At 31.0% G+C, this 72,089-nt stretch overlaps 1 long non-coding RNA gene across 5 annotated transcripts; it reads right to left on the reverse strand.

Moving 5' to 3' along the window:
• Window positions 1-24,118: 24,118 nt before the first annotated feature.
• LOC145271261 (uncharacterized) lies at window positions 24,119-31,819 on the reverse strand. Of its 5 annotated transcripts, XR_013865786.1 has the most exons (5): window positions 30,862-31,819; window positions 30,107-30,607; window positions 29,992-30,021; window positions 27,457-29,852; window positions 27,210-27,322 (listed from the first exon to the last, which is right to left on the reverse strand). It is a non-coding gene; the product is annotated as an uncharacterized LOC145271261 (long non-coding RNA). The 5 variants fall into 5 exon arrangements; XR_013865787.1 differs by adding an exon at window positions 24,119-24,415 and having other exon boundaries at window positions 27,252-27,322; window positions 27,457-30,607; XR_013865785.1 differs by having other exon boundaries at window positions 27,457-30,021.
• Window positions 31,820-72,089: the final 40,270 nt, after the last annotated feature.

The following is a 72,089-nucleotide window of genomic DNA, read 5'->3' on the forward strand; positions in this document are numbered from 1 at the left end:
CAAGTATAAAAGTAGAATAGAATCCTAAAATTTCTAGGTAAAAGCAAAAGCAAGAAGAGGAACAAGTATAAAAGTAGAATAGAATCCTAAAATTTCTAAATAAAAGCAAAAGCAAGAAGAGGAACAAGTATAAAAGTAGAATAGAATCCTAAAATTTCTAAATAAAAGCAAAAGCAAGAAGAGGAACAAGTATAAAAGTAGAATAGAATCCTAAAATTTCTAAATAAAAGCAAAAGCAAGAAGAGGAACAAGCATAAAAGTAGAATAGAATCCTAAAATTTCTAAATAAAAGCAAAAGCAAGAAGAGGAACAAGTATAAAAGTAGAATAGAATCCTAAAATTTCTAGGTAAAAGCAAAAGCAAGAAGAGGAACAAGTATAAAAGTAGAATAGAATCCTAAAATTTCTAAATAAAAGCAAAAGCAAGAAGAGGAACAAGTATAAAAGTAGAATAGAATCCTAAAATTTCTAGGTAAAAGCAAAAGCAAGAAGAGGAACAAGTATAAAAGTAGAATAGAATCCTAAAATTTCTAAATAAAAGCAAAAGCAAGAAGAGGAACAAGTATAAAAGTAGAATAGAATCCTAAAATTTCTAAATAAAAGCAAAAGCAAGAAGAGGAACAAGTATAAAAGTAGAATAGAATCCTAAAATTTCTAGGTAAAAGCAAAAGCAAGAAGAGGAACAAGTATAAAAGTAGAATAGAATCCTAAAATTTCTAAATAAAAGCAAAAGCAAGAAGAGGAACAAGTATAAAAGTAGAATAGAATCCTAAAATTTCTAGGTAAAAGCAAAAGCAAGAAGAGGAACAAGTATAAAAGTAGAATAGAATCCTAAAATTTCTAAATAAAAGCAAAAGGAAGAAGAGGAACAAGTATAAAAGTAGAATAGAATCCTAAAATTTCTAAATAAAAGCAAAAGCAAGAAGAGGAACAAGTATAAAAGTAGAATAGAATCCTAAAATTTCTAAATAAAAGCAAAAGCAAGAAGAGGAACAAGCATAAAAGTAGAATAGAATCCTAAAATTTCTAAATAAAAGCAAAAGCAAGAAGAGGAACAAGTATAAAAGTAGAATAGAATCCTAAAATTTCTAGGTAAAAGCAAAAGCAAGAAGAGGAACAAGTATAAAAGTAGAATAGAATCCTAAAATTTCTAAATAAAAGCAAAAGCAAGAAGAGGAACAAGTATAAAAGTAGAATAGAATCCTAAAATTTCTAAATAAAAGCAAAAGGAAGAAGAGGAACAAGTATAAAAGTAGAATAGAATCCTAAAATTTCTAAATAAAAGCAAAAGCAAGAAGAGGAACAAGCATAAAAGTAGAATAGAATCCTAAAATTTCTAAATAAAAGCAAAAGCAAGAAGAGGAACAAGTATAAAAGTAGAATAGAATCCTAAAATTTCTAGGTAAAAGCAAAAGCAAGAAGAGGAACAAGTATAAAAGTAGAATAGAATCCTAAAATTTCTAAATAAAAGCAAAAGCAAGAAGAGGAACAAGTATAAAAGTAGAATAGAATCCTAAAATTTCTAGGTAAAAGCAAAAGCAAGAAGAGGAACAAGTATAAAAGTAGAATAGAATCCTAAAATTTCTAAATAAAAGCAAAAGCAAGAAGAGGAACAAGTATAAAAGTAGAATAGAATCCTAAAATTTCTAAATAAAAGCAAAAGCAAGAAGAGGAACAAGTATAAAAGTAGAATAGAATCCTAAAATTTCTAAATAAAAGCAAAAGCAAGAAGAGGAACAAGTATAAAAGTAGAATAGAATCCTAAAATTTCTAAATAAAAGCAAAAGCAAGAAGAGGAACAAGTATAAAAGTAGAATAGAATCCTAAAATTTCTAGGTAAAAGCAAAAGCAAGAAGAGGAACAAGTATAAAAGTAGAATAGAATCCTAAAATTTCTAGGTAAAAAAATCTCGTTCATTAGTATTCAATAATTAATAATCATCCTGTAAACAAATCTCGTTCATTAGAATCCTAAAATTTCTAAATAAAAGCAAAAGCAAGAAGAGGAACAAGTATAAAAGTAGAATAGAATCCTAAAATTTCTAAATAAAAGCAAAAGCAAGAAGAGGAACAAGTATAAAAGTAGAATAGAATCCTAAAATTTCTAGGTAAAAGCAAAAGCAAGAAGAGGAACAAGTATAAAAGTAGAATAGAATCCTAAAATTTCTAGGTAAAAAAATCTCGTTCATTAGTATTCAATAATTAATAATCATCCTGTAAACAAATCTCGTTCATTAGAATCCTAAAATTTCTAAATAAAAGCAAAAGCAAGAAGAGGAACAAGTATAAAAGTAGAATAGAATCCTAAAATTTCTAAATAAAAGCAAAAGCAAGAAGAGGAACAAGTATAAAAGTAGAATAGAATCCTAAAATTTCTAAATAAAAGCAAAAGCAAGAAGAGGAACAAGTATAAAAGTAGAATAGAATCCTAAAATTTCTAAATAAAAGCAAAAGCAAGAAGAGGAACAAGTATAAAAGTAGAATAGAATCCTAAAATTTCTAAATAAAAGCAAAAGCAAGAAGAGGAACAAGTATAAAAGTAGAATAGAATCCTAAAATTTCTAAATAAAAGCAAAAGCAAGAAGAGGAACAAGTATAAAAGTAGAATAGAATCCTAAAATTTCTAAATAAAAGCAAAAGCAAGAAGAGGAACAAGTATAAAAGTAGAATAGAATCCTAAAATTTCTAAATAAAAGCAAAAGCAAGAAGAGGAACAAGTATAAAAGTAGAATAGAATCCTAAAATTTCTAAATAAAAGCAAAAGCAAGAAGAGGAACAAGTATAAAAGTAGAATAGAATCCTAAAATTTCTAAATAAAAGCAAAAGCAAGAAGAGGAACAAGTATAAAAGTAGAATAGAATCCTAAAATTTCTAAATAAAAGCAAAAGCAAGAAGAGGAACAAGTATAAAAGTAGAATAGAATCCTAAAATTTCTAAATAAAAGCAAAAGCAAGAAGAGGAACAAGTATAAAAGTAGAATAGAATCCTAAAATTTCTAAATAAAAGCAAAAGCAAGAAGAGGAACAAGTATAAAAGTAGAATAGAATCCTAAAATTTCTAAATAAAAGCAAAAGCAAGAAGAGGAACAAGTATAAAAGTAGAATAGAATCCTAAAATTTCTAAATAAAAGCAAAAGCAAGAAGAGGAACAAGTATAAAAGTAGAATAGAATCCTAAAATTTCTAAATAAAAGCAAAAGCAAGAAGAGGAACAAGTATAAAAGTAGAATAGAATCCTAAAATTTCTAAATAAAAGCAAAAGCAAGAAGAGGAACAAGTATAAAAGTAGAATAGAATCCTAAAATTTCTAGGTAAAAGCAAAAGCAAGAAGAGGAACAAGTATAAAAGTAGAATAGAATCCTAAAATTTCTAGGTAAAAAAATCTCGTTCATTAGTATTCAATAATTAATAATCATCCTGTAAACAAATCTCGTTCATTAGAATCCTAAAATTTCTAAATAAAAGCAAAAGCAAGAAGAGGAACAAGTATAAAAGTAGAATAGAATCCTAAAATTTCTAAATAAAAGCAAAAGCAAGAAGAGGAACAAGTATAAAAGTAGAATAGAATCCTAAAATTTCTAAATAAAAGCAAAAGCAAGAAGAGGAACAAGTATAAAAGTAGAATAGAATCCTAAAATTTCTAAATAAAAGCAAAAGCAAGAAGAGGAACAAGTATAAAAGTAGAATAGAATCCTAAAATTTCTAAATAAAAGCAAAAGCAAGAAGAGGAACAAGTATAAAAGTAGAATAGAATCCTAAAATTTCTAAATAAAAGCAAAAGCAAGAAGAGGAACAAGTATAAAAGTAGAATAGAATCCTAAAATTTCTAAATAAAAGCAAAAGCAAGAAGAGGAACAAGTATAAAAGTAGAATAGAATCCTAAAATTTCTAAATAAAAGCAAAAGCAAGAAGAGGAACAAGTATAAAAGTAGAATAGAATCCTAAAATTTCTAAATAAAAGCAAAAGCAAGAAGAGGAACAAGTATAAAAGTAGAATAGAATCCTAAAATTTCTAAATAAAAGCAAAAGCAAGAAGAGGAACAAGTATAAAAGTAGAATAGAATCCTAAAATTTCTAAATAAAAGCAAAAGCAAGAAGAGGAACAAGTATAAAAGTAGAATAGAATCCTAAAATTTCTAAATAAAAGCAAAAGCAAGAAGAGGAACAAGTATAAAAGTAGAATAGAATCCTAAAATTTCTAAATAAAAGCAAAAGCAAGAAGAGGAACAAGTATAAAAGTAGAATAGAATCCTAAAATTTCTAAATAAAAGCAAAAGCAAGAAGAGGAACAAGTATAAAAGTAGAATAGAATCCTAAAATTTCTAAATAAAAGCAAAAGCAAGAAGAGGAACAAGTATAAAAGTAGAATAGAATCCTAAAATTTCTAAATAAAAGCAAAAGCAAGAAGAGGAACAAGTATAAAAGTAGAATAGAATCCTAAAATTTCTAAATAAAAGCAAAAGCAAGAAGAGGAACAAGTATAAAAGTAGAATAGAATCCTAAAATTTCTAGGTAAAAGCAAAAGCAAGAAGAGGAACAAGTATAAAAGTAGAATAGAATCCTAAAATTTCTAAATAAAAGCAAAAGCAAGAAGAGGAACAAGTATAAAAGTAGAATAGAATCCTAAAATTTCTAGGTAAAAGCAAAAGCAAGAAGAGGAACAAGTATAAAAGTAGAATAGAATCCTAAAATTTCTAAATAAAAGCAAAAGCAAGAAGAGGAACAAGTATAAAAGTAGAATAGAATCCTAAAATTTCTAAATAAAAGCAAAAGCAAGAAGAGGAACAAGTATAAAAGTAGAATAGAATCCTAAAATTTCTAGGTAAAAGCAAAAGCAAGAAGAGGAACAAGTATAAAAGTAGAATAGAATCCTAAAATTTCTAAATAAAAGCAAAAGCAAGAAGAGGAACAAGTATAAAAGTAGAATAGAATCCTAAAATTTCTAAATAAAAGCAAAAGCAAGAAGAGGAACAAGTATAAAAGTAGAATAGAATCCTAAAATTTCTAAATAAAAGCAAAAGCAAGAAGAGGAACAAGTATAAAAGTAGAATAGAATCCTAAAATTTCTAAATAAAAGCAAAAGCAAGAAGAGGAACAAGTATAAAAGTAGAATAGAATCCTAAAATTTCTAAATAAAAGCAAAAGCAAGAAGAGGAACAAGTATAAAAGTAGAATAGAATCCTAAAATTTCTAAATAAAAGCAAAAGCAAGAAGAGGAACAAGTATAAAAGTAGAATAGAATCCTAAAATTTGTAGGTAAAAAAATCTCGTTCATTAGTATTCAATAATTAATAATCATCCTGTAAACAAATCTCGTTCATTAGAATCCTAAAATTTCTAAATAAAAGCAAAAGCAAGAAGAGGAACAAGTATAAAAGTAGAATAGAATCCTAAAATTTCTAAATAAAAGCAAAAGCAAGAAGAGGAACAAGTATAAAAGTAGAATAGAATCCTAAAATTTCTAAATAAAAGCAAAAGGAAGAAGAGGAACAAGTATAAAAGTAGAATAGAATCCTAAAATTTCTAAATAAAAGCAAAAGCAAGAAGAGGAACAAGTATAAAAGTAGAATAGAATCCTAAAATTTCTAAATAAAAGCAAAAGCAAGAAGAGGAACAAGTATAAAAGTAGAATAGAATCCTAAAATTTCTAAATAAAAGCAAAAGCAAGAAGAGGAACAAGTATAAAAGTAGAATAGAATCCTAAAATTTCTAAATAAAAGCAAAAGCAAGAAGAGGAACAAGTATAAAAGTAGAATAGAATCCTAAAATTTCTAAATAAAAGCAAAAGCAAGAAGAGGAACAAGTATAAAAGTAGAATAGAATCCTAAAATTTGTAGGTAAAAAAATCTCGTTCATTAGTATTCAATAATTAATAATCATCCTGTAAACAAATCTCGTTCATTAGAATCCTAAAATTTCTAAATAAAAGCAAAAGCAAGAAGAGGAACAAGTATAAAAGTAGAATAGAATCCTAAAATTTCTAAATAAAAGCAAAAGCAAGAAGAGGAACAAGTATAAAAGTAGAATAGAATCCTAAAATTTCTAAATAAAAGCAAAAGCAAGAAGAGGAACAAGTATAAAAGTAGAATAGAATCCTAAAATTTCTAAATAAAAGCAAAAGCAAGAAGAGGAACAAGTATAAAAGTAGAATAGAATCCTAAAATTTCTAAATAAAAGCAAAAGCAAGAAGAGGAACAAGTATAAAAGTAGAATAGAATCCTAAAATTTCTAAATAAAAGCAAAAGCAAGAAGAGGAACAAGTATAAAAGTAGAATAGAATCCTAAAATTTCTAAATAAAAGCAAAAGCAAGAAGAGGAACAAGTATAAAAGTAGAATAGAATCCTAAAATTTCTAAATAAAAGCAAAAGCAAGAAGAGGAACAAGTATAAAAGTAGAATAGAATCCTAAAATTTCTAAATAAAAGCAAAAGCAAGAAGAGGAACAAGTATAAAAGTAGAATAGAATCATAAAATTTCTAGGTAAAAGCAAAAGCAAGAAGAGGAACAAGTATAAAAGTAGAATAGAATCCTAAAATTTCTAAATAAAAGCAAAAGCAAGAAGAGGAACAAGTATAAAAGTAGAATAGAATCCTAAAATTTCTAAATAAAAGCAAAAGCAAGAAGAGGAACAAGTATAAAAGTAGAATAGAATCCTAAAATTTCTAAATAAAAGCAAAAGCAAGAAGAGGAACAAGTATAAAAGTAGAATAGAATCCTAAAATTTCTAGGTAAAAGCAAAAGCAAGAAGAGGAGCAAGTATAAAAGTAGAATAGAATCCTAAAATTTCTAGGTAAAAGCAAAAGCAAGAAGAGGAACAAGTATAAAAGTAGAATAGAATCCTAAAATTTCTAGGTAAAAGCAAAAGCAAGAAGAGGAACAAGTATAAAAGTAGAATAGAATCCTAAAATTTCTAGGTAAAAGCAAAAGCAAGAAGAGGAACAAGTATAAAAGTAGAATAGAATCCTAAAATTTCTAAATAAAAGCAAAAGCAAGAAGAGGAACAAGTATAAAAGTAGAATAGAATCCTAAAATTTCTAAATAAAAGCAAAAGCAAGAAGAGGAACAAGTATAAAAGTAGAATAGAATCCTAAAATTTCTAAATAAAAGCAAAAGCAAGAAGAGGAACAAGTATAAAAGTAGAATAGAATCCTAAAATTTCTAAATAAAAGCAAAAGCAAGAAGAGGAACAAGTATAAAAGTAGAATAGAATCCTAAAATTTCTAAATAAAAGCAAAAGCAAGAAGAGGAACAAGTATAAAAGTAGAATAGAATCCTAAAATTTCTAAATAAAAGCAAAAGCAAGAAGAGGAACAAGTATAAAAGTAGAATAGAATCCTAAAATTTCTAAATAAAAGCAAAAGCAAGAAGAGGAACAAGTATAAAAGTAGAATAGAATCCTAAAATTTCTAAATAAAAGCAAAAGCAAGAAGAGGAACAAGTATAAAAGTAGAATAGAATCCTAAAATTTCTAAATAAAAGCAAAAGGAAGAAGAGGAACAAGTATAAAAGTAGAATAGAATCCTAAAATTTCTAGGTAAAAGCAAAAGCAAGAAGAGGAACAAGTATAAAAGTAGAATAGAATCCTAAAATTTCTAAATAAAAGCAAAAGCAAGAAGAGGAACAAGTATAAAAGTAGAATAGAATCCTAAAATTTCTAAATAAAAGCAAAAGCAAGAAGAGGAACAAGTATAAAAGTAGAATAGAATCCTAAAATTTCTAAATAAAAGCAAAAGCAAGAAGAGGAACAAGTATAAAAGTAGAATAGAATCCTAAAATTTCTAAATAAAAGCAAAAGCAAGAAGAGGAACAAGTATAAAAGTAGAATAGAATCCTAAAATTTCTAAATAAAAGCAAAAGCAAGAAGAGGAACAAGTATAAAAGTAGAATAGAATCCTAAAATTTCTAAATAAAAGCAAAAGCAAGAAGAGGAACAAGTATAAAAGTAGAATAGAATCCTAAAATTTCTAAATAAAAGCAAAAGCAAGAAGAGGAACAAGTATAAAAGTAGAATAGAATCCTAAAATTTCTAAATAAAAGCAAAAGCAAGAAGAGGAACAAGTATAAAAGTAGAATAGAATCCTAAAATTTCTAAATAAAAGCAAAAGCAAGAAGAGGAACAAGTATAAAAGTAGAATAGAATCCTAAAATTTCTAGGTAAAAGCAAAAGCAAGAAGAGGAGCAAGTATAAAAGTAGAATAGAATCCTAAAATTTCTAAATAAAAGCAAAAGCAAGAAGAGGAACAAGTATAAAAGTAGAATAGAATCATAAAATTTCTAACTAAAAGCAAAAGCAAGAAGAGGAACAAGTATAAAAGTAGAATAGAATCCTAAAATTTCTAAATAAAAGCAAAAGCAAGAAGAGGAACAAGTATAAAAGTAGAATAGAATCCTAAAATTTCTAAATAAAAGCAAAAGCAAGAAGAGGAACAAGTATAAAAGTAGAATAGAATCCTAAAATTTCTAACTAAAAGCAAAAGCAAGAAGAGGAACAAGTATAAAAGTAGAATAGAATCCTAAAATTTCTAAATAAAAGCAAAAGCAAGAAGAGGAACAAGTATAAAAGTAGAATAGAATCCTAAAATTTCTAGGTAAAAGCAAAAGCAAGAAGAGGAGCAAGTATAAAAGTAGAATAGAATCCTAAAATTTCTAAATAAAAGCAAAAGCAAGAAGAGGAACAAGTATAAAAGTAGAATAGAATCCTAAAATTTCTAAATAAAAGCAAAAGCAAGAAGAGGAACAAGTATAAAAGTAGAATAGAATCCTAAAATTTCTAAATAAAAGCAAAAGCAAGAAGAGGAACAAGTATAAAAGTAGAATAGAATCCTAAAATTTCTAAATAAAAGCAAAAGCAAGAAGAGGAACAAGTATAAAAGTAGAATAGAATCCTAAAATTTCTAACTAAAAGCAAAAGCAAGAAGAGGAACAAGTATAAAAGTAGAATAGAATCCTAAAATTTCTAAATAAAAGCAAAAGCAAGAAGAGGAACAAGTATAAAAGTAGAATAGAATCCTAAAATTTCTAAATAAAAGCAAAAGCAAGAAGAGGAACAAGTATAAAAGTAGAATAGAATCCTAAAATTTCTAAATAAAAGCAAAAGGAAGAAGAGGAACAAGTATAAAAGTAGAATAGAATCCTAAAATTTCTAAATAAAAGCAAAAGCAAGAAGAGGAACAAGTATAAAAGTAGAATAGAATCCTAAAATTTCTAAATAAAAGCAAAAGCAAGAAGAGGAACAAGTATAAAAGTAGAATAGAATCCTAAAATTTCTAAATAAAAGCAAAAGCAAGAAGAGGAACAAGTATAAAAGTAGAATAGAATCCTAAAATTTCTAAATAAAAGCAAAAGCAAGAAGAGGAACAAGTATAAAAGTAGAATAGAATCCTAAAATTTCTAAATAAAAGCAAAAGCAAGAAGAGGAACAAGTATAAAAGTAGAATAGAATCCTAAAATTTCTAAATAAAAGCAAAAGCAAGAAGAGGAACAAGTATAAAAGTAGAATAGAATCCTAAAATTTCTAAATAAAAGCAAAAGCAAGAAGAGGAACAAGTATAAAAGTAGAATAGAATCCTAAAATTTCTAAATAAAAGCAAAAGCAAGAAGAGGAACAAGTATAAAAGTAGAATAGAATCCTAAAATTTCTAAATAAAAGCAAAAGCAAGAAGAGGAACAAGTATAAAAGTAGAATAGAATCCTAAAATTTCTAAATAAAAGCAAAAGCAAGAAGAGGAACAAGTATAAAAGTAGAATAGAATCCTAAAATTTCTAAATAAAAGCAAAAGCAAGAAGAGGAACAAGTATAAAAGTAGAATAGAATCCTAAAATTTCTAAATAAAAGCAAAAGCAAGAAGAGGAACAAGTATAAAAGTAGAATAGAATCCTAAAATTTCTAAATAAAAGCAAAAGCAAGAAGAGGAACAAGTATAAAAGTAGAATAGAATCCTAAAATTTCTAAATAAAAGCAAAAGCAAGAAGAGGAACAAGTATAAAAGTAGAATAGAATCCTAAAATTTCTAAATAAAAGCAAAAGCAAGAAGAGGAACAAGTATAAAAGTAGAATAGAATCCTAAAATTTCTAAATAAAAGCAAAAGCAAGAAGAGGAACAAGTATAAAAGTAGAATAGAATCCTAAAATTTCTAAATAAAAGCAAAAGCAAGAAGAGGAACAAGTATAAAAGTAGAATAGAATCATAAAATTTCTAAATAAAAGCAAAAGCAAGAAGAGGAACAAGTATAAAAGTAGAATAGAATCCTAAAATTTCTAAATAAAAGCAAAAGCAAGAAGAGGAACAAGTATAAAAGTAGAATAGAATCCTAAAATTTCTAAATAAAAGCAAAAGCAAGAAGAGGAACAAGTATAAAAGTAGAATAGAATCCTAAAATTTCTAAATAAAAGCAAAAGCAAGAAGAGGAACAAGTATAAAAGTAGAATAGAATCCTAAAATTTCTAAATAAAAGCAAAAGCAAGAAGAGGAACAAGTATAAAAGTAGAATAGAATCCTAAAATTTCTAAATAAAAGCAAAAGCAAGAAGAGGAACAAGTATAAAAGTAGAATAGAATCCTAAAATTTCTAGGTAAAAGCAAAAGCAAGAAGAGGAACAAGTATAAAAGTAGAATAGAATCCTAAAATTTCTAAATAAAAGCAAAAGCAAGAAGAGGAACAAGTATAAAAGTAGAATAGAATCCTAAAATTTCTAAATAAAAGCAAAAGCAAGAAGAGGAACAAGTATAAAAGTAGAATAGAATCCTAAAATTTCTAAATAAAAGCAAAAGCAAGAAGAGGAACAAGTATAAAAGTAGAATAGAATCCTAAAATTTCTAAATAAAAGCAAAAGCAAGAAGAGGAACAAGTATAAAAGTAGAATAGAATCCTAAAATTTCTAGGTAAAAGCAAAAGCAAGAAGAGGAACAAGTATAAAAGTAGAATAGAATCCTAAAATTTCTAAATAAAAGCAAAAGCAAGAAGAGGAACAAGTATAAAAGTAGAATAGAATCCTAAAATTTCTAAATAAAAGCAAAAGCAAGAAGAGGAACAAGTATAAAAGTAGAATAGAATCCTAAAATTTCTAAAAAAAAAGCAAAAGCAAGAAGAGGAACAAGTATAAAAGTAGAATAGAATCCTAAAATTTCTAAATAAAAGCAAAAGCAAGAAGAGGAACAAGTATAAAAGTAGAATAGAATCCTAAAATTTCTAAATAAAAGCAAAAGCAAGAAGAGGAACAAGTATAAAAGTAGAATAGAATCCTAAAATTTCTAAATAAAAGCAAAAGCAAGAAGAGGAACAAGTATAAAAGTAGAATAGAATCCTAAAATTTCTAAATAAAAGCAAAAGGAAGAAGAGGAACAAGTATAAAAGTAGAATAGAATCCTAAAATTTCTAGGTAAAAGCAAAAGCAAGAAGAGGAACAAGTATAAAAGTAGAATAGAATCCTAAAATTTCTAAATAAAAGCAAAAGCAAGAAGAGGAACAAGTATAAAAGTAGAATAGAATCCTAAAATTTCTAGGTAAAAGCAAAAGCAAGAAGAGGAACAAGTATAAAAGTAGAATAGAATCCTAAAATTTCTAAATAAAAGCAAAAGCAAGAAGAGGAACAAGTATAAAAGTAGAATAGAATCCTAAAATTTCTAAATAAAAGCAAAAGCAAGAAGAGGAACAAGTATAAAAGTAGAATAGAATCCTAAAATTTCTAAATAAAAGCAAAAGCAAGAAGAGGAACAAGTATAAAAGTAGAATAGAATCCTAAAATTTCTAGGTAAAAGCAAAAGCAAGAAGAGGAACAAGTATAAAAGTAGAATAGAATCCTAAAATTTCTAAATAAAAGCAAAAGCAAGAAGAGGAACAAGTATAAAAGTAGAATAGAATCCTAAAATTTCTAAATAAAAGCAAAAGGAAGAAGAGGAACAAGTATAAAAGTAGAATAGAATCCTAAAATTTCTAGGTAAAAGCAAAAGCAAGAAGAGGAACAAGTATAAAAGTAGAATAGAATCCTAAAATTTCTAAATAAAAGCAAAAGCAAGAAGAGGAACAAGTATAAAAGTAGAATAGAATCCTAAAATTTCTAGGTAAAAGCAAAAGCAAGAAGAGGAACAAGTATAAAAGTAGAATAGAATCCTAAAATTTCTAAATAAAAGCAAAAGCAAGAAGAGGAACAAGTATAAAAGTAGAATAGAATCCTAAAATTTCTAAATAAAAGCAAAAGCAAGAAGAGGAACAAGTATAAAAGTAGAATAGAATCCTAAAATTTCTAGGTAAAAGCAAAAGCAAGAAGAGGAACAAGTATAAAAGTAGAATAGAATCCTAAAATTTCTAAATAAAAGCAAAAGCAAGAAGAGGAACAAGTATAAAAGTAGAATAGAATCCTAAAATTTCTAAATAAAAGCAAAAGGAAGAAGAGGAACAAGTATAAAAGTAGAATAGAATCCTAAAATTTCTAGGTAAAAGCAAAAGCAAGAAGAGGAACAAGTATAAAAGTAGAATAGAATCCTAAAATTTCTAAATAAAAGCAAAAGCAAGAAGAGGAACAAGTATAAAAGTAGAATAGAATCCTAAAATTTCTAGGTAAAAGCAAAAGCAAGAAGAGGAACAAGTATAAAAGTAGAATAGAATCCTAAAATTTCTAAATAAAAGCAAAAGCAAGAAGAGGAACAAGTATAAAAGTAGAATAGAATCCTAAAATTTCTAAATAAAAGCAAAAGCAAGAAGAGGAACAAGTATAAAAGTAGAATAGAATCCTAAAATTTCTAAATAAAAGCAAAAGCAAGAAGAGGAACAAGTATAAAAGTAGAATAGAATCCTAAAATTTCTAGGTAAAAGCAAAAGCAAGAAGAGGAACAAGTATAAAAGTAGAATAGAATCCTAAAATTTCTAAATAAAAGCAAAAGCAAGAAGAGGAACAAGTATAAAAGTAGAATAGAATCCTAAAATTTCTAAATAAAAGCAAAAGGAAGAAGAGGAACAAGTATAAAAGTAGAATAGAATCCTAAAATTTCTAGGTAAAAGCAAAAGCAAGAAGAGGAACAAGTATAAAAGTAGAATAGAATCCTAAAATTTCTAAATAAAAGCAAAAGCAAGAAGAGGAACAAGTATAAAAGTAGAATAGAATCCTAAAATTTCTAGGTAAAAGCAAAAGCAAGAAGAGGAACAAGTATAAAAGTAGAATAGAATCCTAAAATTTCTAAATAAAAGCAAAAGCAAGAAGAGGAACAAGTATAAAAGTAGAATAGAATCCTAAAATTTCTAAATAAAAGCAAAAGGAAGAAGAGGAACAAGTATAAAAGTAGAATAGAATCCTAAAATTTCTAAATAAAAGCAAAAGCAAGAAGAGGAACAAGTATAAAAGTAGAATAGAATCCTAAAATTTCTAGGTAAAAGCAAAAGCAAGAAGAGGAACAAGTATAAAAGTAGAATAGAATCCTAAAATTTCTAAATAAAAGCAAAAGCAAGAAGAGGAACAAGTATAAAAGTAGAATAGAATCCTAAAATTTCTAAATAAAAGCAAAAGGAAGAAGAGGAACAAGTATAAAAGTAGAATAGAATCCTAAAATTTCTAGGTAAAAGCAAAAGCAAGAAGAGGAACAAGTATAAAAGTAGAATAGAATCCTAAAATTTCTAAATAAAAGCAAAAGCAAGAAGAGGAACAAGTATAAAAGTAGAATAGAATCCTAAAATTTCTAGGTAAAAGCAAAAGCAAGAAGAGGAACAAGTATAAAAGTAGAATAGAATCCTAAAATTTCTAAATAAAAGCAAAAGCAAGAAGAGGAACAAGTATAAAAGTAGAATAGAATCCTAAAATTTCTAAATAAAAGCAAAAGGAAGAAGAGGAACAAGTATAAAAGTAGAATAGAATCCTAAAATTTCTAAATAAAAGCAAAAGCAAGAAGAGGAACAAGTATAAAAGTAGAATAGAATCCTAAAATTTCTAGGTAAAAGCAAAAGCAAGAAGAGGAACAAGTATAAAAGTAGAATAGAATCCTAAAATTTCTAAATAAAAGCAAAAGCAAGAAGAGGAACAAGTATAAAAGTAGAATAGAATCCTAAAATTTCTAGGTAAAAGCAAAAGCAAGAAGAGGAACAAGTATAAAAGTAGAATAGAATCCTAAAATTTCTAAATAAAAGCAAAAGCAAGAAGAGGAACAAGTATAAAAGTAGAATAGAATCCTAAAATTTCTAAATAAAAGCAAAAGCAAGAAGAGGAACAAGTATAAAAGTAGAATAGAATCCTAAAATTTCTAAATAAAAGCAAAAGGAAGAAGAGGAACAAGTATAAAAGTAGAATAGAATCCTAAAATTTCTAGGTAAAAGCAAAAGCAAGAAGAGGAACAAGTATAAAAGTAGAATAGAATCCTAAAATTTCTAAATAAAAGCAAAAGCAAGAAGAGGAACAAGTATAAAAGTAGAATAGAATCCTAAAATTTCTAGGTAAAAGCAAAAGGAAGAAGAGGAACAAGTATAAAAGTAGAATAGAATCCTAAAATTTCTAAATAAAAGCAAAAGCAAGAAGAGGAACAAGTATAAAAGTAGAATAGAATCCTAAAATTTCTAAATAAAAGCAAAAGCAAGAAGAGGAACAAGTATAAAAGTAGAATAGAATCCTAAAATTTCTAAATAAAAGCAAAAGCAAGAAGAGGAACAAGTATAAAAGTAGAATAGAATCCTAAAATTTCTAAATAAAAGCAAAAGCAAGAAGAGGAACAAGTATAAAAGTAGAATAGAATCCTAAAATTTCTAAATAAAAGCAAAAGGAAGAAGAGGAACAAGTATAAAAGTAGAATAGAATCCTAAAATTTCTAAATAAAAGCAAAAGCAAGAAGAGGAACAAGTATAAAAGTAGAATAGAATCCTAAAATTTCTAAATAAAAGCAAAAGCAAGAAGAGGAACAAGTATAAAAGTAGAATAGAATCCTAAAATTTCTAAATAAAAGCAAAAGCAAGAAGAGGAACAAGTATAAAAGTAGAATAGAATCCTAAAATTTCTAAATAAAAGCAAAAGCAAGAAGAGGAACAAGTATAAAAGTAGAATAGAATCCTAAAATTTCTAAATAAAAGCAAAAGCAAGAAGAGGAACAAGTATAAAAGTAGAATAGAATCCTAAAATTTCTAAATAAAAGCAAAAGCAAGAAGAGGAACAAGTATAAAAGTAGAATAGAATCCTAAAATTTCTAGGTAAAAGCAAAAGGAAGAAGAGGAACAAGTATAAAAGTAGAATAGAATCCTAAAATTTCTAAATAAAAGCAAAAGCAAGAAGAGGAACAAGTATAAAAGTAGAATAGAATCCTAAAATTTCTAGGTAAAAGCAAAAGCAAGAAGAGGAACAAGTATAAAAGTAGAATAGAATCCTAAAATTTCTAAATAAAAGCAAAAGCAAGAAGAGGAACAAGTATAAAAGTAGAATAGAATCCTAAAATTTCTAAATAAAAGCAAAAGCAAGAAGAGGAACAAGTATAAAAGTAGAATAGAATCCTAAAATTTCTAAATAAAAGCAAAAGCAAGAAGAGGAACAAGTATAAAAGTAGAATAGAATCCTAAAATTTCTAAATAAAAGCAAAAGCAAGAAGAGGAACAAGTATAAAAGTAGAATAGAATCCTAAAATTTCTAAATAAAAGCAAAAGCAAGAAGAGGAACAAGTATAAAAGTAGAATAGAATCCTAAAATTTCTAGGTAAAAGCAAAAGGAAGAAGAGGAACAAGTATAAAAGTAGAATAGAATCCTAAAATTTCTAAATAAAAGCAAAAGCAAGAAGAGGAACAAGTATAAAAGTAGAATAGAATCCTAAAATTTCTAGGTAAAAGCAAAAGCAAGAAGAGGAACAAGTATAAAAGTAGAATAGAATCCTAAAATTTCTAAATAAAAGCAAAAGCAAGAAGAGGAACAAGTATAAAAGTAGAATAGAATCCTAAAATTTCTAAATAAAAGCAAAAGCAAGAAGAGGAACAAGTATAAAAGTAGAATAGAATCCTAAAATTTCTAAATAAAAGCAAAAGGAAGAAGAGGAACAAGTATAAAAGTAGAATAGAATCCTAAAATTTCTAAATAAAAGCAAAAGCAAGAAGAGGAACAAGTATAAAAGTAGAATAGAATCCTAAAATTTCTAGGTAAAAGCAAAAGGAAGAAGAGGAACAAGTATAAAAGTAGAATAGAATCCTAAAATTTCTAAATAAAAGCAAAAGCAAGAAGAGGAACAAGTATAAAAGTAGAATAGAATCCTAAAATTTCTAGGTAAAAGCAAAAGGAAGAAGAGGAACAAGTATAAAAGTAGAATAGAATCCTAAAATTTCTAAATAAAAGCAAAAGCAAGAAGAGGAACAAGTATAAAAGTAGAATAGAATCCTAAAATTTCTAAATAAAAGCAAAAGCAAGAAGAGGAACAAGTATAAAAGTAGAATAGAATCCTAAAATTTCTAAATAAAAGCAAAAGCAAGAAGAGGAACAAGTATAAAAGTAGAATAGAATCCTAAAATTTCTAGGTAAAAGCAAAAGGAAGAAGAGGAACAAGTATAAAAGTAGAATAGAATCCTAAAATTTCTAAATAAAAGCAAAAGCAAGAAGAGGAACAAGTATAAAAGTAGAATAGAATCCTAAAATTTCTAGGTAAAAGCAAAAGCAAGAAGAGGAACAAGTATAAAAGTAGAATAGAATCCTAAAATTTCTAAATAAAAGCAAAAGCAAGAAGAGGAACAAGTATAAAAGTAGAATAGAATCCTAAAATTTCTAAATAAAAGCAAAAGCAAGAAGAGGAACAAGTATAAAAGTAGAATAGAATCCTAAAATTTCTAAATAAAAGCAAAAGCAAGAAGAGGAACAAGTATAAAAGTAGAATAGAATCCTAAAATTTCTAAATAAAAGCAAAAGCAAGAAGAGGAACAAGTATAAAAGTAGAATAGAATCCTAAAATTTCTAAATAAAAGCAAAAGGAAGAAGAGGAACAAGTATAAAAGTAGAATAGAATCCTAAAATTTCTAAATAAAAGCAAAAGCAAGAAGAGGAACAAGTATAAAAGTAGAATAGAATCCTAAAATTTCTAAATAAAAGCAAAAGCAAGAAGAGGAACAAGTATAAAAGTAGAATAGAATCCTAAAATTTCTAAATAAAAGCAAAAGCAAGAAGAGGAACAAGTATAAAAGTAGAATAGAATCCTAAAATTTCTAGGTAAAAGCAAAAGGAAGAAGAGGAACAAGTATAAAAGTAGAATAGAATCCTAAAATTTCTAAATAAAAGCAAAAGCAAGAAGAGGAACAAGTATAAAAGTAGAATAGAATCCTAAAATTTCTAAATAAAAGCAAAAGCAAGAAGAGGAACAAGTATAAAAGTAGAATAGAATCCTAAAATTTCTAAATAAAAGCAAAAGCAAGAAGAGGAACAAGTATAAAAGTAGAATAGAATCCTAAAATTTCTAAATAAAAGCAAAAGCAAGAAGAGGAACAAGTATAAAAGTAGAATAGAATCCTAAAATTTCTAAATAAAAGCAAAAGCAAGAAGAGGAACAAGTATAAAAGTAGAATAGAATCCTAAAATTTCTAAATAAAAGCAAAAGCAAGAAGAGGAACAAGTATAAAAGTAGAATAGAATCCTAAAATTTCTAAATAAAAGCAAAAGCAAGAAGAGGAACAAGTATAAAAGTAGAATAGAATCCTAAAATTTCTAGGTAAAAAAATCTCGTTCATTAGTATTCAATAATTAATAATCATCCTGTAAACAAATCTCGTTCATTAGAATCCTAAAATTTCTAAATAAAAGCAAAAGCAAGAAGAGGAACAAGTATAAAAGTAGAATAGAATCCTAAAATTTCTAAATAAAAGCAAAAGCAAGAAGAGGAACAAGTATAAAAGTAGAATAGAATCCTAAAATTTCTAAATAAAAGCAAAAGCAAGAAGAGGAACAAGTATAAAAGTAGAATAGAATCCTAAAATTTCTAGGTAAAAGCAAAAGCAAGAAGAGGAACAAGTATAAAAGTAGAATAGAATCCTAAAATTTCTAGGTAAAAGCAAAAGCAAGAAGAGGAACAAGTATAAAAGTAGAATAGAATCCTAAAATTTCTAAATAAAAGCAAAAGCAAGAAGAGGAACAAGTATAAAAGTAGAATAGAATCCTAAAATTTCTAAATAAAAGCAAAAGCAAGAAGAGGAACAAGTATAAAAGTAGAATAGAATCCTAAAATTTCTAAATAAAAGCAAAAGCAAGAAGAGGAACAAGTATAAAAGTAGAATAGAATCCTAAAATTTCTAAATAAAAGCAAAAGCAAGAAGAGGAACAAGTATAAAAGTAGAATAGAATCCTAAAATTTCTAAATAAAAGCAAAAGCAAGAAGAGGAACAAGTATAAAAGTAGAATAGAATCCTAAAATTTCTAAATAAAAGCAAAAGCAAGAAGAGGAACAAGTATAAAAGTAGAATAGAATCCTAAAATTTCTAAATAAAAGCAAAAGCAAGAAGAGGAACAAGTATAAAAGTAGAATAGAATCCTAAAATTTCTAGGTAAAAGCAAAAGCAAGAAGAGGAACAAGTATAAAAGTAGAATAGAATCCTAAAATTTCTAGGTAAAAGCAAAAGCAAGAAGAGGAACAAGTATAAAAGTAGAATAGAATCCTAAAATTTCTAGGTAAAAGCAAAAGCAAGAAGAGGAACAAGTATAAAAGTAGAATAGAATCCTAAAATTTCTAGGTAAAAGCAAAAGCAAGAAGAGGAACAAGTATAAAAGTAGAATAGAATCCTAAAATTTCTAAATAAAAGCAAAAGCAAGAAGAGGAACAAGTATAAAAGTAGAATAGAATCCTAAAATTTCTAAATAAAAGCAAAAGCAAGAAGAGGAACAAGTATAAAAGTAGAATAGAATCCTAAAATTTCTAAATAAAAGCAAAAGCAAGAAGAGGAACAAGTATAAAAGTAGAATAGAATCCTAAAATTTCTAAATAAAAGCAAAAGCAAGAAGAGGAACAAGTATAAAAGTAGAATAGAATCCTAAAATTTCTAAATAAAAGCAAAAGCAAGAAGAGGAACAAGTATAAAAGTAGAATAGAATCCTAAAATTTCTAAATAAAAGCAAAAGCAAGAAGAGGAACAAGTATAAAAGTAGAATAGAATCCTAAAATTTCTAAATAAAAGCAAAAGGAAGAAGAGGAACAAGTATAAAAGTAGAATAGAATCCTAAAATTTCTAAATAAAAGCAAAAGCAAGAAGAGGAACAAGTATAAAAGTAGAATAGAATCCTAAAATTTCTAAATAAAAGCAAAAGCAAGAAGAGGAACAAGTATAAAAGTAGAATAGAATCCTAAAATTTCTAGGTAAAAGCAAAAGCAAGAAGAGGAACAAGTATAAAAGTAGAATAGAATCCTAAAATTTCTAGGTAAAAGCAAAAGCAAGAAGAGGAACAAGTATAAAAGTAGAATAGAATCCTAAAATTTCTAGGTAAAAGCAAAAGCAAGAAGAGGAACAAGTATAAAAGTAGAATAGAATCCTAAAATTTCTAGGTAAAAGCAAAAGCAAGAAGAGGAACAAGTATAAAAGTAGAATAGAATCCTAAAATTTCTAAATAAAAGCAAAAGCAAGAAGAGGAACAAGTATAAAAGTAGAATAGAATCCTAAAATTTCTAAATAAAAGCAAAAGCAAGAAGAGGAACAAGTATAAAAGTAGAATAGAATCCTAAAATTTCTAAATAAAAGCAAAAGCAAGAAGAGGAACAAGTATAAAAGTAGAATAGAATCCTAAAATTTCTAAATAAAAGCAAAAGCAAGAAGAGGAACAAGTATAAAAGTAGAATAGAATCCTAAAATTTCTAAATAAAAGCAAAAGCAAGAAGAGGAACAAGTATAAAAGTAGAATAGAATCCTAAAATTTCTAAATAAAAGCAAAAGCAAGAAGAGGAACAAGTATAAAAGTAGAATAGAATCCTAAAATTTCTAGGTAAAAGCAAAAGCAAGAAGAGGAACAAGTATAAAAGTAGAATAGAATCCTAAAATTTCTAAATAAAAGCAAAAGCAAGAAGAGGAACAAGTATAAAAGTAGAATAGAATCCTAAAATTTCTAAATAAAAGCAAAAGCAAGAAGAGGAACAAGTATAAAAGTAGAATAGAATCCTAAAATTTCTAAATAAAAGCAAAAGGAAGAAGAGGAACAAGTATAAAAGTAGAATAGAATCCTAAAATTTCTAAATAAAAGCAAAAGCAAGAAGAGGAACAAGTATAAAAGTAGAATAGAATCCTAAAATTTCTAAATAAAAGCAAAAGCAAGAAGAGGAACAAGTATAAAAGTAGAATAGAATCCTAAAATTTCTAAATAAAAGCAAAAGCAAGAAGAGGAACAAGTATAAAAGTAGAATAGAATCCTAAAATTTCTAAATAAAAGCAAAAGCAAGAAGAGGAACAAGTATAAAAGTAGAATAGAATCCTAAAATTTCTAGGTAAAAGCAAAAGCAAGAAGAGGAACAAGTATAAAAGTAGAATAGAATCCTAAAATTTCTAAATAAAAGCAAAAGCAAGAAGAGGAACAAGTATAAAAGTAGAATAGAATCCTAAAATTTCTAAATAAAAGCAAAAGCAAGAAGAGGAACAAGTATAAAAGTAGAATAGAATCCTAAAATTTCTAAATAAAAGCAAAAGGAAGAAGCAGATGGGATGTGATAGTACCCTTCTATTAATTGAAAATCTTGGGACATTTATCTTTAACAGTCCCAATGATATTCAACCAGTTTTGACTTATTGATATTCCTGCATCTACAGCCATGATCTCTAGTTCTTATTCTAATGTGGTTCCAAAGTTTTTCTAACGGTCTTAAATTTCTATAGAAGTAGATGTGATGTGATAGGAGCCTTCTGTTAATCAGAGATCTTGGGAAATTTATCTTTAACGGTCCCAAAGATATGCTACCAGTTTTGACTTATTGATATTCATGCATCTACAGTCATGATCTCGTGTTCTTAATGGAATGTCGTTCCAAAGTTGTTCTAATCTTATTAAATTTGTATAGAAGTAAATGTGATGTGATAGGAGCCTTCTGTTAATCGGAGGTCTTGGGAAATGTATCTTTAACGGTCCCAATGATATTCAACCAGTTTTGACTTATTGATATTCATGCATCTAGAGCCATGATATCGAGTTCTTATTCGAATGTCGTTCCAACGTTGTTCTAATCTTCTTAAATTTTTATAGAAGTAGATGTGATGTGATACGACCCTTCTGTTGATCGGAGATCTTGGGAAATATATCTTTAACGGTCCCAATGATATGCTACCAGTTTTGACTTATTGATATTCCAGCATCTACAGCCATTGATCCCGAGTTCTTATTCGACCGTTCGTTCCAAAGTTGTTCTAATCTTCTTACATTTTGTATAGAAGTAAATGCGATTTTTAGCACCATTTTCTAGACTATTTCCAACATAAGAATGGCATAAAATCAAGTGAAATTACTGTATGAACTTAATCTAAGTCTTATTAGATTCACCAGAATTTGTAGCCTATTTCCAATATAGAACTGCCATAAACTAAATGGCAATAACTGTATGAACTTAATCTTAGTCTTACTTGATTTAGCACCATTTTCTAGACTATTTCGAACATAAAAATGGCATAACATCAAGGGAAATTACTGTATGAACTTAATCTAAGTCTTATTAGATTCACCAGAATTTGTAGCCTATTTCCAATATAGAACTGCCATAAACTAAATGGCAATAACTGTATGAACTTAATCTTAGTCTTACATGATTTAGCACCATTTTCTAGACTATTTCCAACAGAAAAATGGAATAAAATCAAGGGAAATTACTGTATGAACTTAATCTAAGTCTTATTAGATTCACCAGAATTTGTAGCCTATTTCCAATATAGAACTGCCATAAACTAAATGGCAATAACTGTATGAACTTAATCTTAGTCTTACATGATTTAGCACCATTTTCTAGACTATTTCCAACAGAAAAATGGAATAAAATCAAGGGAAATTACTGTATGAACTTAATCTAAGTCTTATTAGATTCACCAGAATTTGTAGCCTATTTCCAATATAGAACTGCCATAAACTAAATGGCAATAACTGTATGAACTTAATCTTAGTCTTACATGATTTAGCACCATTTTCTACACTATTTCCAACAGAAAAATGGCATAAAATCAAGGGAAATTACTGTATGAACTTAATCTAAGTCTTATTAGATTCACCAGAATTTGTAGCCTATTTCCAATATAGAACTGCCATAAACTAAATGGCAATAACTGTATGAACTTAATCTTAGTCTTACATGATTTAGCTCCATTTTCTAGACTATTTCCAACAGAAAAATGGAATAAAATCAAGGGAAATTACTGTATGAACTTAATCTAAGTCTTATTAGATTCACCAGAATTAGTAGCCTATTTCCAATATAGAACTGCCATAAACTAAATGGCAATAACTGTATGAACTTAATCTTAGTCTTACTTGATTTAGCACCATTTTCTAGACTATTTCGAACATAAAAATGGCATAAAATCTGTATGGACCAGTCACATGACGGAGATGAACAAATTCCAAAAATCACGTAATTTGATCCATTTTTATTTATTCAAGAAATTCAAGTTTAACTTTGTTTCGATGAAGTTGAAAAAAAGGCATCCAATGAATCGTATAATATATTGTGAGAGAGAGAAATATGAACATTTGAGAACATTAGCTGAGACGAATAGTTTTCGAGCTAGTTTTATTAATGCGTGTATTTTTAAATGTAAATCACTGGCGACCATGTTTGAACAGTTTTAACATGCGGCGTATTAAAGGGCCCAACGCTCAGTTTGTTCGGGTATGCTGAAAACGAATATCGCAAGGAAAATTAGCAGAGACAAATAGTTTTGGAACTTGTTTTATTAATGCGTGTATTTTGTAATGAAACTCACTGGCGCCCATGTTTGAACAGGCGACATATGAAAGGGACAAAACCTCAGTTTGTTCAGGTATGCTGAAATCGAATATCGCAAGGAAAATTAACTGAGACAAATAGTCTTAGAGCTAGTTTTATTAATGCGTGTACTTTTGTAATGAAAATCACTGGTGACCATGTTTGTACAGGCGGCATATGAAAGGGGCCAACCCTCAATTTGGTCAGGAATGCTGAAAACGAATAATCGTATATTAATTTTAGGTGAGTAAATTAAGAAGGTGTATATATATATATATATATATATATATATATATATAACTACTTCATTTACTCACATAAAATTAATATACGAAAGTATAGATTTATGCATAAACTTTAAGTATTTACTTCAAAACTGCTCAATACGTTGGTAGAGCTCGTTAGTAATTTATGAAATATATATGGCGATTAAGCTACACTGAATATTCGGCGTTTCATCCACTATAGGATTCGTTAGCCTGACGAATCCTATAGTGGATGAAACGCCGAATATTCAGTGTAGCTTAATTGCCATATATATTTCATAAATTAACGAATCCTATAGTGGATGAAACGCCGAATATTCAGTGTAGCTTAATCGCCATATATATTTCATAAATTACTATATATATATATATTTGTTAGTACATTTTCATGTTTTTTTAAAGGTAGATAACTCTTATTTTTATTATCTCCCTTGAGAAAGCACACACACATATATATGTATATATATACATATATTTGTGAGTATATTTTCATATGGTTTCCTAAAGGAAACTCTGACTTGATTTATCTGCCTTGATTAATATCTGAGAAGTTCTTTTTGTTTTAACTTATTTTAAAGCGTTTATTTACTTTGGAACATAACAAGTGTTCAGGCTCAAATTAGAACAAGACCGAGGTGACTGTCATGAGACCGTCGTCTCCCTGCATATTAAAACAAAGCCAACCTCCATACGTAGTTAATTGTCATGTCGAAAATAGTAATATATCCAAAAATTACGAAAACTCTACAAGTGCAGAGTTCTTTATAGTTCAAACCAATATTAAGTAATTTTTTTTTTTTTTTTTTTTGGCATACATTATTGCTGGTATTCATGCTGCTCCTCTTTGATCAAATTGTCTCTAGGATGGATTAGAGTTGGGGGTCAGGGTTAGCTTTTTTTTTTTTTATATTTGATATGTAATTCTATGTCGATTTTTTTAATCTTTTCGAATATGCTGAAAACGAATATCACAATTTAATTCGGGGCACATGATGTATAACAAATAGATAACACAGAAAATAGACTTATAGTTTTTAAAGGTTTATTAGAAGAAAAATATGTAACCCACAGTGGGGACCCTAACAGGTACTACCACTCCGGGTCAGAGTGGACCTGGGAGCAATGGTAATTAAAGGGTGGCTCCACACTCCCCAAGCCCGCTTATGGAGCTTTACCATCGGATACAGTTTAAGGTCATATCCAGGACCCTGAAGTGGCGGCGGCTATCCTGTTCTTGTAGAAATTTTGGATGGGAGTGGTCTTCTTCTGGGAGAAGTTTCGGCTGGTTGCTAAATAAAAAGAAAAAAGAGACAAGTTTTAATCCAACGGAAATGGAATCATGTCGTTACAAGTCCGAGTAATTTTGAAATGGATATATCTATAAAAGTGAAAGTGTACAACTTATAGTATAAACCACTGAAATGTTAGATATAGTTTCCTTGGCCATGGATCTAACGTAATAAATTCATATGACCCTTAATCAATAATGGTTAATGTGTCAAAGTTAAAAATAAAAGAAAAAATATATATAAGTGTAATTATTACTTCACGCGACAAATAGCTAGGGGGTTGCTTTAATCCACGATGTATTTGTAAGTCATGCCGTGCTTTCTTTTCTCTAGCTTTAATTTAAACCTACGTCACTGCCAGTGGTCATACACGCAAACACGTAACGGGTTCTAGCCTTCCTCCCTGCTACCACGCGTTTTTCGTTGTTTGGCTCAACACAAAACCCCCAAACTCCCAGGGATAAAATGCTAGTTTTGTACAAAGTACTGAGATGCCAGACAATTATGCTAGTTTAGAACTTTCAGGTCCAAGTAATCAGCCACATTTTCCAGTTTTGGGGCATAAATATTACTGCAAAGGCGTGTAAAGGGCAAACTCGAATTTGAGCGCAATCGTTATTCTAATAATTGCTCATTTTTAATATGCCATTATTATTATCATTTTCTTATATGGATCAGCAAGATATTTTTACTAGTAATAAGTTTATTTTTAGAACAGCTTATCACTTATTCTCTGGTATATTTTTGGTTTTAAAGTATTATTTTAGTATTAGTGTTTAATCTTTCAGTATTTATACAATTTAACATTTTGATATTTACATTTATGTCGAGGTTTAGTGTTTATTATTTGATCGGTTATAACTTAATTTAGCGCTAATTTATAAGTTATGTTTTAGTATCTAATCATGATTTTTTTGTTTTTAATTATTAGTTTTAGTTTTTATAGTTATTTAATATATTATAATTTATTAGAATATATTAACAGTAGTAAAATTATATTACTGATCCATAATGAAAATGATAATTATAGCTGGAACAATTACATCGAGAGCATTGCCAGGGCTGCTGCGAGGAAGGTGGGCTCTCTCTACCGTGCTAGAAAACTTCTAACACCCCAAAGTATCCTGTACCTCTCTAACAAGGCCACTATTCGCCCATGTATGGAGTATTGCTGTCATATTTGGGCTGGTGCATCGGCTACTAGTCTCTCGCTCCTTGACAGGGTTCAAAAGAGAGTCGCAAATCTGATAGGCCCTAAACTGGCATCTAAGCTTCAGCCTCTGTCCCATCGTCGAAACGTTGCATCCCTCTGCCTGTTCTACAACTATTATAATGGTGAATGCTCTGATGAACTGCAAGCATTTGTGCCCCCACAACGTAAACACCCTCGACAGACCCGACAAGCTGCAAAATCCCACCCCCCACACTGTAGAGATCCCTACATTTAAAAGATCTTTCTACTCCAGTAGTTTCTTCCCCAGAACTGCTAGAATTTGGAATTCCATTCCAGGTCACTGCTTCCCCAACTGTACTGACATGCATAAGTTCAAGTGCAACGTGAACCAACACCTCCCTGCCCAAATCCCTACATAGTACCCCAGTAGATGTTTCCCCCTGATAGTGGCAAAGTGCCTTGTTTGAGGTAAAAATGTAATAAAAAAAACAAACAATAGTAATGTAAATATTTGTATATAATTACAAAGCATATTGTTCATGCATTTACATACTTTACTTTAGGCAAATCCACATGAACAAGGAAACCTATCTCTCTCGGCAAAAATGAGTTCAAACTGAAGAAATGTTATATATAATTGTTTTCGGCTAACTTTACCAAATCTGTGCGTATGCTAAACATAAGTAAAAAAAACAAGTAATGTTCAACGCTGCAAGAGAACTAGAAAGAGAATAAAAGTTAATAGACAGGATAAAGTCTGGAACAAAAAGAGAAAAAATTAATTAGCAAAATTTATCAGGTGCGAAAAAAGTGAGTAATGTTCAACGGTACTGGAGAACAAGAAAAGAAAGGGCCAATTAGAAGCTGGAATCATCAAAAGTCATTAGACAAAAAAGAAATCAAGTAAATAGGATGCCATTTATCAGGTGCTGTAAAGAAATGCTCTTTTAGAATCTTCAAGTCTCAACACTCACTAGTAAAAATAAGTCAAAAACAAGTAATGTTCAACGCTGCAAGAGAACTAGAAAGAGAATAAAAGTTAATAGACAGGATAAAGTCTGGAACAAAAAGAGAAAAAATTAATTAGCAAAATTTATCAGGTGCGAAAAAAAGCGAGTAATGTTCAACGGTACTGGAGAACAAGAAAAGAAAGGGCCAATTAGAAGCTGGAATCATCAAAAGTCATTAGACAAAAAAGAAATCAAGTAAATTAAGAAATTAACTGAAACCCATCTAAAACAAAGCAAATTCAGCAGCTGGTACAAAACAAGTGCTGAAAAGGTGGTTTAGAGTCCTGAAGTCTCAACAATCACTAGAAAATTAGAAATAAATCAAGGTAGTTGTTGCAGCACCACCAAGACACATTGATACAATAAATGAAACCTTTATGAATTCGATGGGAAGTTGGAGTTGCTTATAAAAAAAAATATATATTATTACTTACTTTAGGAATTTCTGGAACTGCTTCCAAGATGGGGATGAGAGGGGTCATGGGTGTTGCTGCTGCTGGTGCTGAAAACTTGAATAACTTTTTCTTTTTTTTTTAATTGTTTTTTTCTTTTTTTGGTTTGTTTGTTTTATTTATTTTCCTTTATTTCATAGCATTTTATGTTTATGAAATTATTTTTTTGGAAATTATAATTAGGAAATAACAATACTTACTTTATGACTTTCTGGAACTGCATCCAAGATCGGGATGAGAGCGTAACGGCTACTGCTGAAACCTGTAATAACTAGTTGTATTTCACATTATTAGTTTTACATTTTTTTTTTTTCAGTATATTTTCCTTTAGATCACAGTATTTTAATTTTTGTGAAATTTTCTTTTTTTAAAAAAATATAATTAGAAGAAGATATCAATACTTACTTTATGAGTTTCTGGAACTGCATCCAATATTGGGATGACAGGGTCATGGCTGTTGCTGTTGAAACCTGTAATAACTAGTTGTATTTTGCATTATTATTTTTACATTTTTTTTTTCGGTTTATTTTCCTTTAGATCACAGTATTTTATTTTTTGTGAAATTTTCTTTTTTTAAAAAATTATAATTAGAAGAAGATATCAATACTTACTTTATGAGTTTCTGGAACTGCATCCAATATTGGGATGACAGGGTCATGGCTGTTGCTGTTGAAACCTGTAATAACTACTTGTATTTTGCATTATTATTTTTACATTTTGTTTTTGTTTTATTTATGTTACTTTAGTACATTGCATTTTACTGAGTGTATGTTAATTATTTTGTTAATTTTTATTAAAATAAAATACCTGTAACAGAAAAATAATTTTGGTTATGATCATGCATGGGTGAATATTTTCGGTTAGACTTGCTAAAGTTGGTTAAAGGAAATATAAGCAGAAAGGAATTCGTTTTAATCACTAGCAACACAACGAAAGAAATACTTACCTGAGGATTGTGCTGATTCTAACTAGAAGCTGCAGTAATGGAAAAGAGGAAAATTAAACTTGTCAATTACAAAAACTGAAATCGAAAAGAAGAAACGCTTGATGCTTTACTCACCTCTGGCTAGTCGTGGTCGCCATCAAACTGAAAAAGGAGGGAAAGGGTGGAATCCACTAGTTACCAGGTACCGTACAGGAAAGGACAGTTTGGGCAGGTAGGTGATGATCTCCCCAAAGTGGAGCGCTACATAAAACATGCATTGCTACGAACATCCTCCGAAAAAGGCGGTTTCTACTCGGAATAAAAGGCAGAGCAGAAAACGGAAGTGTTCTCTCTACTCAACACGATTCCTAGAGAGATACCACAAGATTGTGCGTGAATGAGGAGGAGGTGATGAAAGCTCACAAAACTGCCATTCCTACTATCGTATCGGATATTATTAATCGGAGGTCCATCATTGCATTACCGCCCCAGCTCGTAGTTGATAGATAGTAGGAATAATATTACCAGCGCCCTTCAGGCAGCTTGTGAGAACACACAAACTAATGGTAGTATTACTCTAGTCGTTCCTGGTCGAATGGAGCCATGCATGCGTTATGTAGTAACACGAGCACGTGTCGCCTGATAAGAAAGAGCGTAGGCTCACCCACTTGGGGAGATTCCCTATCCAGACTTGCACCTATTTGTACACCTGGAACCGGACTCAGAACCTCGACAATGAGAAGAGTCAAGGAGAGCAAGGTGTTGAACTACCTAAAGAGGTCACCATATAAAACAAGCGTTGCTGTGAACAACCTTCCAAAACGAGGGAAGGGACTTTTTGTTCTCTCTACCCAACAGGATTCCTAGAGAGATACCACTAGATTGTGCGTGAATGTGGAAGAGCCTATGAAAGCTCACAAAACTGCCATTCCTACTATCGTATCGGATATTATTAATCGGAGGTCCATCATTGCATTACCGCCCCAGCTCGTAGTTGATAGATAGTAGGAATAATATTACCAGCGCCCTTCAAGCAGCTTGTGAGCACACGCAAACTAATAGCAGTATTACTCTAGTCGTCCGTAGTCGAGTGGAGGCACGCGTGAATTACATAGTAGAAACACGAGCACGTGTCGCTCCCTCTTCGGGGGAATTCGGAAAAGCGCACCTTGCGCTGCAGGTATTTGTTGAGCTGGGAGTTGACTCAACACCTCGACACTGAGAAAAGAGCTTTAGAAAAGCTCCAGATTAGTTACCTGCAAAGTCGAGGAAAGTTGGAGGACCAGGCCTGCGAAGGAGAACACACACAATTTGGGCCTTGATGGAAGCACACGGGAGAGAGGGAGGCCCATTTTTCTCTTTCGGGGGAGTGTTCTCCTTCCAGCCTGCTCGAGCACATATTTTCTGCTTGCCACATGCAAGCATATAAAAAGACGACCAGATGACGGACGCAACAAACTCATGCGGTCATTAACTGGATTTTGATCGGGTTCCGTACAACAAGGTGTTGAACTCCCTAAAGAGGGCACCATATAAAACAAGCGTTGCTGCGAACAACCTTCCAAAACGAGGGAAGGGACTTTTTGTTCTCTCTACCCAACAGGATTCCTAGAGAGATACCACAAGATTGTGCGTGAATGTGGAAGAGCCTATGAAAGCTCACAAAACTGCCATTCCTACTATCGTATCGGATATTACTAATCGGAGGTCCATCATTGCATTACCGCCCCAGCTCGTAGTTGATAGATAGTAGGAATAATATTACCAGCGCCCTTCAAGCAGCTTGTGAGCACACGCACACTAATTGTAGTATTACTCTAGTCGTTCCTGGTCGAATGGAGCCATGCATGCATTATGTAGTAATAAAATAAAATACCTGTAACAGAAAAATAATTCTGGCTATGATCAAGCATGGGTGATTATTTTTGGTTAGACTTGCAAAAGTTGGTTAAAGGAAATATAAGCAGAAAGGAATTCGTTTTAATCACTAGCAACACAACGAAAGAAATACTTACCTGAGGACTTGTGCTGATTCTAACTAGAAGCTGCAGTAATGGAAAAGAGGAAAATTAAACTTGTCAATTACAAAAACTGAAATCGAAAAGAAGAAACGCTTGATGCTTTACTCACCTCTGGCTAGTCGTGGTCGCCATCAAACTGAAAAAGGAGGGAAAGGGTGGAATCCACTCGTTACCAGGTTTCGTACAGGAAAGGACAGTCTGGCCAGGTAGGTGATGATCTCCCCAAAGTGGAGCGCTACATAAAACATGCATTGCTACAAACATCCTCCGAAAAAGGCGGTTTCTACTCGGAATAAAAGGCGGAGCAGAAAACGGAAGTGTTCTCTCTACTCAACACGATTCCTAGAGAGATACCACAAGATTGTGCGTGAATGTGGAAGAGCCTATGAAAACTCACAAAACTGCCATTCCTACTATCGTATCGGATATTATTAATCGGAGGTCCATCATTGCATTACCGCCCCAGCTCGTAGTTGATAGATAGTAGGAATAATATTACCAGCGCCCTTCAAGCAGCTTGTGAGCACACGCAAACTAATGGTAGTATTACTCTAGTCGTTCCTGGTCGAATGGAGCCATGCATGCATTATGTAGTAATAAAATAAAATACCTGTAACAGAAAAATAATTCTGGTTATGATCAAGCATGGGTGAATATTTTTGGTTAGACTTGCAAAAGTTGGTTAAAGGAAATATAAGCAGAAAGGCATTCGTTTTAATCACTAGCAACACAACGAAAGAAATACTTAACTGAGGACTTATGCTGATTCTAACTAGAAGCTGCAGTAATACAAAAGAGGAAAATTAAACTTGTCAATTACAAAAACTGAAACCGAAAAGAAGAAACGCTTGATGCTTTACTCACCTCTGGCTGGTCGTGGTCGCCATCAAACTGAAAAAGGAGGGAAAGGGTGGAATCCACTAGTTACCAGGTACCGTACAGGAAAGGACAGTCTGGCCAGGTAGGTGATGATCTCCCCAAAGTGGAGCGCTACATAAAACATGCATTGCTACGAACATCCTCCGAAAAAGGCGGTTTCTACTCGGAATAAAAGGCGGAGCAGAAAACGGAAGTGTTCTCTCTACTCAACACGATTCCTAGAGAGATACCACAAGATTGTGCGTGAATGAGGAGGAGGTGATGAAAGCTCACAAAACTGCCATTCCTACTATCGTATCGGATATTATTAATCGGAGGTCCATCATTGCATTACCGCCCCAGCTCGTAGTTGATAGATAGTAGGAATAATATTACCAGCGCCCTTCAGGCAGCTTGTGAGAACACACAAACTAATGGTAGTATTACTCTAGTCGTTCCTGGTCGAATGGAGCCATGCATGCATTATGTAGTAACACGAGCACGTGTCGCCTGATAAGAAAGAGCGTAGGCTCACCCACTTGGGGAGATTCCCTATCCAGACTTGCACCTATTTGTACACCTGGAACCGGACTCAGAACCTCGACAATGAGAAGAGTCAAGGAGAGCAAGGTGTTGAACTACCTAAAGAGGTCACCATATAAAACAAGCGTTGCTGTGAACAACCTTCCAAAACGAGGGAAGGGACTTTTTGTTCTCTCTACCCAACAGGATTCCTAGAGAGATACCACTAGATTGTGCGTGAATGTGGAAGAGCCTATGAAAGCTCACAAAACTGCCATTCCTACTATCGTATCGGATATTATTAATCGGAGGTCCATCATTGCATTACCGCCCCAGCTCGTAGTTGATAGATAGTAGGAATAATATTACCAGCGCCCTTCAAGCAGCTTGTGAGCACACGCAAACTAATAGCAGTATTACTCTAGTCGTCCGTAGTCGAGTGGAGGCACGCGTGAATTACATAGTAGAAACACGAGCACGTGTCGCTCCCTCTTCGGGGGAATTCGGAAAAGCGCACCTTGCGCTGCAGGTATTTGTTGAGCTGGGAGTTGACTCAACACCTCGACACTGAGAAAAGAGCTTTAGAAAAGCTCCAGATTAGTTACCTGCAAAGTCGAGGAAAGTTGGAGGACCAGGTCTGCGAAGGAGAACACACACAATTTGGGCCTTGATGGAAGCACACGGGAGAGAGGGAGGCCCATTTTTCTCTTTCGGGGGAGTGTTCTCCTTCCAGCCTGCTCGAGCACGTCTTTTCTGCTCGCCACATGCAAGCGTATAAAAAGACGACCAGATGACGGACGCAACAAACTCATGCCATCATTAACTGGATTTTGATCGGGTTCCGTACAACAAGGTGTTGAACTCCCTAAAGAGGGCACCATATAAAACAAGCGTTGCTGCGAACAACCTTCCAAAACGAGGGAAGGGACTTCTTGTTCTCTCTACCCAACAGGATTCCTAGAGAGATACCACAAGATTGTGCGTGAATGTGGAAGAGCCTATGAAAGCTCACAAAACTGCCATTCCTACTATCGTATCGGATATTATTAATCGGAGGTCCATCATTGCATTACCGCCCCAGCTCGTAGTTGATAGATAGTAGGAATAATATTACCAGCGCCCTTCAAGCAGCTTGTGAGCACACACAAACTATTTTAGTATTACTCTAGTCATCCGTAGTCAAGTGGAGGCACGCATGCATTACACAGTAGAAACACGAGCACGTGTCGCTCCCTCTTCGGGGAAATTCGGAGAAGCGCACCTTGCACTGCAGGTATTTGTTGAGCTGGAAGTGTGGACTCAACACCCCGACACTGATAAAAGAGCTTTAGAAAGCCTCCAAACCAGTTACCTGCAAAGTCGGGGAAATTTGGAGAAGCAGGCCTGCGGAGGAGAACACGCTCAAATGGGGCCTTGGAAGCAAACGGGAGGGGTTAGGGTTAGGATAAGGGAAAGGGATAGGGTAAGGCCCATTTTTCTTTTTTTGTTCGGGGAATGTTCTCCTTTCAGCCTGCTCCTTCCTTAACACGTCTTCTTTGCTCGCCACATGCAAGCGTATAAAAAGACGACCAGATGACGGACGTCATTTCCTGGATTTTGTTTTGCCAGAGCCCATTTAGCCGTGTAGTTGTTGTTCAATTACAACGTTACACCCCCCTACCACGGTGAGGATAGGGTTGGACTTTAGGGGGGAAAATACACATCCACATTTACTAATCTTACTCTTGCAATGTTGTTGTAATAAACAAAAAATTAGGAAATTCTTTAATGATTGCATTTTCGTAATTTTGGGATATGTTACGATTGTCGACTACAACTCAGTAGCTAGGATTCTTTTTTTTTTTTTTTTTTTAAATATCAATTCGAAATGGCGACCGATTCTCTCTTTAACACGGTAAGTTCGGGAAAAGGTGTTATAAATAATAAACTAGACCAAATACTATTAAAAAACCACCGAATATATGTCAAGTTATGTCACGGTAACATATATTGAGCGAATTTCTCAAAGTATTTTGTCTAGTTTATTATTTATTACATCTTTTTCCGAACTTACCGTGTTAAAGATAGAGTCGGTCGCCATTTTGAATTTTCCAATATATCGGTAAACACTGTTTTTTCGAGCTGAATAAACATGTTTAATTTAATAAAAACACGAAAATTATATACAGTTTGGTAAAAAAGTAATTTATCTTGCCTTTGATAACATTTATTTGTTATATATTTGTTTTTTGACAACTGTTTCGAATCTATGTGTCCAGTACTAATACACACCCGGTTATTCTATATTAAATAAATACTGAAATCAAATTATGAATAAAAAAAAATATAAAAAAACTGAACTAATTTGGTGGGCTGAAATAAGGAACCAAGCAGAGAGCCGATGCGAGGTTAAAGAGACAGACAGACAGAGGATGTAGTTGGAGAGATACAGTACAGCTAGATAGATAGATAGATAGACAGACAGACAGAGAAATATTTTTAATTTAAATCTAAATTAACGTCTTCTTATTTAATTTGTTAGGTGAAAGTCTACATATAATATTATTTAAACAAATAAAATGAGTAAACGGTCGGTAATTTCCGTAACGCCGACCACAACACTCGTGAAATTCCGTGGAGACAAGTTCTTCAAGGGAGACAATCAAGATTTCCGATTATCTGCCCTTGATTTCTTAGTCTGGCTTTTGCTTATACGCCATATCAACCCTTTTCCAGGTTATTTAATGGCGATTTCAGTATTTTGGAATGAAAATGCTTTTTATAGAATAATTTTTTTTTTTTTTTTTATTTATGATTAAATAAGCGACGTGGTTATTCTATATTAAATAAATGCTGAAATAAAATTATAAATAAATAAAAAAATACAATATAAAACCATCGATAATTTAACACATATTCTCAAACAGAAGATTAATACTTGATTTAAAGTTTGCAGCAAACTATTAAAAATACAACAAATTATAAATAAATATACATTTTATTTGACAATGATATCTGTAAAAAAAGGAAACGTGTAGTATCTGTTCTTTTTTTTTTTTTTCGTTTAATGACATGAAATAACTATAGGGTTTGTATTACTGTACACATAGATTCGAAAAAGTTGTCAATAAACAAATATATAACAAATAAATGTTATCAAAGGCAAGATAAATTACTTTTCTACCAAACTGGATATAATTTTCGTGTTTTTATTCAATTTAACATGTTTATTCAGCTCGAAAAGCATACAGTGTTTACCGATGTATTGGAAAATTCTAAATGGCGACCGACTGCCTCTTTAACACGGTAAGTTCGGGAAAAGGTGTTATAAATAATAAACTAGACAAAATACTATTAAAAAACCACCCAATATATGTCAAGTTATGTCACGTTAACATATATTGAGCGAATTTCTAACAGTATTTTGTCTGGTTTATTATTTATTACATCTTTTTCCGAACTTACCGTGTTAAAGAGAGAGTCGGGCGCCATTTTGAATTTTCCAATATATCGGTAAACACTGTTTTTTCGAGCTGAATAAACATGTTTAATTTAATAAAAACACGGAAATTATATCCAGTTTGGTGGGCTGAAATAAGGAACCAAGCAGAGAGCCGATGCGAGGTTAAAGAGACAGACAGACAGAGGATGTAGTTGGAGAGATACAGTACAGCTAGATAGATAGACAGACAGACAGACAAATATTTTTAATTTAAATCTAAATTAACGTCTTCTAATTTTTTAATTTGTTAGGTGAAAGTCTACATATAATATTATTTAAACAAATAAAATGAGTAAACGTTTTTCGTAATTTTTGGACATCTTACTATTGGCGACTTTACAAGTGAGTGTGTAAATCAATTTTAACGTCATTCGACTGTTAGGTGGAAAGCACACATAAATACGACGTTAATATTTCACACCGGTGGTCAATAAACTGCACGAGTACTCAAACATCTCTCAACCAAACAAAGGTGAAAAAAAACTAAACAAATAAAATCAGTAAACGGTCGGTAATTTCCGTAACGCCGACCACAACACTCGTGAAATTCCGTGGAGACAAGTTCGTCAAGGGAGACAATCAAGATTTCCGATTATCTGCCCTTGATTTCTTAGTCTGCCTTTTGCTTATACGCCATATCAACCCTTTTCCAGGTTATTTAATGGCGATTTCAGTATTTTGGAATGAAAATGCTTTTTATAGAATAATTTTTTTTTTTTTTTTTTTTTATTTATGATTAAATAAGCGACGTGGTTATTCTATATTAAATAAATGCTGAAATAAAATTATAAATAAATAAAAAAATACAATATAAAACCATCGATAATTTAACACATATTCTCAAACAGAAGATTAATACTCGATTTAAAGTTTGCAGCAAACGATTAAAAATACAACAAATTATAAATAAATATACATTTTATTTGACAATGATATCTGTAAAAAAAGGAAACGTGTAGTATCTGTTCTTTTTTTTTTCGTTTAATGACATGAAATAATTATAGGGTTTGTATTACTGTACACATAGATTCGAAAAAGCTGTCAATAAACAAATATATAACAAATAAATGTTATCAAAGGCAAGATAAATTACTTTTCTACCAAACTGGATATAATTTTCGTGTTTTGATTCAGTTTAACATGTTTATTCAGCGCTCGAAAAGCATACAGTGTTTACCGATGTATTGGAAAATTCTAAATGGCGACCGACTGTCTCTTTAACACGGTAAGTTCGGGAAAAGGTGTTATAAATAATAAACTAGACAAAATACTATTAAAAAAACCACCGAATATATGTCAAGTTATGTCACGTTAACATATATTGAGCGAATTTCTCAAAGTATTTTGTCTAGTTTATTATTTATTAATAAATCTTGCGCATTTGGGGTAACGTACCCCTCCTGCCTGGCATCGTGGCGGTTGCACTGGCCGCTGACGCAGACCAAAGTGTAGTGGGGGAAAAGAAAACCCAGGGGAATGGAGGGGGAGGAGCGGACTTTGAAGAAATTAGAGTTTTTGACTTCCCCTCACGGGGATGTCGGGTTAGCAGCTCAGATCCCCCCGCGAGGGGGGGAGAGCAGAGAAGAAAGACGCAGTGGGTGCTAGCGGGCCAGAGTGCCGCGTCGCAATTAAGAGAGAGAGGGGATAGGAATCCCTGCCCACAGAGGGGAGCAGAAACGAAGCACCCGCCCTACCCCACGTCACCCTACCCACTAACTTACCCCAACGGAAGCGAGAAAGAGAGCCCTGTCTGCTCGATCCACTGGGAGAGCAGCGAAGATAGATAAAGTTTGGGCCTGGCAGGTCAGTGCTGCTCAGGCAATTAAGTGTGGAGAAATTAGACCATCCCCTGTCTCTAGAGAGAAGAGACCGGAACGAAGAAAAAACGCATGCAAAAAACCAGCAAAAGCAGGTCTCAATTACCAGCTAGTGGTGTTGGTCCCGAGATTCCAGTCTCCCAAAAAAGGGGATCGGTTTCCGGGTCCAAGCTCCCAACTACCCACTAACTTACCCCAACGGAAGCGAGAAAGAGAGCCCTGTCTGCTCGATCCACTGGGAGAGCAGCGAAGATAGACAAAGTTTGGGCCTGGCAGGTCAGTGCTGCTCAGGCAATTAAGTGTGGAGAAATTAGACCATCCCCTGTCTCTAGAGGGAAGAGACCGGAACGAAGAAAAAACGCATGCAAAAAAACAACAAAAGCAGGTCTCAACTACCAGCTAGTGGTGTTGGTCCCGAGATTCCAGTCTCCCAAAAAAGGGGATCGGTTTCCGGGTCCAAGCTCCCACAAATGTGGAGTCGGTCCTTGCTAACGAAGATTAGTATGAAAACACCTTAACCTATCCAGAAAGCCCGGTGGCGGACAGTTTCGTAACTGAGAGAACAGATACTACACTTTGATCTTGTCACGAGGGCCGAGAAAGTCGTGTAAAATTCAATACATAAAATCAACAGCTTTAATTTCTATGAATCGTCATTCGCGTATCGGTGCGAAGTCAAGTGTCGGCGTTAGAAAGCCGTTCTTAACATGGAGAGATTGGGATACGGGCATTCCGAAAGTCGTTCTTAAAATGGAGAGAGGAGGGCGTTTTGTAACCATTCCGTACAAGCATCTAACAATTTAATAACAACCATCAAATGTTAAATAAAAATAAGATCAATAAAAAAATAAATAAAAATAAAAAAACATCAAATCAAATAAAAACAACGATCAATGTGTAATATCTGTTAACGAAAATATTTTTTTTAATTATTAGCAAATAATTCAAAGTGTAGTATCTGTTTTATTATTATTAATGACAGTTTAAAGGCTCCAAAATCACTTTCGAATTCAACATCAACTGTCGCATTAACTCGCATTCCTACAATTCTGAAATCTCGTCCCAATAGTGTAGAAGCGCCCATTTCAACCTAATAACATGGATTTCAATATCTAATAAAAAACATGTACTAATTTTTATACAAATACAGAAAAAAGAAACGGTTACTACGTTTAGCCAGAAAGACATAATTAGTAATTATGCATTTATGTTACCGTGTTTTTGTATTTCCTTTTTTGTTTTGTTTTTTTCGTTTTTTCATTTGAAATTCAAGTTTCACGACAACTTGATTACAATGTTAGAATACAAAGAATAGATTTCTAAATAATACCGTTTTTATTTCGGCACGGTAGCATAACTGCATATACTTTTGCAGGTTTTTGTTTTTTTCCTATTATAATCATACGTATATTTTGTGTCTATGACGTAACTGTTCCTTAGTTCGTCTTTATCAATGTTACAGCATATTCCAAATATCACATCCATCTGTAGAGTGGTTTATTTAAGTGATATTCATTAACAAATATAGGGTTTGTATTACTGTACACATAGATATAAATTATACTGAAAATTATATATAAAGAACGAAATGTGTAGTGTCTGTTCATTTTTTTTTTCGTTTAATAACACGAGGTAATTATAATAACTTAAATAAAATATCATTTTTTTTTTATTATTCACTTTAAACATTAAAAAAAAAACAAGATTATTATTTTACATAAAAGAAATGCTGAAATAAAATCACAAATTATACCAAAAATTACTTACTTTTCTTCTAGTGAAAACTCCCAGTAAAAATACATGTGTCTCTAACCACGACGTTTCGTGAAATGGCAAATTCCACCCAAACATATTTCTTCCCGCGTTTATTTCATGTGAGCACGAGAGAGAGAGAGAGAGAGAGAGAGAGAGAGAGAGAAACAGAGAGAGGGGGGAGAAAGAGAGAGAGAGAGAGAGACAGAAAGAGAGAGAGGGGGAGAGAAAGACGGAAAATAATGAAAGTATGAAAGTAATAAAACAATAAAACTTCCACCCACACACCCACACACTCCGCACGTGTCTGCACTCTAGCCCGGGGTCAAACGGAAGTTAAATGAAATAGATTACATCTCGTCAAAGTTTTGTTTCTGTCATGACGTGGCGAAGGGTGGGGGTATCAAGCGAATTTGAAATTCAACGAATTTTATTTCAACGCGCCAATTCCTCCCCCTCCCACCGCCTCCCTCTTTCGAATCGTAAAAATAACTGTTTTTTTTTTGTTATTAAATTGTATTTTTTTAAGAAATCGTTACCTTAAAAGTTCAGAAAGCCATTCTTAATGTAGAGAGGATCATGTTAACTATTCTGTCCAATAATTTAATAAGCAGAAGATCTGATAAAAATTCAATTTAACTTGTATTAACACTTTCAATCTCTCCATGATAAGAACGGCTTTCTGAAAAAAAAACACCTCACAATCTGGAAAGCCGTTCTTACCATGGAGAGATTGGGCTCCCCCCAATTCCGAAAGTCGTTCTTAAAATGGGGAGAGGAAGGCGTTTTGTAACTATTCCGTACAGTCACCTAACTATTTAATAAAAAAAAACATCGGGTTTGTATTACTGTACACATAGATTCGAAAAAGTTGTCAAAAAACAAATATATAACAAATAAATGTTATCAAAAGGCAAGATAAGTTACTTTTCTACCAAACTGGATATAATTTTTGTGTTTTTATTCAAGGTAACATGTTTATTCAGCTCGAAAAACATAGTGTTTACCGATGTATTGGAACATTCAAAATGGCGTCTGATTCTCTCTTTAACACGGTAAGTTTGGGAAAAGGTGTTATAAATAAAAAACTATACACAATACTACTAAAAACCCGCCGAATATATGTCCACCTATGTCACGGTAACATATATTGATCGAGTTTGTACAGTATTTTATCTGGGTTTTTATTTATAACACCTTTTCCCAAACTTACGGCTGAATAAACATGTTATATTGAATAAAAACACGAAAAATATATCCAGTTGGGTAGAAAAGTAACTTATCTTGCCTTTGATAACATTTATTTGTTATATATTTGTTTTTATTACAACTTTTTCGAATCTATGTGTACAGTAATACAACACCAAAACATTAAATGTTAAATGAAAATAAGATCAATAAAAAATAAATAAATATAAAATACATCAAATCAAATAAAATAAACGATCAATGTGTAGTATCTGTTAACGAAAATATTTTTTTATATACACGTTGACTTGCCTTGGTCTATAGAATCTAACTCTCATTCAGGTATGCTGAAAACGAATATCGCAAGGAAAAGTAGCTAAGACAAATAGTTTTAGAGCAAGTTTTATTAATGCGTGTATTGTGAAATGTAAATCACTGGCGACCATGTTTGAACAGTTTGAACAGGCGGCGTATGAAAGGGGCCAACTCTCAGTTTGTTCAGGTATGCTGAAAACGAATATCGCAGCAGAACTTAAAACACTTGTTCAAGTACGTAGAAGAGTAACTTATCTTGCCTTTGGTAACATTTATATATTATATATTTGTTTTGTATATCAACTTTTACGCTTGGTTGTCTTAACTCCGAAGGATTAACCTTAGAATTTCCACAGGTCTCATTAGTTAAAACGAATTATTTCGCGGTCCAAATTGGCGTGAAATAAACAAATCTGACTGACACAGGGTTTGCCATTTCCGGTTGTCGCCGCCGACAACGCTCTTATATTTACAATCGAAAGCGTCGCCAAGTCCGTTCGTCGCTGTGTCTGTGTGTGTACCTATTTACTATGCCTCCCCACGGGACAGAGTTAGACACCAGGGTCGTTTTTTTAACGTGGAGAAAAGGTACAAAAATAAAAACTGTCTCAGTCGTGAAGGATTTCTCCTCCACCGAAAGAGAACAAGAAATAGAAGTGCAGCATCTGAAGAACAGATGGTATTTATTTGCTCCCCCACCACCGAGCAAATTAGGCACAAGGCCGATTTTTAATGTGAGGACTGAGGGGGAAATGGGGAACAACTCCCCGGGGAGTAGGGGAGCGGGATGGTGACAATTGGTATGAAGGGTTACCCCTACATTGACCAAGGTCTTATATGTGGGGTCAGCCCCATATACGGTCTTTGCTGGCAGTATCTGCCGGAACAGATGGTATTTATTTGCTCCCCCACCAAGCAAATTAGGCACAAGGCCGATTTTTAATGTGAGGAGTGAAGGGAGGGGGAAGGGAAAAAGGGGACCAGCTCCCGAGAGGTGGGAAATGGGAGCTGGTTAATGGTCAGGCATGTGGGGTTGCCCCCACATCTGGTCTTTGCTAGTCATAGCTAGTCATAGCCTGCAGTATCTGCCGGAACATCTTGTCACGAGGGCCGGCAAAGTCGTAAAATTCAATACATAAAATCAACAGCTTTCATTTCTATGTATCGTCATTCGCGTATCGGTGCGAAGTCGAGTGTCGGCGTTCTTGTCTCATTGAAGGGGAAGTAAGTTTTTTAACACAGTTGCGTTGGAAATGCATTTCTGCACGTGCATGGCTGGACGATAAGAATAACATTACAAATAAAAACAATAATTATTATCTTCAAGTCTCTTCTTAAAGGGGCTTTTCGGCTGGCTACGAAGTTACAACTAGCTAATCGACACTCGACACTGTCAATGAGTTATGCGAAACAGACGGACTGTTCCGCTGTATCACAGTTATTAAGTGTGGTTAGACTGAAACTCATTAAAGCCAGTAATCTAAGTTTCAACTAGCTAATAGACATTCGGCACTTTCAATGAGTTATGCGATCACCGCCACTTGTCCAAAAACGGACTGTTCCGCTGTATCACAGTTATTAAGGGTGGTTAGAGTGTAACTCATCAGAGCCAGTAACCTAACTTACAACTAGCTAGTTGACATTCGACACTGTCATTGAGTTATGCGATACACTGCTAATTGTCCAGAGACGGACTGTTCTACTGTATCACAGTTGTAAAGGGTGGTTAGACTAAAACTCATAAGAGCCAGTAATCTAATTTACAACTAGCTTATCGACAGTAGAGATTTTCACTGAGTTTACGTGTGTGTGTGTGTGTGTGTGTGTGTGTGCTTCGTTAACATTCGGACTGTCATTTTAAAATCGTTCGGGTATGCTGAAAACGAATATCGCAAGGAAAATTAGCACAGACACGTAGTTTTCGATTTATTAATGCGTGTATTTTGAAATGTAAATCACTGGCGACCATGTTTGAACAGGCGGCATATGAAAGGGGCCAACCGTCAGTTTGTTCAGGTATGCTGAAAACGAATATCGCAAGGAAAATTAGCAGAGACAAATAGTTTTGGAGCTAGTTTTATTAATGCGTGTATTTTGAAATGTAAATCACGGCGACCATGTTTGAACAGGCAGCATATGAAAGGGGCCAACCCTCAGTTTGTTCAGGTATGCTGAAAACGAATATCGCAAGGAAAATTAGCACAGACAGACGAATAGTTTTCGAGATAGTAATGCGTGTATTTTGAAATGTAAATCACTGGCGACCATGTTTGAACAGGCGGCATATGAAAGCGGCCAACCATCAAGTTGTTCAGGTATGCTGAAAACGAATATCGCAAGGAAAATTAGCAGAGAATGACCGACTACTAGTTTTGGAGCTTGTTTTATTAATGCGTGTATTTTGAAATGTAAATCGCTGGCGACCATGTGTGAACAGTTTTAACAGGCGGCATATGAAAGGGGCCAACCCTCAGTTTGTTCAGGTATGCTGAAAACGAATATCGCAAGGAAAACCAGCACAGACTGACTATAGACTCACCATCAAAGTATTGAAATATTTTTTATTTTATAAAGGAATCATTACTTATCAAGCCCCAGAGGCCACTCGAGGATAAGGGTTAAAGTGTGTACATACAGTAGTCAATGGACAATATCATAGTAATCGTTAGAAGTGTAAATTTGGTAAATTGGATTATTTAAGAGGAACGGCTCATCAAGAACTTGTTTACATTGGACTTGAAGACGACGAAATAAAAATATAAAGTTGAAAGAACTAGCAAAAAATATCATTTTAACGATGCATTTCAAATCGTAAACTGCCTGTTTACATTCTTTTTTACATTTTTCGAAGATAATAAAAAGTGTAAAAAAAAGCAAACCTTTAGAATCCTAAAAAGATCTCCCGGGAGCATTTTTGCAAGATGAAAAATATACAAACCAAAATAAAGAGAGGAGGCAACCCTGCTCAAAAATATGGCTTATTACATCGCCTAAAAAAAGAAGAAGAATCGGTGGCTCCGTGGGGAAGTAAATTGTATTCTTTTTTCTAACTTGGTTTACCAAAAGTTTTTATTGCTAACATTTATTTTCATGAACTCTATCTAACCACACCTCACAACCCTAATCTGGCCGGTCGGGGAAAAACGTTTTTATTTTTTTAAATTTTCGTGAATACGACAACACACATACGCACGCATATACACACATACACACACACACACGCACGCACACATAAGCATATCGCTTGTCACCAAGCTAAAGAAGAGAGAGAGAGAGTGGGGGAAGGAGAGAAAGGGTCGTACGTGCCGGGGTCAAACAGAAGTTAAATGAAATCGATTATAAATCGCTCGACAAAGTTGTGTCAGAACTTTTTATTCTATGAAACTTTGAACAAATAAATATATAAGAAAATGAATGTTACCAAAGGCAAGGTAAGTTACTCTTCTACCTAGATCACATTTTTGTTGTTTTAACTTATTTTAAAACGTTTATTTAACACAAACAAAAGTAGCGCACGGTTTTAAGTTAGAACAATAAAGAAGTGTCTGACATTTTACAGACATCTTGTGAGACTCGATAATCGCTCCAAACTCGAAAATTAAGCAAAATACTGGTAGGAACACATCCAATAAATGTCAGCAAACGTTCGAACATGTTTTCTTTTTCACATTAGCGAAACACTTATCAGAGAAAAAGCGAAAATGAGAAGCAAACACAAATGAAGAAGTCGGTTTTTATCGTTGAGCACAAAAACAACAAAAAAAAGAGTATCTAATCTAATAGGCCCCGTGCGTGCTATAGGTCAATCTCCAACGTCTGTCCCATCGCCTCCTCGGTGTTGCATCCCTGTTTACAAGTACTTTAATGGGATGTGCTCTGATGAACCCATAGCACTTATACCAGTGCCCGGAAAACTTGTCCAGAGAAAACTCGTCTCCGGAAAAACCGTACCCGGAAAACTCGAACCGTCAGTTTTTTCAGGTATGCTGAAAACGAATATCGCAAGGAAAATTAGCAGAGAAAAATAGTCTTGGAGCTAGTTTTATTAATGCGTGTATTTTGAAATGTAAATCACTGGCGACCATATATATATATATATATATATATATATATATTATATTTTTAACTTTTTATAACTTTTTAAATTACCGGGTGCTAACCCCTCTCTCTCTCTCTCTCTCTCTCTCTCTCTCTCTCTCTCTCTCTCTCTCTCTCAACGACGCACACACCCACATACACACACACTTGCATAAACACACACACACACGCCCACGTTCACTCTTCAAACTAAACAAATTTAACTCAGCACACACACACACACATACACACACTCGCATAAAGACACCAACACACACAAACACAAAGTATTACTCTGTGTGTGCGTGCGTGCGTGCGTGCGCGCATATCACGCCACATTCACTCTTCAACTAAACAAGTTTAAATCAACCAATGAAAAAGCAGCTAGGTAACACAAACTCCATAAAAGGTAAAAAGGTTGCGACATCGACTGCGAACTGTTCGGTTTTTCCCGGAAAAAGTTAACGGTTTTCACGGCGATGGTGAAATATAAAAAGAGGCCTAAAACGGGCTGTAAATTCAGTTTGGACCCTGGCAGCGAGATGAGTTCCGGAAGAATAGATGACCAGCCAGTCGACCCAGCTAAGCCGCCGCCCTGCCGCTCCTCTGTCTACTTCTCTGATGTCAAAAAAAAAAAGGTATTTCTTGTCGTTTCAAAGTAGATGACGCATTTATTTCAGTTGTGTAAACTGCACAAGTGTTCAAATGAACGTTGTTAGTATGAGCACAGTTCATAAACACGTCGAATTTCTTTTCAAATTTCGACACTTGTGTAGTTTACACGATTTTAACGTTTAACGTCTTTTTATATTTTATTATACTGTTAGAAAGCCAGCCAACAAATATTACCGTGACAATTGTGCAGTTTATAGACCATGCTGTTCTTGGTTAAAATATTTAAATTTAAATCTAAATTAACGTCTTTTTTTTTAATTTGTTAGATGAAAGCATACATATAATATTATTTAAGGGTGGTCAATAAACTATAGAATTACCGTGACAATTGTGCAATTTATAAACCGTGCTGTTCTGGGAAAAAAATATTAAAATTTAATCTTAATTAACGTCTTTTTTTTTTAATTTGTTAGATGAAAGCATACATATAATATTATTTAAGGGTGGTCAATAAACTATAGAATTACCGTGACAATTGTGCAATTTATAAACCGTGCTGTTCTGGGAAAAAATATTAAAATTTAAATCTAAATTAACGTCTTTTTTTTTTAATTTGTTAGGTGAAAGCATACATATAATATTATTTAAGGGTGGTCGATAAACTATAGAATTACCGTGACAATTGTGCAGTTTATAATCCGTGCTGTTCTGGGGAAAAAATATTAAAATTTAAATCTAAATTAACGCCTTTTTTTTAAATTTGTTAGATGAAAGCATGTATATAATATTATTTAAGGGCGGTCCATAAACTGTAGAATTACCGTGACAATTGTGCAGTTTATAAACCGTTCTTTTATTGGATAAAATACTGGATGTGTATTTTCCCCCCTAAAGTCCAACCCTATCCTCACCGTGGTAGGGGGGTGTAACGTTGTAGTTTAATAGCTACACGGCTAAATGGGCTCTGGCAAAAAAAAAAAAAAATCCAGAAAATGTCGGCATTAGTTTGTTGCGTCCGTCATCTGGTCGTCTTTTTATACGCTTGCATGTGGCGAGCAAAAAGGCGTGATGGGGGCAGGCTGAAAGGAGAACAATACCCGAAAGATGTAAACCGAACGAAAGAGAAAAATGGGCCTCCCTGCAAGGCCCCGTGTTCTCCCCAGCCTGCTCCCAGTTTCCCCGACTTTGCATGCAACTGGTTTTGAGCTTTTGGAAAGCTCTTTTCTCAGTGTCGGGGTGTTGACTCCACTTCCAAGTTAACAAATAGCTGCAAGTCTGGGTACGGTCCGATTGGTTCCGAAGCTCTTCCGCTGTGAGGTGCGCTTTCGAATCTCCCGAAGGGGGCTACCCTCTAAGCAGGCGACACGTGCTCGTGTTACTATATAATGCAGGCTTGCCTCGACTCGACTAAGGACGACTAGAGTTCGACTAGATTGTGTGCTCACAAGCCGCTTTAAGGCCGCTTTTATTATTCCTACTGTCTAGGAACTCCGAAACGGTATGGTAGTGCAATTATATATGACCGTCCTCCAATACGAAATGGTAGTGCAATTATATATGACGGTCCTCCGACATGACAGTAGGAATGCCAGTTTTGTGAGCGATCACCGCCGTCTTATGAACACAAACTATTGGTATCTTTACGAATCCTGTTGGGTAGAGAGAACACCTCTGTTTTCTGCTCCGCCTGTTATTCTGAGTAGAAACCGCTTTTTAGGAGATGTTCGCAGCAAAGCTTGTTTTTATATAGTGCCCCTCCTTTCGGGAGTTCATCACCTCGCTGCCCAGACACGAGCTTTCCCCGGTGGAACCTCTCTTTTTTTCTTTTTTTATTTATTTTACTTTCCAGTTTCATGGCGAACGAACAGTCACGAGCAAGTGGTCTGCACCAACAGGAAGATGAGTATAGTATCACCCTTTCTTCTTTCTATTTCGATTTCAGTCTTTGTGATTTGATAATTTAATTTAACTGTTTCCATTGTTCCAGCTTTCACACAGCAGTAGATTATAAACACTATAAACATCATCTCTTTTTTATAGATTGGAACAAGCAATGAAACCTAGCAGCATCACCGTTCCTGTCTGCCACATGTCTTGTGCAGTTTGAATCAAGTATTTCTTTCTTTGCGTTCAAGCACATCTGGGTACACTTAAACTGCGTATGATGTATGTCTATCTGTTTCTTCCTACATTAGCATCTTGAAGTCTTCGCAGCAATCATTGTCATAGAAGTAGAGTAAGTATTCTTTTTCTTTCCTTCTGTGTGTATATTTCTGTAATTTCAGGTACTCCCCTTGATCATGGTGGAATTCTACTATAAGCTATTGTGAGAATTATGTGGATTGGAAAAAACAACTGAATCCAGCAGCATCACCTATCCTATCTGCCACATGTTTCCTGTAGTTACAGAAGTCCTCAAGTAAGTGTTTCTTTCTTTGTGTACATGCACATCTGGGTAAAATCAAATTCTAAACTATTAGCTTTATTTAAATGAATGCAGTTCTGCTTGTATTTCTTCTCATCAGCTAACTTATGCAACTACAAAAAAAAAAAAAAAAAAATAAAGTAGTACATTTGATCATAACCAGAAAGTTGAATATATCATTTAAAAAAAATCCATTAGTTATGTTGTCTCTCTTTATTATATAAATCAAAAAAAAGTTTTTAAATTATTAAAAGAAAAAAAATCCTCACATTAAAAAATATATATATGTAACAAAGAACACAAACAAACATGAAATTGCCATGAGTTTCAGCAAGAAGCAGAACAGAGAAAAAGTGGAGATAACACCTGGGAAGTAACAGGTAAGAATTTTCCTTATTTCTTATCTCAACTAGCACATAGATTTTTTTCAAATATACATTACAAAAAATTACCCAAGTAACACAATTGATGGAAAAACTAAGCATTAAAATTCAATTAAGCATAAAAAAGATAACTTCTAATAATTATGTCATCTATATACAAATTGTCTCCCTTTAATATGTGTATGTATATATATATATACATATATATATATATATAATCAAGGGAGACAATTTGTATATAGACGACAATTATTAGAAGTTATTTTTTTATTGAAATATATGTATATATATATATATTTATATATATAATATATATATTCAAGGGAGACAATTTTTATATAGATCATAATTATTTGAAGTTATTTAATTCAAATATATATATATATATATATATATATATATATTTATTTCAATTAAAAAAATAACTTCTAATAACTGTCTTCTATATTCAAATTGTCTCCCTTGAATATATATATATATATATATATATATATATATATATATTCGAGGGAGACAATTTGTATAAAGATCACATAATCATTAGAACTTATTCTTTTTAATTCACATAAATATATATATATATATATATATATATATAATATATATATATATATATATATATATATATATATATATATATATTCAAGGCAGACAATTTGTATAAAGATCAGATAATTATTAGGAGTTATGTTTTAATTGATATAAATATGCATATATATATATATATATATGAAAATAATGGAAATAGAAGTTATGTTTTAATTGATATATATATGAATATATATATATATATATGAATATATATATATTAATATATATATATATATATATATATATATATATGAATATATATATATATATATGAAAATATATATATATATATATATATATATATATATATATATATATATATTATACTAGCATGAGTTCCTGCCGTAGCCCCGGTGTTTAGCGGTGTATGCTGCCCCCCTCCCCAACCAAAAAAAAAAAGCAGAAAAACGGTTAATTTTAAAAAATTTGACCCCTATTATGAACCTTTACAATTTATTGTTTTGGGCTCCAATGGAGATATTAAGTTAGATCCATGTCCAAGGAAACTATATGTAAAATTTCAAGTGTTTAGACCCATAATTGTCGGAGGAAATTAGTAGGGTTCTCAAAGGCCAAATCATTGAACTTTGACCCCTTAATTGCAAAATTTCTGTTCAAATACAAATCACATAGATTTTCTAAAATCTCAGTACCCTTTGTATCAAAATTTGGAATATGTAGACTAAAATTGACAGAGAAATGTACACACAGACAGACATATTCAATTCTATAGATAGATAGATAGATAAATAATGAGAGACAGAAAGATAAATATATACAATGATTAATGAATTAGTAGAGATAGTTGTTAAATTTTTGGAAATATGTATGGCAATTTGATGATAAGACTTAGAGCTAACTGTTAATATTTAAAATATATACACAGAAATTCAAATGATAGGACTTATATGTAGAGTGCTCAATACATCAGTAGAGCAAGGTAATAACTTAAAAAAAATGTAAACGTCAATTTAGATAACCACAATTTTTTTGGTATTCTTGTGTGAATATGACATAATGTAATATAAATTTTAATAATTTTATTCTAACTGTTATGATTCTCAATGATAAATCTAAAATGTCAATATATATATATATAAATATTTATATATATATATTTCAATAAAAAAACACTTCTAATAATTATGTGATCTATAAAACAATTGTCTCCCTTGTACATATATATATAGATTATATATATATATAATATATATATTATATATATTTATATATATATATACATATATTTACTTAAAAAAAATAACTTCTAATAATTATGTGATCTATATATAAATTGTCTCCCTTGAATATATATATATATATATATATATATATATATATATATATATATATATATATATATTTCAATTAAAAAAATCACTTCTAACAATTATGTGATCTATATACAAATTGTCTCCCATTTTTTTAGCACTATTTAAAGTGTAATTAATAAGTAGAAATCTAAATAAAATATCTTTATTGCTCTATGTCTAATTGAGCACTCTTATATAACTCTAGTTAAATCTTAATGTTTATTTTTCCTGTAATAAAATAAACGTTTTATAATATCAGCTCTGTCTAGTTTTGAACACTATTTGAAGTGTATTAATTAAGTTCAAATCTAAATAAAATGTCTTTATTGCTCTATGTCTAATTGAGCACTCTTATATGACTAGTTGAATCTTAATGTTTATTTATCCTGTAATAAAATAACATACATATAAAAATTGAATATATATAAATATATATATATATATATATCAATTAAAAAAATAACTCCTAATAATTATGTTACATATATACAAATTGTCTCCCTTGAATATATATATATATATATATATATATATATATATATATATATATATATATATATTATATATATATTTATTTCAATAAAAAAAACTTTTAATAATTAGGTAATCTATGTATTACTTGTCTCCCTTGAATATATATATATATTATATATATATATATATATATATATAAATATATATTTTATATATATATATATGTATTTATATATATATATATTTCAATAAAACAATAACTTCTAATAATTATGTGATCTATATAACAATTGTCTCCCTTGAACATATATATACAGATTATATATATAAAATATACATATATTATATATATATATATATTTATATATATACATATATATATATATATATATATTCATTTAGAAAAAAAATAACTTCTAATAATTATGTGATCTATATATAAATTGTCTCCTTTGAATATATATATATATATATATATTTATGTATTTATTTCAATAAAAAAGTAAGTTCTAATAATTATGTGATCTATATAAAAATTGGCTCCCTTGAATATACATATATATTTCAATTAAAAAAATAACTTCTAATAATTATATATAAAAATTGAATAAATATATATATATATATATATATATGTATATATATATTTCAATTAAAAAAATAACTTCTATACATTATGTGATATATATACAAATTGTCTCCCTTGAATATATATATATATATATATATATATATATATATATATTTATTTCAATAAAAAAATAAGTTCTAATAATTATGTGATCTATATACTAATTGTCTCATTGAATATATATATATATATATATATATATATATATATATATATATATTTATATAGATTTCGATAAAAAATTACTTCTAATAATTATGTGATGTATATACAAATTGTCTCCCTTTTTTAGCACTACTTTAAGTGTAATTATAAAGTACAAATCTAAATAAAATGTCTTCATTTCTCTATGACTAATTGAGCACTCTTATATTACTCTAGTTAAATCTTAATGTTTATTTATCCTGGGATAAAATAAACGTTTTATAATATCAGCTCTGTCTAGTTTTTAGCACTATTTAAAGGGTATTTATTAAGTACAAACCTAAATAAAATGTCTTTATTGCTCTATGTCTAATTGAGCACTCTTATATAACTCTAGTTAAATCTTAATGTTTATTTATCCTGAAATAAAATAAAATACATATAAAAATTGAATGACTACATATATATATATTCCAATTAAAAAAAAAACTTCTAATAATTATGTGATATATATACAAATTGTCTCCCTTGAATATATATATATATATTATATATATATATATATATATATATATTTTTATTTCAATAAAAAAAAAATTCTAATAATTAGGTTATCTATGTATTAATTGTCTCCCTTGTATATATAAATATATATATTATATATATAAATATATATTTATATATATATATATATATATATATATATATATATATATATATATATATATACATATATATATATTTCAATAAAAAAAAACTTATAATTATTTGATCTATATAACAATTGTCCCCCTTGAACATATATATATTATATATATAAAATATATATATATATGTATTTATTTAAAAAAAATAACTTCTAATAATTATGTGATCTATCTATAAGTTGTCTCCCTTTTTTAGCACTAAAGTGTAATTATTAAGTACAAATCTAAATAAAATGTCTTTATTGCTCTATGTCTAATTGAGCACTCTTATATAACTCTAGTTAAATCTTAATGTTTACTTATCCTGTAATAACATAAACGGTTTATAATATCATCTCTGTCTAGTTTTGAACACTATTTAAAGTGTATTTATTAAGTACAAATCTAAATAAAATGTCTTTATTGCTCTATGTCTCAGTGAGCACTCTTATATGACTCTATTTATATCTTAATGATTATTTATCCTGGAATGAAATATACGTTTTATAATATCAGCTCTCTCTAGTTTTTAGCACTATTTAAAGGGTATTTATTAAGTACAAACCTAAATAAAATGTCTTTATTGCTCTATGTCTCATTGAGCACACTTATGTAACTAGTTGAATCTTAATGTTTATTTATCCTGTAATAAAATAAAATACATATAAATATTGAATGAATATATATATATATTTCAATTAAAAAAATAACTTCTAATAATTATGTGATATATATACAAACGACCCCCTTGAATATATATATATTTAATTCAATAAAAACAACTTCTAATAATTAGGTGATCTATGTATTAATTGTCTCCATTGATTATATATATATTATATCTATATATACATATATATTATATATATATATTTAGTTATATATATATTTCAATAAAAAAATAACTTCTAATAATTATGTGATCTATATAACAATTGTCTCCCTTGAACATATATATATAGACTATATATATATATAAAATATATATAGATTATATATATATATAAAATATATATATATTATATATATATATATAAATATATTTATATATATATATTTATTAAAAAAAATTCCATCTAATAATTATGTGATCTATATATAAATTGTCTCCCTTGAATATATATATATATATATATATATATATATATATATATATATATATATTATTTCAATAAAAAAAATAAGTTATAATAATTATGTGATCTATATATCAATTGTCTCCCTTGAATATATATATACATATATGTATTTCAACAGAAAATTACATCCAATAATTATGTGATCTCTATACAAATTGTCTCCCTTTTTTAGCACTATTTAAAGTGTAATTATAAATTAGAAATCTAAATAAAGTGTCTTCATTGCTCTATGTCTAATTGAGCACTCTTATATAACTCTAGTTAAATCTTAATGTTTACTTATCCTGTAATAAAATAAACGTTTTATAATATCAGCTCTGTCTAGGTTTGATTACTATTTTAAAGTGGATTTATTAAGTACAAATCTAAATAAAATGTCTTTATTGCTCTATGTCTAATCGAGCACTCTTATATAACTCTAGTTACATCTTAATGTTTATTTTTTCTGTAATAAAATAAACATTTTATAATATCAGCTCTGTCTAGTTTTGAACACTATTTAAAGGGTATTTATTAGTACAAACCTAAATAAAATGTCTTTATTGGTCTATGTCTCATTGAGCACTCTTATATAACTAGTTTAATCTTTATGTTTATTAATCCTGTAATCAAATAAAATACATATAAAAATTGAATGAATATATATATATATATATATATATATATATATATATATATATTTCAATACAAAAAAATAACTTCTAATAATTATGTTATATATATACAAATTGTCTCCCTTGAATATATATATATATATATATATATATATTTATATTTCAATAAAAAAAACTTCTAAGAATTAGGTGATCTATGTACTAATTATGTCCCTTGAATATATATATATTGTATATATATATATATATATGTATATATATATATATATATATTTTATATATATATATTTCAATAACTAAAATAACTTCTAATAATTATGTGATCTATATATAAATTGTCTCCCTTGAATATATATATATATATATATATTTCAATTAAAAAAATAACTTCTAATATTTATTTGATCTATATACAAATTGTCTCCTTGAATATATATATATATATATATATATATTTCAATTAAAAAAATTACTTCTAATAATTATGTGATCTATATAAAAATTGTCTCCCTTTCTTTAGCACTATTTAAAGTGTAATTATTAAGTACAACTATAAATAAAATGTCTTTATTGCTCTATGTCAAATTGAGCACTCTTATATAACTCTAGTTAAATCTTAATGTTTACTTACCCTGTAATAACATAAACGTTTTATAATATCAGCTCTGTCTAGTTTTGCACACTATTTAAAGTGTATTTATTAAGTACAAATCTAAATAAAATGTCTTTATTGCTCTATGTCCCATTGAGAACTCTTATATAACTAGTTGATTCTTCATGTTTATTTATCCTGTAATAAAATAAAATACGTATAAAAATTGAATGACTTATATATTTCAATAAAAAAAGTCACTTCTAATAATTATGTGATATATATACAAATTGTCTCCATTAAACATATATATATATATATTATATATTATATATATATATATATTTATTTCAATAAAAAACTTCTAATAATTAGGTGATCTATATATTAATTGTCTCCCTTGAATATATAAATACATCTTTTATATATATAAATATATATTTATATATATATATATATACATATATATATATTTCAATAAAAAATAACTTATAATTATGTGATCTATATAACAATTGTCTCCCTTGAACATATAAATTAAATTTATAGATTATATATATATATATATTGATATATATATATATATATATATATATATATATATATGTGTATTTATTTAAAAAAAATAACTTCTAATAATTATGTGATCTATCTATAAATTGTCTCCCTTTTTTTACCACTAAAGTGTAATTATTAAGTACAAATCTAAATAAAATGTCTTTATTGCTCTATGTCTAATTGAGCACTCTTATATAACTCTAGTTAAATCTTAATGTTTACTTATCCTGTAATAACATAAACGGTTTATAAACTCAGCTCTGTCTAGTTTTGAACACTATTTAAAGTGTATTTATTAAGTACCAATCTAAATAAAATGTCTTTATTGCTCTATGTCTCAGTGAGCACTCTTACATGACTCTATTTAAATCTTAATGTTTATTTATCCTGGAATGAAATGAACGTTTTATAATATCAGCTCTGTCTTGTTTTTAGCACTATTTAAAGGGTATTTATTAAGTACAAACCTAAATAAAATGTCTTCATTGCTCTATGTCTCATTGAGCACACTTATATAACTAGTTGAATCTTTATGTTTATTTATCCTGTAATAAAATAAAATACATATAAAAATTTATATTTCAATTAAAAAAATAAGTTCTAATAATTATGTGATATATATACAAACGACCCCCTTGAATATATATATATATTTAATTCAATGAAAAAAACTTCTAATAATTAGGTGATCTATGTATTAATTGTCTCCTTTGATTATATATATATATTATATCTATATATATAAATATATATTTTATATATATATATTTAGTTATATATATATATATATATTTCAATAAAACAATAACTTCTAATAATTATGTGATCTATATAACTATTGTCTCCCTTGAACATATATATATAGACTATATATATATATATAAAATATATATAGATTATATATATATATATATAAATGTCTTCATTGCTCTATGTCTAATTGACCACTCTTATATAACTCTAGTTAAATCTTTATGTTTACTTATCCTGTCATAAAATAAACGTTTTATAATATCAGCTCTGTCTAGTTTTGAATACTATTTAAAGGGTATTTATTAAGTACAAACCTAAATAAAATGTCTTTATTGCTCTATGTCTCATTGAGCACTCTTATATAACTAGTTGAATCTTAATGTTTATTTATCCTGTAATAAAAAAAATACATATAAAAATTGAATATATATATATATATATAAATATATATAAAAATATATCAATTAAAAAAATAACTTCTAATAATTATGTGATATATGTACAAATTGTCTCCCTTGAACATATATATATATATTATATATATATATTTATTTCAATAAAAAAATAACTTCTAATAATTATGTGATCTATATATAAATTGTCTCCCTTAAATATATATTTATATATATATATATACATATATATATATTTCAATAAAAAAAATATGTTCTAATAATTATGTGATCTGTATACTAATTGTCTCATTGAATATATACATATATATATATATATATTTTCAATAAAAAATTACTTCTAATAATTATGTGATGTATATACAAATTGTCTCCCTTTGTTTAGCACTATTTAAAGTGTAATTATTAAATAAAAATCTAAATAAAATGTCCTTATTGCTCTATGTCTTATTGAGCACTCTTATATAAATCTAGTTAAATCTTAATGTTTATTTATCCTGTAATAAAATAAACGTTTTATAATATCAGCTCTGTCTAGTTTTGAGCACTATTTTAAAGGGTTATTATTAAGTCAAAATGTAAATAACATGACTTTATTGCTCTATGTCTCATTGATGGAATTGAAATAAAATATATATATATATATATATATATATATATATATATATATATTTACTTCAATTAAAACAGACTTCCATTAATTATGTGATCTATATATAAATTGTCTCCCTTGTATATATATATATATATATATATATATATATATATTTCCTTAAAAAAATCACTTCTGATTATTATGTCATCTATATACAAATTGTCTCCCGTGAATATATATACAAAATAACTTCTAATCATTATGTGATGTATATATAAATTGTCTCCCTTGAATATATATAGATATAGATTAAATATATATATATATATGCATTTCAATTAAAAAAATAACTTCTAATTATGTCATCTATATACAAATTGTCTCCCTTGAATATATATATATATATATATATATGTATTTCAAGTAAAAAAATAACTTCTAATAATTATGTGATCTATATATATACCAATGATGCTTGCATGTGCTCCATAGTTTTATATAGCTGTGTAGTAAGTTTAAAAATTGCTTTGTTTAATTATACAAGACGATTTTACTTTAAGAGTGCTCAATGCATTTAAAGAGCTTTGTAGTAAGAGTTGGAAACATTTTTGCAATTATTTTAGACAAATCTACTTCCAGAGTGCTCAATATATTAGTAGAGCTAAATAAAACATTTGAGAAACAGATATGGCATTTCAACTGCATAAATTTATTTTGACAGAGTACAATACATTAGTAGAGCTAAATATACACTTTCAAAAACATGTATGGCAATTCAGCTACACAAATATACTTAAGAGTGCTCAATAGATTAGTAGACGAAAGCATAAAATTCAGAAAACATGAGGAGCTCTGCAGTATGTTTTGAAAACCTAAATGTCAATATGTAAGTATAGATATACTGTAAGTTTTTAATATATATATATATATATATATATATATATATATATATATATATATGACAAGTATTTGAAACAAATTTCCTATTTGAGTGCCTAATATATTTGAGAGCTCTATGGTAACTTTATAAAACATATTTCAAAATTATGTTAGATAAATTGTCTTTGAGAGTGCTCATTTAATTAAGTAGAGTTCTGCATTAGTTTTGGGGTATGGTTCTCACTTTATTAGGGCAATAACTTGGACACATTATACTATGGACAAATCCATTGAGGACAATCAAAGGTAACCTGTTTTTTTCGACTCTGCTGAATAAGACTCATCCGTCTTGGTTCACTCTTGGGACATTAAAACAAAAAAGGTGAAGAATTAAAAAAAGAATGCAAAAATGTAAATGTCTTTGCAACTCATTCATTTTCACTTTCATAACACAAAAACATCTGTAAAAACTTGATAAAAGAATGCACAAACAATAAAATACAAATTTGCTGTCTTGGAATCTGAAATCAGTAGAAACATCCCCTACTGAAATTCCTGCACACCTCAAAAAAAAAAAAAAAAAAAAGATTCCTTCCCAATGCAATACTTTTCAAGCAATTACAGTGTCAGACTTGGTACTGCAATGACTCTGTAAACTGAAAAAATATACATAATAAAAAATGTTAAGCAAAATTGATTCATGTTAACACCTCTCCCAACACCACAGATTAACTACAAAAATACTTGATAAAACAAGACACAATTACAAATGTGTATGAAAAAAATTAAAATAAAAAAAATAAAAAAAATCAACCAAGCAATTGCTCATGATTTTCTGGTGTTTGATGGAATGTGAGTAGGCATACAGCCTGGATAATTTTCCAAGGTAAGTGATGATATTCATCATTATTGTCTTTTTGGATTAGTTCAGATATATCTCATAACTATAATTGTTTTATGTATATATTTATATGTCTAGATGTTATGTCTGCTATTTGCATGTTCCCTATAGAAAAAAAGCTACATAAAATCTACAAGTGTATTCTGATGTAAAATTAACTAGTAAATACAATGCTTGTGTTCCTGATATACCAACTATTTCTTATTAGCATATAAGTTGAATCATGAAATGTATCTCCCTTGCCTGTCTCTCTTTATACCTCTGTATTTATCTAGATCTGTCTATCTCTCTTTTCTTATTCTATATCCCTATTCCTCGCCTTGCTATCCACTATGTGTGAACTTATAAATTTCAACATGTCTAGATTGATAAGCTTCTCATTTACCGGTACCTAACTCCCGTTTTGAAGTTAGAAGTTTTAACTTGATTACACGTTTATATGCCAAGGCATCGATGAGGCATATCCAGACGCCAACCTACACGGTGCAGAGAAAGGACAGAAAAAAAACTAAGTACCGATGTGCCTAGCAGATTAGAAGGCATTTTGCTACGCCTACATGCACCCAACATGGCAGTAGGCGTCGATCGGGCACTTCCAGACACTTATTTACACTGTTTTGAACTTAGAAATTTAAATTGAATACTCGTGGACATGTGTTGGTCTAGTAGCTCCTCATCTACCTATACCTACGTCCGCCCCTGTAAGGACTTAGACATTTTCATTTGAATACACGTTGACTTGCCTTGGTCTATAAGATTTTCATCTACCTATACCTACATCCCCTCTTGTTTGGACTTAGAAATTTTCAATTGAATACACGCTGAGATGCCTTGGTCTATAAGATTGTCACCTATCTATACCTACATCCCCTCTTGTTTGGACTTAGAAATTTTCAATTGAATACACGCTGAGATGCCTTGGTCTATAAGATTGCCATCTATCAATACCTACATCCCCTCTTGTTTGGACTTAGAAATTTTTCAATTAAATACACTCTGAGATGCTTTGGTCTATAAGATCGTCACCTATCTATACCTACATCCCCTCTTGTTTGGACTTAGAAATTTTTCACTTGAATACACTCTGAGATGCTTTGGTCTATAAGATTGTCACCTATCTATACCTACATCCCCTCTTGTTTGGACTTAGAAATTTTTCAATTGAATACACTCTGAGATGCTTTGGTCTATAAGATTGTCACCTATCTATACCTACATCCCCTCTTGTTTGGACTTAGAAATTTGTAAATTGAATACACTCTGAGATGCTTTGGTCTATAAGATTGTCACCTATCTATACCTACATCCCCTCTTGTTTGGACTTAGAAATTTTTCAATTGAATACACTCTGAGATGCTTTGGTCTATAAGATTGTCACCTATCTATACCTACATCCCCTCTTGTTTATACTTAGAAATTTTTCAATTAAATACACTCTGAGATGCTTTGGTCTATAAGATCGTCACCTATCTATACCTACATCCCCTCTTGTTTGGACTTAGAAATTTTTCAGTTGAATACACTCTGAGATGCTTTGGTCTATAAGATTGTCACCTATCTATACCTACATCCCCTCTTGTTTGGACTTAGAAATTTTTCACTTGCATACACTCTGAGATGCTTTGGTCTATAAGATTGTCACCTATCTATACCTACATCCCCTCTTGTTTGGACTTAGAAATTTTTCACTTGAATACACTCTGAGATGCTTTGGTCTATAAGATTGTCACCTATCGATACCTACATCCCCTCTTGTTTGGACTTAGAAATTTTTCACTTGAATACACTCTGAGATTCTTTGGTCTATAAGATTGTCACCTATCTATACCTACATCCCCTCTTGTTTGGACTTAGAAATTTTTCACTTGAATACACTCTGAGATGCTTTGGTCTATAAGATTGTCACCTATCTATACCTACATCCCCTCTTGTTTGGACTTAGAAATTTTTCACTTGAATACACTCTGAGATGCTTTGGTCTATAAGATTGTCACCTATCTATACCTACATCCCCTCTTGTTTGGACTTAGAAATTTTTCACTTGAATACACTCTGAGATGCTTTGGTCTATAAGATTGTCACCTATCGATACCTACATCCCCTCTTGTTTGGACTTAGAAATTTTTCAATTGAATACACTCTGAGATGCTTTGGTCTATAAGATTGTCACCTATCTATACCTACATCCCCTCTTGTTTGGACTTAGAAATTTTTCAATTGAATACACGCCGAGATGCCTCGGTCTATAAGATTGTCACCTATCTATACCTACATCCCCTCTTGTTTGGACTTAGAAATTTTTCAATTGAATACACGCTGAGATGCTTTGGTCTATAAGATTGTCACCTATCTATACCTACATCCCCTCTTGTTTGGACTTAGAAATTTTTCAATTGAATACACGCTGAGATGCCTTGGTCTATAAGATTGTCACCTATCTATACCTACATCCCCTCTTGTTTGGACTTAGAAATTTTTCAATTGAATACACGCTGAGATGCCTTGGTCTATAAGATTGTCACCTATCTATACCTACATCCCCTCTTGTTTGGACTTAGAAATTTTTCAATTGAATACACTCTGAGATGCCTTGGTCTATAAGATTGTCACCTATCTATACCTACATCCCCTCTTGTTTGGACTTAGAAATTTTTCACTTGAATACACTCTGAGATGCCTTGGTCTATAAGATTGTCACCTATCTATACCTACATCCCCTCTTGTTTGGATTTAGAAATTTTTCAATTGAATACACTCTGAGATGCTTTGGTCTATAAGATTGTCACCTATCTATACCTACATCCCCTCTTGTTTGACTTAGAAATTTTTCAATTGAATACACTCTGAGATGCCTTGGTCTATAAGATTGCCACCTATCTATACCTACATCCCCTCTTGTTTGGACTTAGAAATTTTTCAATTGAATACACTCTGAGATGCCTTGGTCTATAAGATTGTCACCTATCTATACCTACATCCCCTCTTGTTTGGACTTAGAAATTTTTCAATTGAATACACTCTGAGATGCCTTGGTCTATAAGATTGTCACCTATCTATACCTACATCCCCTCTTGTTTGACTTAGAAATTTTTCAATTGAATACACTCTGAGATGCCTTGGTCTATAAGATTGTCACCTATCTATACCTACATCCCCTCTTGTTTGGACTTAGAAATTTTTCAATTGAATACACTCTGAGATGCTTTGGTCTATAAGATTGTCACCTATCTATACCTACATCCCCTCTTGTTTGGACTTAGAAATTTTTCAATTGAATACACTCTGAGATGCCTTGGTCTATAAGATTGTCACCTATCTATACCTACATCCCCTCTTGTTTGGACTTAGAAATTTTTCAATTGAATACACTCTGAGATGCCTTGGTCTATAAGATTGTCACCTATCTATACCTACATCCCCTCTTGTTTGACTTAGAAATTTTTCAATTGAATACACTCTGAGATGCCTTGGTCTATAAGATTGTCACCTATCTATACCTACATCCCCTCTTGTTTGGACTTAGAAATTTTTCACTTGAATACACTCTGAGATGCTTTGGTCTATAAGATTGTCACCTATCTATACCTACATCCCCTCTTGTTTGGACTTCGAAATTTTTCACTTGAATAAACTCTGAGATGCTTTGGTCTATAAGATTGTCACCTATCTATACCTACATCCCCTCTTGTTTGGACTTAGAAATTTTTCACTTGAATACACTCTGAGATGCTTTGGTCTATAAGATTGTCACCTATCTATACCTACATCCCCTCTTGTTTGGACTTAGAAATTTTTCACTTGAATACACTCTGAGATGCTTTGGTCTATAAGATTGTCACCTATCGATACCTACATCCCCTCTTGTTTGGACTTAGAAATTTTTCACTTGAATACACTCTGAGATGCTTTGGTCTATAAGATTGTCACCTATCTATACCTACATCCCCTCTTGTTTGGACTTAGAAATTTTTCACTTGAATACACTCTGAGATTCTTTGGTCTATAAGATTGTCACCTATCGATACCTACATCCCCTCTTGTTTGGACTTAGAAATTTTTCAATTGAATACACTCTGAGATGCTTTGGTCTATAAGATTGTCACCTATCTATACCTACATCCCCTCTTGTTTGGACTTAGAAATTTTTCAATTGAATACACGCCGAGATGCCTCGGTCTATAAGATTGTCACCTATCTATACCTATATCCCCTCTTGTTTGACTTAGAAATTTTTCAATTGAATACACTCTGAGATGCCTTGGTCTATAAGATTGTCACCTATCTATACCTACATCCCCTCTTGTTTGGACTTAGAAATTTTTCAATTGAATACACTCTGAGATGCTTTGGTCTATAAGATTGTCACCTATCTATACCTACATTCCCTCTTGTTTGGACTTAGAAATTTTTAAATTGAATACACTCTGAGATGCTTTGGTCTATAAGATTGTCACCTATCTATACCTACATCCCCTCTTGTTTGGACTTAGAAATTTTTCAATTGAATACACTCTGAGATGCTTTGGTCTATAAGATTGTCACCTATCTATACCTACATCCCCTCTTGTTTGGACTTAGAAATTTTTCAATTGAATACACTCTGAGATGCTTTGGTCTATAAGATTGTCACCTATCTATACCTACATCCCCTCTTGTTTGGACTTAGAAATTTTTCACTTGAATACACTCTGAGATGCTTTGGTCTATAAGATTGTCACCTATCTATACCTACATCCCCTCTTGTTTGGACTTAGAAATTTTTCACTTGAATACACTCTGAGATGCTTTGGTCTATAAGATTGTCACCTATCTATACCTACATCCCCTCTTGTTTGGACTTAGAAATTTTTCACTTGAATACACTCTGAGATGCTTTGGTCTATAAGATTGTCACCTATCGATACCTACATCCCCTCTTGTTTGGACTTAGAAATTTTTCAATTGAATACACTCTGGGATGCTTTGGTCTATAAGATTGTCACCTATCTATACCTACATCCCCTCTTGTTTGGACTTAGAAATTTTTCAATTGAATACACGCCGAGATGCCTCGGTCTATAAGATTGTCACCTATCTATACCTACATCCCCTCTTGTTTGGACTTAGAAATTTTTCAATTGAATACACGCTGAGATGCCTTGGTCTATAAGATTGCCATCTATCAATACCTACATCCCCTCTTGTTTGGACTTAGAAATTTTTCAATTGAATACACTCTGAGATGCTTTGGTCTATAAGATTGTCACCTATCTATACCTACATCCCCTCTTGTTTGGACTTAGAAATTTTTCAATTGAATACACGCTGAGATGCCTTGGTCTATAAGATTGTCACCTATCTATACCTACATCCCCTCTTGTTTGGACTTAGAAATTTTTCAATTGAATACACGCTGAGATGCCTTGGTCTATAAGATTGTCACCTATCGATACCTACATCCCCTCTTGTTTGGACTTAGAAATTTTTCAATTGAATACACGCTGAGATGCTTTGGTCTATAAGATTGTCACCTATCTATACCTACATCCCCTCTTGTTTGGACTTAGAAATTTTTCAATTGAATACACGCTGAGATGCCTTGGTCTATAAGATTGTCACCTATCTATACCTACATCCCCTCTTGTTTGGAGTTAGAAATTTTTCAATTGAATACACTCTGAGATGCCTTGGTCTATAAGATTGTCACCTATCTATACCTACATCCCCTCTTGTTTGACTTAGAAATTTTTCACTTGAATACACTCTGAGATGCCTTGGTCTATAAGATTGTCACCTATCTATACCTACATCCCCTCTTGTTTGGACTTAGAAATTTTTCAATTGAATACACTCTGAGATGCTTTGGTCTATAAGATTGTCACCTATCTATACCTACATCCCCTCTTGTTTGACTTGGAAATTTTTCAATTGAATACACGCTGAGATGCCTTGGTCTATAAGATTGTCACCTATCTATACATACATCCCCTCTTGTTTGGACTTAGAAATTTTTCAATTGAATACACGCTGAGATGCCTTGGTCTATAAGATTGTCACCTATCTATACCTACATCCCCTCTTGTTTGGACTTAGAAATTTTTCACTTGAATACACGCTGAGATGCCTTGGTCTATAAGATTGCCATCTATCTATACCTACATCCCCTCTTGTTTGGACTTAGAAATTTTTCACTTGAATACACGCTGAGATGCCTTGGTCTATAAGATTGTCACCTATCTATACCTACATCCCCTCTTGTTTGGACTTTGAAATTTTCAATTGAATACACTCTGAGATGCCTTGGTCTATAAGATTGCCATCTATCAATGCTTACATCCCCTCTTGTTTGGACTTAGAAATTTTTCAATTGAATACACGCTGAGATGCTTTGGTCTATAAGATTGCCACCTATCTATACCTACATCCCCTCTTGTTTGGACTTAGAAATTTTTCAATTGGATACACTCTGAGATGCCTTGGTCTATAAGATTGTCACCTATCTATACCTACATCCCCTCTTGTTTGGACTTAGAAATTTTTCAATTGGATACACTCTGAGATGCCTTGGTCTATAAGATTGTCACCTATCTATACCTACATCCCCTCTTGTTTGGACTTAGAAATTTTTCAATTGGATACACTCTGAGATGCCTTGGTCTATAAGATTGTCACCTATCTATACCTACATCCCCTCTTGTTTGGACTTAGAAATTTTTCAATTGGATACACTCTGAGATGCCTTGGTCTATAAGATTGTCACCTATCTATACCTACATCCCCTCTTGTTTGGACTTAGAAATTTTTCAATTGAATACACGCTGAGATGCCTTGGTCTATAAGATTGTCACCTATCTATACCTACATCCCCTCTTGTTTGGACTTAGAAATTTTTCAATTGAATACACTCTGAGATGCCTTGGTCTATAAGATTGTCACCTATCTATACCTACATCCCCTCTTGTTTGGACTTAGAAATTTTTCAATTGGATACACTCTGAGATGCCTTGGTCTATAAGATTGTCACCTATCTATACCTACATCCCCTCTTGTTTGGACTTAGAAATTTTTCAATTGAATACACGCTGAGATGCCTTGGTCTATAAGATTGTCACCTATCTATACCTACATCCCCTCTTGTTTGGACTTAGAAATTTTTCAATTGAATACACTCTGAGATGCTTTGGTCTATAAGATTGTCACCTATCTATACCTACATCCCCTCTTGTTTGGACTTAGATTTTTTTCATTAAGCCAATTGCTCCTATCACAACTGATATGTTAATTTATTATTTTAATTTATATCAAATGTCTCCTTTACGAATAAATGTTGTTCCCCCCCCCATGGCTTTTGTCTGTATTTCATTTATTTTCTCAAGATTTTTTTCATTAAGCCAATTGCTCCTATCACAACTGATATGTTAATTTATTATTTTAATTTATATCAAATGTCTCTTTTACGAATAAATGTTGTTCCCCCCCCATGGCTTCTGTCTGTATTTAATTTATTTTCTCAAGATTTTTTTCATTAAGCGAGTTGCTCCTATGACAACTGATATGTTAATTTATTATTTTAATTTATATCAAATGTCTCTTTTACGAATAAATGTTGTTCCCCCCCCCCATGGCTTCTGTCTGTATTTCATATAAAGATTTTTTTGGAGTTAGAAAGAATCATGACATTGACCATAATTTTTACAAAATATTGAGTGACATAGCATTTTCCCTAGATGTGAACACATTGAGCATTGCGAATACGGGGACTGCACTTATCCCCTTTCCGATACTGTAATGGCTGGCGTTTCATATTTGCCGATAGCGATATATATTTTCTTTTCTAAAAACACAATAGCAGTTGTTGTACTAGATGAATTTTCGTAATTTTTGGATATATTACTATTTTCGACATGACAAGTATGTAATTATTGTTGTGTTTCGATTAAAACCACATTTAAAAAATCGATTTCTTAACAATCAGCTTTTTTGTTTACGTTAAAAATAATTTAGAAAATAAAAACGAAAAATTTGATGATCTTCAGATGTTTTAATCGATAAAAATCTGATTAAAAAGAAAATTATCAAAATTGTCCCTCAATGTTTGTATGCTAGATTAAAACCTTCTGATCAAATTAGGATTCTACATTTTTAGGCGGTTACGTGTCCAAATCCTTTAAGACGAGAAGAAAAAAATTAAGACGAAGAATAATTTTTTAATTTAGAAATTAAATGTAAAATGATCACGGATTTTCGGGCCATTGTCGTTTCAAGTCAGTAAAAATGGTGTACTTATCACCGACTTTAAATTCTAAACCAATAGCTTGTTTTTCTTTCTGCTATTTTTACTAATGTTGTGCATTTTAAGAGGGGGGGGAGGGTCTACTGTATTACAACCTTGTCACCCAGACTTAGGGTTAGTGGATAATTTGTCTAATTGGTTAAAAACTGTGAAACGGCCGGGAAATAGGAGATCAGTTTACATTAACTTTGTATACGAAATTGATCCCCCACTTTAAAAATTCTCAAAATTTTTAAAAACTTGGTGTTAAAATTTTTTACAAAAGAGTTACGCACCTGAAATGCACATTTACCTACTTATACTAAATGTGAGTTAATCAAAGCTTGTTATTTCTAAGGTCTTTTTATTCTTGTGCTCAAATATATACACAGGGTGGAACGATAAAAGTGAAAAACGACACTACAGCTTTATTTGAAAAAGTCAGGTGACTTGATTATGTAGTAGAGTTGATATATATTCAATGCAGCCGCCTTCAGCCTCAATCTCCGTCTCGATACAGGTCCGGAGCTGGGAGCATGCCTTTTCAACAAGCGCCGGCCGGAATACTCGGCGGATGGCAGCGACCAGGCTCCCTGTGGTGTTGTGGGAGGTCATGTTGGTGATGTTCTCGACGTAGTAGTAGTAGTCCAGCCAGCGGACTAAGGTCGGGGGGAAGAGGGCGTGGCAGTGAGAGACGGGTGCAAAGTCGTATCACTCCTTCTGAAGCCAAGCCTTTTAAAAGTGAAAATATTAATGTGTATATTTTGAAATGTAAATCACTGGTGACCATGTTTGTACAGGCGGCATATGAAAGGGGACAACCCTCAGTTTGTTCAGGTATGCTGAAAACGAATATCGCAAGGAAAATTAGCAGAGACAAATAGTTTTGGATCTAGTTTTATTAATGTGTGTATTTTGACATGTCAGGCTAACGAATCCTATAGTGGATGCAACGCCGAATATTCAGTGTAGCTTAACCGCCATATATATTTCATAAATTAACGAATCCTATAGTGGATGAAACGCCGAATATTCAGTGTAGCTTAATCGCCATATATATTTCATAAATTACTATATATATATATATATATATATATATATATATATATATATATATATATATAAATATATAAATATATATATATATATATTTATTAGTACATTTTCATATGGTTTTTTAAAGGTAGATAACTCTTATTTTTATTATCTCCCTTGAGAAAGCACACACACATATATGTACACTTAATCATTTATTGAAAGCCACAGGATGCATTTTTTGACTATAAATGCATTTGTATCATTAAATGTAACATTCCCATTGGCTATCCCACAAGTAGAGGGTTTTTTAGGATATCTCAGAGTCCAAAATGGGTCAAAATTACCCCAAAATTAGCCAAAAATGGTCGGAAATCACGGATTTTCCAAAATGCACCTCCCAAGCCACACAGGGTGCAATTTTTGACCATAAATGGCTCTATATCATTAAATCTAACATTCTCACTGGCTATCCCACCTATATAGGGCTTTTCAAGGTATCTTAAGGGTCCAAAATGGGTCAAATTTACCCAAACATTAGCCAAAAATGGACAAAAATCACGGATAATCCCCAAAATGCAGGTATTATATCTCATCGGGCTCCTATGAACACTCCTGTATGGCTTTTTACAGTTGGAAGACTGAAATAACCACCCTGTTATCTTATCCATTTGTATTTAGGGTATTTACAGATCTTTGGGGGATGTAAAAAGGGTCAAAACAATCCAAAAATGACAAAATTACGCTTTACGGTACATAACATATGAATCATTAGTTCAATACATACGGTACATAACATATGAATCATTAGTTCAATACATACGGTACATAACATATGAATCATTAGTTCAATACATACGGTACATAACATATGAATCATTAGTTCAATACAATACAATCTTATTTCATTTATTTTATCAAGATATTTTCATTAAGCCAGTTGCTCCTATCACAACTGATATGTTAATTCATTATTTTAATTTATATCAAATGTCTCTTTTACGAATACATGTTGTTCCCCCCCCCCATGGCTTCTGTCTGTATTTCATTCATTTTCTCAAGATTTTTTTCATTAAGCCAATTGCTCCTATCACAACTGATATGTTAATTTATTATTTTAATTTATATCAAATGTCTCTTTTACGAATAAATGTTGTTCCCCCCCCCCATGGCTTCTGTCTGTATTTCATTCATTTTCTCAAGATTTTTTTCATTAAGCCAATTGCTCCTATCACAACTGATATGTTAATTTATTATTTTAATTTATATCAAATGTCTCTTTTACGAATAAATGTTGTTCCCCCCCCCCATGGCTTCTGTCTGTATTTAATTTATTTTCTCAAGATTTTTTTCATTAAGCCAATTGCTCCTATCACAACTGATATGTTAATTTATTATTTGGATTCATATCAAATGTCTCTTTTATGAATAGATGTTGTTCCCCCCCCCCCATGGCTTCTGTCTGTATTTCATATAAAGATTTTTTTGGAGTTAGAAAGAATCATGACATTGACCATAATTTTCACAAAATATTGAGTGACATAGCATTTTCCCTAGATGTGAACACATTGAGCATTGCGAATACGGGGACTGCACTTATCCCCTTTCCGATACTGTAATGGCTGGCGTTTCATATTTGCCGATAGCGATATATATTTTCTTTTCTAAAAACACAATAGCAGTTGTTGTACTAGATGAATTTTCGTAATTTTTGGATATATTACTATTTTCGACATGACAAGTATGTAATTATTGTTGTGTTTCGATTAAAACCACATTTAAAAAATCGATTTCTTAACAATCAGCTTTTTTGTTTACGTTAAAAATAATTTAGAAAATAAAAACGAAAAATTTGATGATCTTCAGATGTTTTAATCGATAAAAATCTGATTAAAAAGAAAATTATCAAAATTGTCCCTCAATGTTTGTATGCTAGATTAAAACCTTCTGATCAAATTAGGATTCTACATTTTTAGGCGGTTACGTGTCCAAATCCTTTAAGACGAGAAGAAAAAAATTAAGACGAAGAATAATTTTTTAATTTAGAAATTAAATGTAAAATGATCACGGATTTTCGGGCCATTGTCGTTTCAAGTCAGTAAAAATGGTGTACTTATCACCGACTTTAAATTCTAAACCAATAGCTTGTTTTTCTTTCTGCTATTTTTACTAATGTTGTGCATTTTAAGAGAGGGGGGGAGGGTCTACTGTTTTACAACCTTGTCACCCAGACTTAGGGTTAGTGGATAATTTGTCTAATTGGTTAAAAACTGTGAAACGGCCGGGAAATAGGAGATCAGTTTACATTAACTTTGTATACGAAATTGATCCCCCACTTTAAATTCTCAAAATTTTTAAAAACTTGGTGTTAAAATTTTTCACAAAAGAGTTACGCACCTGAAATGCACATTTACCTACTTATACTAAATGTGAGTTAATCAAAGCTTGTTATTTCTAAGGTCTTTTTATTCTTGTGCTCAAATATATACACAGGGTGGAACGATAAAAGTGAAAAACGACACTACAGCTTTATTTGAAAAAGTCAGGTGACTTGATTATGTAGTAGAGTTGATATATATTCAATGCAGCCGCCTTCAGCCTCAATCTCCGTCTCGATACAGGTCCGGAGCTGGGAGCATGCCTTTTCAACAAGCGCCGGCCGGAATACTCGGCGGATGGCAGCGACCAGGCTCCCTGTGGTGTTGTGGGAGGTCATGTTGGTGATGTTCTCGACGTAGTAGTAGTAGTCCAGCCAGCGGACTAAGGTCGGGGGAAGAGGGCGTGGCAGTGAGAGACGGGTGCAAAGTCGTATCACTCCTTCTGAAGCCAAGCCTTTTAAAAGTGAAAATATTAATGTGTATATTTTGAAATGTAAATCACTGGTGACCATGTTTGTACAGGCGGCATATGAAAGGGGCCAACCCTCAGTTTGTTCAGGTATGCTGAAAACGAATATCGCAAGGAAAATTAGCAGAGACAAATAGTTTTGGATCTAGTTTTATTAATGTGTGTATTTTGACATGTCAGGCTAACGAATCCTATAGTGGATGAAACGCCGAATATTCAGTGTAGCTTAACCGCCATATATATTTCATAAATTAACGAATCCTATAGTGGATGAAACGCCGAATATTCAGTGTAGCTTAATCACCATATATATTTCATAAATTACTATATATATATATATATATATATATATATATATATATATATATATATATATATATATATAAATATATATATATATATATTTATTAGTACATTTTCATATGGTTTTTTAAAGGTAGATAACTCTTATTTTTATTATCTCCCTTGAGAAAGCACACACACATATATGTACACTTAATCATTTATTGAAAGCCACAGGATGCATTTTTTGACTATAAATGCATTTGTATCATTAAATGTAACATTCCCATTGGCTATCCCACAAGTAGAGGGTTTTTTAGGATATCTCAGAGTCCAAAATGGGTCAAAATTACCCCAAAATTAGTCAAAAATGGTCGGAAATCACGGATTTTCCAAAATGCACCTCCCAAGCCACACAGGGTGCAATTTTTGACCATAAATGGCTCTATATCATTAAATCTAACATTCTCACTGGCTATCCCACCTATATAGGGCTTTTCAAGGTATCTTAAGGGTCCAAAATGGGTCAAATTTACCCAAACATTAGCCAAAAATGGACAAAAATCACGGATAATCCCCAAAATGCAGGTATTATATCTCATCGGGCTCCTATGAACACTCCTGTATGGCTTTTTACAGTTGGAAGACTGAAATAACCACCCTGTTATCTTATCCATTTGTATTTAGGGTATTTACAGATCTTTGGGGGATGTAAAAAGGGTCAAAACAATCCAAAAATGACAAAATTACGCTTTACGGTACATAACATATGAATCATTAGTTCAATACATACGGTACATAACATATGAATCATTAGTTCAATACATACGGTACATAACATATGAATCATTAGTTCAATACATACGGTACATAACATATGAATCATTAGTTCAATACAATACAATCTTATTTCATTTATTTTATCAAGATATTTTCATTAAGCAACTTGCTCCTATCACAACTGATATGTTAATTTATTATTTTAATTTATATCAAATGTCTCTTTTACAAATAGATGTTGTTCCCCCCCCATGGCTTGTGTCTGTATTTCATTTATTCTCTCAAGATTTTTTTCATTAAGCCAGTTGCTCCAATCACAACTGATATGTTAATTTATTATTTTAATTTATATCAAATGTCTCTTTTACGAATAAATGTTGTTCCCCCCCCCCATGGCTTCTGTCTGTATTTCATTCATTTTCTCAAGATTTTTTTCATTAAGCCAATTGCTCCTATCACAACTGATATGTTAATTTATTATTTTAATTTATATCAAATGAAAACATATACCTACATCCCCTCATACCTATATATATATATATATATATATATATATATATATATATATTTATCTATATTAAACTGTTGAAACAGTCATGTCCACGTGACCTTAATACCACTCTATCTTAATTAATAATCATCCTGTAAACAAATCTCGTTCATTAGAATCCTAAAATTTCTAAATAAAAGCAAAAGCAAGAAGAGGAACAAGTATAAAAGTAGAATAGAATCCTAAAATTTCTAAATAAAAGCAAAAGGAAGAAGAGGAACAAGTATAAAAGTAGAATAGAATCCTAAAATTTCTAAATAAAAGCAAAAGCAAGAAGAGGAACAAGTATAAAAGTAGAATAGAATCCTAAAATTTCTAGGTAAAAGCAAAAGCAAGAAGAGGAACAAGTATAAAAGTAGAATAGAATCCTAAAATTTCTAAATAAAAGCAAAAGCAAGAAGAGGAACAAGTATATAAAAGTAGAATAGAATCCTAAAATTTCTAGGTAAAAGCAAAAGGAAGAAGAGGAACAAGTATAAAAGTAGAATAGAATCCTAAAATTTCTAAATAAAAGCAAAAGCAAGAAGAGGAACAAGTATAAAAGTAGAATAGAATCCTAAAATTTCTAAATAAAAGCAAAAGCAAGAAGAGGAACAAGTATAAAAGTAGAATAGAATCCTAAAATTTCTAA

The sequence above is a fragment of the Euprymna scolopes genome, chromosome 46 (genome assembly GCF_053919585.1).
Source record: "Euprymna scolopes isolate OS-2025 chromosome 46, ASM5391958v1, whole genome shotgun sequence".
Taxonomy (NCBI): Eukaryota; Metazoa; Mollusca; class Cephalopoda; order Sepiida; family Sepiolidae; genus Euprymna; species Euprymna scolopes.